General features: G+C 42.1%; 1 protein-coding gene across 1 annotated transcript; it reads right to left on the reverse strand.

Moving 5' to 3' along the window:
* Positions 1–17,740: 17,740 nt before the first annotated feature.
* LOC147881051 (Exostosin family protein) lies at positions 17,741–43,074 on the reverse strand. Its single transcript, XM_087369735.1, has 4 exons — positions 42,984–43,074; positions 42,157–42,789; positions 18,432–18,691; positions 17,741–18,315 (listed from the first exon to the last, which is right to left on the reverse strand). The coding sequence occupies exons 2-4, from the start codon at positions 42,770–42,772 to the stop codon at positions 17,767–17,769; spliced, it is 1,425 nt and encodes a 474-aa protein (XP_087225861.1). The 5' UTR covers positions 42,773–42,789; positions 42,984–43,074; the 3' UTR covers positions 17,741–17,766.
* Positions 43,075–72,089: the final 29,015 nt, after the last annotated feature.

Below are 72,089 nucleotides of genomic sequence, written 5' to 3' on the forward strand. Positions count from 1 at the left end.
ATTTGCTAATATGGTTGATTCCCATTCATCCATGTTTGAGCTTATACACTGAGATTTTCAGTTGATGTACTTTGGATGCCTCGTTCTGAGGTTGCTACTATTGTAATATAATCAATAAAAAGTTTTCACTTTTAATTTAAAAAAAATTGTGTGTGTGTGTGTGTGTGTGTGTGTGTGCACGTACATATACATATATCTATATACATACACACACACACACACATATATATATACACATATACATATATGTATATATATATATATATATTATATATATATATATATATATATGTATATATATGTGTGTGTGTGTGTGTGTGTGTGTGTGTACATATAATATATATACATATAAATAGACACACACACACACTTATTTTTTATAGTGAAAACTTTGAAGGCTTTATATTACAAGATAGCTATCCCAGAAAAACCGGTTAGCAAAAAGATTACATCTAGAGAAAATCTATGTGTAGGACAAATATACATCATGATCTATGTAGTGAGTTTGCAGACAATCAAAGAGCAATTGCTACAAAGAATGACGGAAGAAAACAAAAGTAGAAAAACTGGATCACTAAAGACTCTGTGATTTATATCTTTCTAGAGTGCCCAAGTAAAGAACAACTCAAAATCTGGCCACCTAGGTTAGATCCCAAATAACCAAAAAAGCTTGCTAATTTTTGGCTTTGAGGGTGCCCCCACCAAGGGGGACCTAATGCATGTCGCCAACCCCCCTTGGAACCCCCGACAATATTCCTAGGGGAGGCGTTGTCCTCCCCTACCCCCCCACCATGGAATGGGAATAAGCACGCCTGTGTCCAAAGCATAGCCAAACCACTAAAAAATAATCAGGCTCCACATACAACAATCTCCCACATGGAGATTGATTATAGTAACTCCACAGTTACTACACTCATTGAAATTCTTTGGATCTAGCTATCTCTCATGTTGTATCTCATTCTTAAAGACCAATAAATTGAGCAAGAGCTCAACTTTTCTCTAGTTACCAACTTAGGCAACATGTATGCAACATTTTGGCTAGTGTGTATCTTTTCTAGGTTCCAGCTTCAATTTTCCATGCTCTAAAATAGATAAGATGAAATGATACCTGAGTTGTATATGTTTCGTTCTTGAATGGAAGGCTGAATTCTTTGCAAGATGAATAGTACTCTGGCTACCATTATACAAGCTACAATTTTCTTACTTCTTCCCAAGTTCCTCCATAAACCTTCGCAACCAAATCAACTTTTATTGTAGAAAGTGCAACAACCAACAACCTTTTGTATCTTTGAAACTCAACTTACTAATGTTCCACCTATAGCAGTGAAAGCATACCTAGTGGTGCTCCTTCTTCCATCTTTATCACCTTCCATATTTGAATCAACATATCCTTGTAGAGAAATGTTTGAACCTTCAAATCATAATGCATGAGCAATCATACCTCTCAAATACCTGAGAATCCACTTAGTATCCATCCAATGTTCTTTACCTGGATTCTTCATGAATCTACTCACAACTCCCACTACAAGTGCAATATTTGTCCTTGTGCACACCATTTCATATATCAAGCTACCAATTGCTAATGCATATGGAACCCTTGACATATAGCTAATCTCCTCCTATGTCTTGGGATACATATTCTTGCATAATCTAAAATGGTTAGCCAAAGGTGTAGAAATAGGTTTTGCATTATGCATTTTGCATTTTAAACCTTTTCAATGTACTCACTCTAAGACAATGCCAGCTTGCAAATTTTCCTGTCTCTTGTTATTCTCATGGCAAGGGTTTGCTTTGTAGCACCCAAATTCTTAATTGTAAATATATTTGCCAATTTCCTTTTGAGCACATTTATATCCTGCATGTTAAAGCCTGCAATAAGCATGTCATTAACATACAATAACAAGATCAGTATCTGCCATTGTCTAGTTTCTGAGAATAAACACAGTGGTCTAAATGACATCTATTGTAATGTTGTTTTTCCATAAACTTGTCAAACTTAAAATACCACTGTCTTGGAGTTTGCTTTAAACCATACAGACTTTTCTTGAACCTACATACCAATTCCTTCTTTCCTTTGACCTCGTATCCCTGTGGATGCTCCATATATATCTCTTCATCTAGATTTTCATGAAGAAAAGTTGTCTTCACATCTAATTGTTCAAGATACAAGTCCTCTATCGCTAGAGGACTCAAAATAGCTTTGATTGAAGTCATTTTAACAACAGGAGATTGTAAACCCATTTATCCCACAATGTTGTTTTTCCCATAGGCAAGCAAACCAAATCCCAAGTCCGGTTTTGTAGCAAAGAGTCCAGTTCCTCTTTCATGCCTCACTCCCACTCCTTTTTGGATTCTACCTACATTGCTTCTTCATACATTTTTGGTTCACTATAATTAGTTAACAGAATGTAATTCAAAGAAGGAGAAAATTGCTCAGGTGTTCTACTTACCCTTGTAGACCTTCTAAGTGAACTTGGAGGAATTTGAGGTTGCATATTCGTTTTCTATGACCTTTGAAATTTTATCTCCAATGATTTCAAAGAGTTGTGTCTATATCTGCATTATCTTTCTTCTTTTTGAACACTGATCTTTAGACATAACAGTTTTCATTGAATAAAACATCTCTGGTACTAATGATTTTGTTACTTCCATAATCCCATAGGTGATAACCTCCATATCCAATAAAGATGTACTTCTTGGATTTTTCCTCAAGCTTTGTTCTCAAAACCTTATCAAGCTTTGCCTCAAAACCCTATCAACATGGACAAATGCTTCACAATGAAAAACCTTAATGAAAAGAATAGTTAACCTTTTTACCTGTCCATGCCTCTTATGGAATGCCACCATCCAAGGACTTGAAGGCAATCTGTTTCTCAAGTAAATAGTTGTATTCACGTGCTGCTTCAACCTGTGATGCAGATTCTTCATGTGTCCAAGCCTATGATGCCCCAGCTGTATCTGCTCCTATAGAAGCTAAAGCAATAGAGGAGTAAGCTTTACTGATACATAAATACCACGTACCTACCTTTGGTCCTTTTGCTATTACCACCATTGACCCTTTAGTGACCTTCCACAATTTTCATGCAAATGTGGTTATGCAGCCTTTATCATCCGATTGACCTGCTAAAATTAAGTTTCTTTTTAAATCAGGAACATGCCTTATCAACACCTTTCCTTTCCAAAAACCTTAAATGCTTCATCATCACCTAAATGAACAACTCCAAAATCACCTTGAACATATCTTAAAAATATGTCCTACGAGGTGTAGCATGAAATGAAGCCTCTGAGTCCACTACCCTTGCATCAGTGAGATGATAGAATCTAATGAAAGAATTAAGGCATCTTGCAACACAGTATCTGTTACATTTGCTTCCTTCATAGTCTCTTGTTGTCCATCTCCCTCCCTTTTCTTTTTGCAACCAACAGTCTTTCTTCGGGAGTCCTTTCTTCCCACAATGCTAGCACACTAGGTTCTGTTTGGATTTGCATCTACTTCTTCTTGACTCTTGCAATGTCATGGGCTCTTTCCTCTCCCTTTGTCTTCCCTTATTCAATGTCATGGGCTCTTTGTCTTCCCTTATTCTCAAGAGTCATACTTGATAATAGAGCAAAAATGAGAGAAGTAGAATGGGTGAAATACACAAGACAGGAAGCACACGGAATGGAAGAGAAAGAGAGAGACCGATATACATGGCTCACCTAGTGTGGGCTACATCCATAGAGCAATAGCCAATCCTATGTTTTTCTTTTGCAGCAAGTGAGAAGATACAAGATACAAGAAATATATCCCCACGGCTCTCTTGCTATGTAAGCCACACCCTTATCTTGCAATTTTGACCACACAATACATGAGCAACTCATGCACCAATTTTCATGTAATTTTTACTTTGGGGTTGCTGTCCCTAAACCCTTGCCAAGGGGGCCTAATGCATGTTGCTGACCCCCTTGGAACCCCCCAATGACAGTCCTAGGGAAGGCGTTGCACCCCCTACCCACCCATCATGGAATGGGTATAAGGATGCCTGGGTCCAAAGCACAACCCAAAACAACCTCTAAAAAAGGACTAGGCTCCATAGAAAACAAGAAATTCTAGATCTTCCATGGCCCATGGTGAGTCTGCTAACCACAATACCAGATTTACAAGCCATGTCAGCTCAACCACAACAGATGCCACCATCTGTAAAAGGGCACAAGAGATATAGACATGTCAATTTCAAAAGCTTGATAGAGCTCAGGAATAAGAATATGGCAATTGGGATTCCTAAGCTAAAGTTTCTTGGAAAAGTTTGCGAGGCATGCTGCTTCGGCAAACAAAAGTGAACCAACTTTGCAAGAAGCACCTCTCGAGCATGAGGTATTCTTGATTTGATTCATACAGATGTATGGGGTTATGCCAAGACCCGCAGCATCAATGGTTCACTTTACTACTACAACTTTCATCGACGACTACATCAGATATTGTTGGGTCTACTTTCTGAAAGAGAAATCTGAAGTCTTTTCCAGATTTCAAGAATTCAAAGCCATGGTAGAAAACCAAACAGGCAGACTACTCAAAGTATATACCATAGCAATGGATTATAGCCTCTTCTAGATACTATCCGATTCCAATATTTCCATGGACATTGGAATTTCTAGCTCTTATAGTTCCTTATCCTAGATTTGTGGTTCTAGTTGTATTCATACTGGGTCCACTTTAGCAACCAACAATAGATGTGTTGTCTTTGTATTTTATCAATTTTTCGAATGCTTGTATCTAATTGTTGATGTCACTTTACATGTCACCTTTTATTAGCTTGGGCTCTTTCATTGCCAAAAGGGCTATGTGTCGAGTGGCTATGGTGGAGGAGGTGTCATTTAGATTCCTCGGTGGAGTCTTGTTTCCAAATTTACTTTGAACATAGTGGCTCTCTTTTGAATGGTGATCTTATCTATGTCCCAATCATGGAAACCTGATGCTCCTCTTAGCCATGGTCTTCCCAAAAATATTGGGTGGTGAAATATATGGTAAACCTCTTCATTGTGATCAGCTAGTGTTATGTTGAATGGGCCATCCTCATCAGAGCTATTCCTCATTCGTCATAGAGATCCTTTGCTAAGATGTTCACTCATTCCCAACCATCCACAAGTGTATGATATGTTCCATGTCATCCCTTTCAGCAAATTTCACCAAAATATCATGAGCTTCTTATTTTGGTTGTGACGAACTTTGAGTAGATTCAAGCCATCCTTTGAAGCTCCCCACCAATGTGGTAGTTTCTCAGTAGGGCACTAATTGGGATTATGACTAGGCACCTGATTAAATCGATTAAGGTATCTCTTTCCAATTGGCACTGTGGTATATGGAGATCCGTCCCCCTTTCATTGGGTGGATATTTAATCACTATTTCTAATGTTGGGTGGCATTGCATTCTTTGCTTCTACCTTACTTATTATTTGCCTCAAATTTTTCTTGTTTCCTTTTTTACCCATTACATCAATGCTTGATGCTAGGATTTCTATGTTTCTGCATTTGGATAAGCCTCTTTTGCTTCTTTCTCTGCACTTGATGTTGATGTGCTAGGTGTTTCTTCACTTTATTGTGGGATGGGCAAGGATTGCTCATTCTTTGGGCTCTTTGTTTTTTGACTAGGAGGTTGTTTTCATAGAGCTAGTTTTTTGACCTCCTTATTACCATAGGTACCAATTGGGACACTAAACTTTCAGTTTTGATGCTAATGATCCCAAGATATACAACTAGTTTTGCTTCATTGGTTATTGAGGTTTGCATCTTTTTGGACAATCCATGCATGTGTGTACACCTCCATAGTCCCTGTACACATGCGAAAATGTGCTTAATCTATCCTTGTGAGAGGGACAAAGATTATAAGTGGTTTTCTCCACATCTAAAGCACTTGATGCATTGGGTGTTTGATATATAGTTAGCCTCACTGGATTGCTATACACTAAGATGAAACCTTTTGCACCTTTCATATAGTACTTTGGATACTTTGGCTTGAGCTCATATTGCGGTTTGAGCTCTTCAAGTTGGATTTATATTAGCACAATTGTTGGAATGGGATTGGGACCTAGGGGATAATGTGGAGCATTATAATTTATCAATAGTTGAGGCACTTGTGTCTTCATAGGGATGGGATTTAGTTTTGACATTTGTGCCTTCAATGGTTTTCTCCACATCTAAAGCACTTGATGGGTGTTTGATGTATAGTTAGCCTTCCTTGATTGGCATACACTAAGATGAGACCTTTTTCACCTTTTATATAGTACATTGGATACTTTATTTTGAACTCATATTGCTGTTTGAGGTCTTCAATTGGGCACAATTGTTGGAATGGAGCATTTGTACATTTGGTGCAAATGTGGGTTCCCTATACACTAGGGTTGGTGCTTGCTATTGTGTTGTGGTCTAGGTTGTGAAAACCTCATGTTGTATAAGCATGTGTTTGCATCATGGCTTGGAGGATTGCAAATTGGATGGACACAATAGCCTTGGTGGCTAGCTCCTTTCTAGATTGAGTCTATTACTAAAGATTGGCATTCACTATATGGTTGGCCATACTATGAGGGCACCGCATGTTTCCCCTTTGTGGATATGTAGGTATGAGGGAGTTGGGACACTCATAGCTTTTACTCAATGGCTTGCATGATTTCTTCATTTTCCTTTGTGGTCTATGTTCCACCCAATCTTCAATGGTATGATCCTTGTGTGTACTACTTATCCTCTTAAGACTTATATTCATGAAGACTAGATTTATTACCATCACTTTAGTGTTAGAGGCAATCCTACCATCCACAATGTCTATTGCTACCTCATGAGCATCATTGTAATGCTCATAGCTACTACTTTTTTTAATTTCCTTCTAGATAGATGTTTTTGACAAAAAAATGAACCATGTTATTAAGTACATCCCTAGGTATATACTTTTTCACCTAATTAAAATTTCCTAGTGGCAAGGTAGGGTCATCGTGTAATCTTTCAATTTAGAATGGTGGAGGAAAAGTAAGAGGACTAGTGTTGAAGGAAGCAAGGAGTTGAGTGGTGGTGCAATGTGATGGAAGAAGGTGGAACTGGAAGAGAAGTGGTGTGGAATGGTAGAGGAAAAGTGAGAGGGGAGGAGAAGTGGAGGTGAGTAATGGTGGTTGGGATAATGGAAGTGGAGGAGTCCCGTGGTGATGGAATGGTATAGGAAAAGGAAGAGGTGAACAAGTGGTGCAGATGTCGAGGAGGGGATGGAATGTGTGGAGGAAGAGAGGGGTGATGCAAAAATGAAACAAGAATGATGAGGAGTAGGGGAGGGGAGGGGAATTCAAGAAGAGGAGGAGGGATGCAAAAAAATGGAAGGGCAATGAATGGAAGGGGGGGGGGTCTACAAAATGTGGGGGGTGATTAGGGAAGGGGAATTGTTATGATTTTGTGGGGGTGTTATTAGGGTAGGGGAATTTTGGGTTTGTAGAATGTGGGAGGTGATTAGGTTAGGGAAAGTGTTAAGCTTTTTGTTTTAGTAGTTAATTTAATTTAGGATCTCAAAATGTAGGAGCAAGAGATTATACTAGAATTTTCTCAATTTAGCAATAATTTGAAACATTTTTCTACTCCTTTTCCTTGACTAATTTAGCATTGCTAGTTGTTAGAGTAGGAACTTCCTAACATAAGCATGCACATGACTTTCCTTCTATTAAGGCACCTATCTCCCCAACAATAACACAAAATGTTGTCAACTTGTTTGCCATTCCAAGTTTTGAGTCTTTGTCACCTACAATTATGCTTTTTCTCATTGTAGCAAAGGTTTTCACAGATGTGGCATAGGCCCTTAGGTCATATTTTGATGAGAGATATAGGCTCAAGCATGAAAAATGATTCTTGGATAAACTCACATGGGAAAGAAGTGTTGTTCACAAGGTTTGAAGAACGTTATCACCTCCATGTGTGTTTAAGACTCTAGAGAATATTTTTAGGCTTAAGAAATAGCTTCTGGTTTAGAAATCTAGCTAGGGGATTAAATTTAAAAGAGTTACAAGATTTATGAAGAGTTACAAAGGCTTACAAAGATTTAAGGTGGAGAAACAGTTGCAAGGTTGAGAAGTGGAGAGCAAGGATTAAAGGGTTTAAGGGTTGAGAATCTAATCTAGAATTTAAGGGTTGCAAGAGTTGTGTGGGAGTGAATGAGGGAGAGCAGGAGGGAAAGCGGAGTTGGGAGTTTAAAGTTGAGAGAGAGCTAGAGGGTTTAGGAAGTCGAGAAAGAGTTGTACAGTTAAGAAGTGGAGGGCTAGTCTCCTTATTGGATTGAAGGTGCTAAGGGTTGAGAATCAAATCTAGGAGTTTAAGGGCTGCAAGATTTGTGTGGGAGTGAGAAGTAGGACAAGAGGAGTTAGGAGTGACCATGGAGAAGGAGAGGAGGGGGAGGAAGGTGGAGGAAATGAGAGGAGGAGGAGGAGATCAAGGAGAAAAGGAGGAGGAGGAGATGGAGGAGTGGGAAATTCACAAGTATGTGCTAGAAGGGTGAGAGCATGATAGTGCATCGTTGATAGCATAAGGCAGCAAGGATACAAGCAAGCCAAGCACACGAACACGTGAAGTGAATTGAAAACCAAGCCCCAAGAAGTGGGCTTCATTCCATTAGGAGATATATATACAAAAATTTGGATTCCTCTCTCTAGTATAACTAGAAATTCTAGAGCAAGAAAATGTAGAGATAGAAACCCTAGACATATTAAATCTAGAGAGAAAAATTAGAGAGAGAAAAGATAGAGATTAAAAAATCTATAGATAGAAAATATAAAAATAGACATTCTAGAGATTAAATTTCTAGAGATAGAAAATCTAGAGATAGAAAGCCTAGAGATAGAAAATCTAGATATATAAAGCCTAGAGATAGAAAATATAGAGATTGTCTATATTTCCTCTTTCCAAGATATTTGACAAAGATGAATCCATGAGATATTTGAATGTTCCTGTTTTCTTTACCGAATCGCTATGGTAGAGGTGCTCTTTGAGTTGATGAGCTTCTTGTGATAGTCCACTCTTAAGGCTAGGGCTCCATAGACATTTTATTTTGTATCTAAAAATCTTGTGTCAACCATTCTTTCAAATTGACATACATATTGTCCGTCAAGTCGCTAAAAGAGGTAACTTATAGTTTGAGGATCTATCTTGCAATTTGGATTGAAGATGAGTTGAGATAGATGTTGTTCAATTGATGGAGAGGCTTCCAAGGTTATTCCCAAATGCTTATGTATTTGGCACTATTCCTGAGGACTTGGTCAATGTTGCCACTCCTATGGGATAGATGCTACTCTATGCTCATATGAGTGTACCTTATATTGACCATTCCACTCTGGAGTACTTACGAATCTGTGGTGGCGAATTTGAGATGTTCCACCTTCTAGCATCTGTATGCATTCCATGTGTGTTGTTACAATTCTACATTGAATTTGGGATTTGTTTGTGGGATCAAGGAAGTTATTTGACTAATGGAGGAAGGGAAAGGCAAATGACTTGAGCTTCTTGATATATCTAAAAGGTAGGATTATCAAGCTTGGGAAAGAAGCTAGGGGTTATATGGTGATAAGATTGAGATTGTTGGGTTAGCTACAAATGGTGAAGGTAGGAGCAAAGAGAATAGGTAAGGAGCATTGTGTGGCTTGTATTTTAAGGAATGTAAGGAGTAGTGGAAGCATGGGGTGGGAATGTGAAAAGCGTAGCAAAGAGGATTGGTCATATGGAGAAAATCAAACCTCTTTCTACTTGTGCAAGATTCTTTGGAGGGATGAGGTCATGTGCCTTTCCATTCCTCTTTATTGATCTCCTTGTGTCCATGCTCCCTGACACTATTAGCATGCTCTCACACTTGTAGCCAATACTCTTGCACTTCATCTTCCTTCTCCTTTCACCTCCTCCTCCCAATTCTCCTTCACTCCCAACTCCTTCCATCCTCTTCCTCTATCCCTTTTCCTCCTTCTCCTCTGCCACCTTCACATCTAGCTCCTCGTTCCCTCCTCCTCCTCCTCCTCCTCCTCCTCTCCCTTGTTGACTCCCACACAATTGTTGCAACCCTTAAAATGTCTAGATTAGGTTCTCATCCATTAACCACTTTGATCCATGAAAGATACTAGCTCTCACTTCTCAAGCCTTAGTTCTTCCTAAACCCTACAACCCCCAGTTTAACCCCTAGCTAAATTTCTCGACCCTAACGTGTTTGTGAACCCTAAAGCCTTGAAACCCCTTTGAAGGTGAGAGCCTCCGTAAAACCTTATGAACGACACTTATTTTCACGTGGTACGCATCAATCCAAAGAGAGTCACATATGATTGTGGAGTCATGGCTAACTTCACACAAGATAGCCCGACTTGAGCTCATATAAGAATCATTTTCCATGTTGATCCTAAATCTCTCACTAGAATACAACCTGAGGACTTCTACTACAATAACTATAAGTGATTAAAACCTAAAACTTGAAACCTTGTTTTGTGCACCAACCTAATAGATAGTCTAAGACATGAGTGTGTGCGAAGTAGCAACATAACTCTGCTTGCAATGAAGGACCTCTTTCAATGGCATTTAGTGTGTAGGCAATAAGTGGAGAGGCTCAAATATCTCTCTAAATATCTCAAGGATGCATCTCTAAAACACTATTGAAAAAATCTATAAAGAGAAAATCTAGACTTTCTAGCTCTAGATTTTTTGTCTCTAGGCTTTTTATCTCTAGACTTTTTACATGTAGATTTTGAATCACTAGATTGTTTGTCTCTATACTTTCTATCTCTAGATCTTTTGTCTCTAGATTTTTTCTCTAGACATTCTGTGTCTAGATTTCTATCTTGACATTCTCTCTCTTGATGCTCTATCTCTAGATTTTTTATCTTACGAATTTTCAATCTTTAGAATTCTATCTCCAAACTTTCTACTTGGGGGCTAACCTCTGCTAACAAAATGAAACCTACACTCTTTAGGGCTCAATGTCTAGTTCGATTGAAGTGTTCATATGCTTGACTTTTTGTGTCCACTGTCCTCCGTCATAGTATCAACATGTACTAGCATACTTTCACTCTACAACCTAAAACCTTGCACTCCCTCTTGCTCCTCCATATCCTCCTCCTCATCCCAACTCCTCCTCCTCCTCGTTGTCCTCCCCTTGTCCTCCTCCTCCTCCTCCACCACCACCACCACCACTTTTACTTCTAATTCGTCTTTCCCTCTCTTGGGGTAAGTATGATCAAGGGCTTGCTCTATGGTGCATGTGTGCATCTAGGGGAGTCACATGTGTGTTTGTGTGTGTTGTAAAGGCACATCAAGTGCTATGATGTGTCTAGTGTGTGACCTAAGTGATGATGTAAGACAAAGGCAATCCCACTGATGTAGGGATTAATTCCCACTAATGTAGGGGCTGATTGCCACTATGTAGGGAAGGTATTACCTTCTCCCCCTTTCTATAAGAAAGAGTCCTCTCTCTCACAATCATAACAGAGATCTACCATCTTTCTTTCATTGTGCTCTCACACCTCTTGCAAGATGCATCTATTCTATCCTACGGGATCCTACAAATGGTATCAGAGCTTTAGGTTCTAAATCTAGCCTAGCCTAGCATTAGATGCTCTCTCTAACAGTTTCTCATCTTCTCCATTTTCCTTCTTCTTCCCAAAATATTTGAGAGCTCTGTTCTCTACCTACTAACGACCATTGCCCAAACCCTTTGAGCTGCAAACTCCTCACGTATGGGTGAACTTCAATGCTGCCTCTGTACTTACCTATCTGCAAATTCCTCTGAGCTTGTGCTGGACGACATTGAGGGCAAGCTGCTATTGATATTTTAGCTCATTTGGACAAGAGATAGAGGAGAAAATGATGAAAAACCAGTTTGTCTTCTCAAGCTTGGCTATGGCGACCTGGCGCAACATTGCATCCCTCCTTGCTGGTAGCTCTTCTCTGGTATAAGGCCTTTCTTCTTGCATAAAAATCTTCTTCAATAGAGCTATGAGCTGTGAGAATTGCACCCTCCAAGTTCTGGTCTCTGTTTTGGACAGTTTTGACAAGGTTGTGAGTTTGATGCTACATTAGATGCTACTTTAGCATTTCTGATGTTTTAAAGTGTTGAATAGCTTCAATACAACTATGGCTATAGCTTTTCTTTAAGTTGTTGCTACACCCAAATTTGCTTGGAATACTTTCATTTAGCCACCTCTATGAAGCATGCAAGTGGAAGCATCATTTCCATTATGTTTTGTAGTATGGAATTTGGTTACAAGTCTTTGCTACTCTAAATGCTTGTATTTTGAAGCTCTTCAACTCTTTCTAGCCTTGTAAGAGAGTAGACACTGCCCATTTTGGGTTAGACCCTCTCATGGCTACCATCTTGAATATGGATAAGTTCAATGGTAAAGGCTTGCACACATGGCAGATGAAGATTAAGTTTGCATTGATGTAGGGAAAACCTCTGGGGGCTTGTCAAACCTACTTCAACTTCTTCTTCAACAGCCTCTAATGCTGGAGAATCCTCAGCTCCGACATGCCCGGCAAGAGATCCTGCTAGAGAGGAGAAAGCCTATGGCATCATTGCTCTCGGCTTAGGAGATGACTATATCCATCATATCTCTGATTTAGAATCTCCTTCTAAAGCTTGGCAGAAGCTTGACATTATTTTTGGTGTTAGCTCTCACATCTCAAAATTGTCACTTAAAATTGCTTTCTTTGAATTGAAGATGGCTAATGGCACTCCCTTGGCTGCCCATGTCAATTACATGCGGAGTCTCATGACACAACTTGCTTCTATCAACTCTCCAATCACTACAGATGATGCAATGGCAGTATTGCTCAAAAGTATGCCTGAAGATTATGATCATGTTGTTACCACTCTGAAAAATCTTCCTAATCCTACTCTTGAAGGTCTTATTACTGCTCTTCAAGAAGAAGAAAGGCACATGGAACTTCGGAGAGGCAATGACATAGCCTACCAGAGAGGCAATGACACAGCCTATGCCATAAAAATTCAGAAGGGCAAGTTTTCACCTTGCAAACGTTGTGGGAAGACTAATCACCTCTCAAAAGATTGTTTCAAGATCAATCCATGCAAACATTGTGGCAAAAACAATCACCATGAAAAGTATTGTAAAGCCAAAAAGGAAGAAATGACAAAGTGAGAAACTGCCAATCTACTTTCATTTGATGAGTCTCCACATGATGAAGACTATGCTTTTTAGGCACTTTGTCTTTTTTGTTTATCATCACTTGGTCAAATTTTGAGGTTCTCTGCCTGGAGTAGTACTCCAAAAAGAATATGTTATGTAAATCACCTCTAGTCACCATATGATGTAGGCCATGTGATATGACTATCCCATTTCTGTGAAACTCACACACTTGGGAACCCTTGCTAGCATGAGATCCTAGCCATAGATTAATCCTTGACCACCATGAGATGGCATGAGAAACTATGAGACTAGATGTATCCTTGACACTGCAAGAGGCAACCCCTTGAGGGGGGGTTTGTTGGGGTAAGTATGATCAAGGGCTTGCTCTATGGTGCATGTGTGCATCTAGGGGAGTCACATGTGTGTTTGTGTGTGTTGTCAAGGCACATCAAGTGCTATGATGTGTCTAGTGTGTGACCTAAGTGATGATGTAAGACAAAGGCAATCCCACTGATGTAGGGATTGATTCCCACTAATGTAGGGGCTGATTGCCACTATGTAGGGAAGGTATTACCTTCTCCCCCTTTCTATAAGAGAGAGTCCTCTCTCTCACAATCATAAGAGAGATCTACCATCTTTCTTTCATTGTGCTCTCACACCTCTTGCAAGATGCATCTATTCTATCCTATGGGATCCTACACCCTCCTTTGCACCTTCACTCCCTACTCCTCTTTACCTCCTCTGCCTTTGCCTTGTTCACTCTGCATAGCCCTTGTAACCTTTGTAGTCCTAGATTATATTCTCCAGTCTTAACTCTTCCTAAACCGTCTACCTTTCTTAACCTTAACATGTCAATTCTTGGTCACTCGTGTGGAGTGGTATATTGGGACACATAGTCTCAAGACATGAAATTTTTACAAACATGGACAAAGTTAAGGCAATCATGGAATTAGAACTAGGTACACTACAATTACAAGACACCTGTACAAGTTGTATTCACATCATTGAGTTCCATGTATATACAGATGGTTCTAACTATGCCATAACACTTATATTATGTTAGTCTAGGAAGTACAAGAAAGAATACCCAATATATTTTATAAGCAAAGGAGTAAATGGTATAGAAATGAACTACACCACCATAAAAAGTGAATCCCTAGAAATGATCTATATGTGAAATATTTAGATATCTATTTATTGGCCATTGGCATTGGATTTTACATTCGTCACCAAGCCTTATATCTAGCTAATTCAACGTGTATAGGGCAAATAACCAAGTGGCTTTTATTAGTACAAGATTTCAGCTTCAAAATGGTGGTGCAAAGGGGATCTCAATGCTACATATTAGGCCATATGTCATGCTTGATGATAGGGGAAGAGCCATCTAGGGTAGAAGATGACTTGGCATATTCTACATTGTTCCAAATAGATTGGGTATTTAGTGCTAAAACCAAGAAAGCCTATACCAATTGGAGAACCACAAAAAGATGAGATTGATAGCCGACCATGCCATAATGATAGAAAAATGAAAGGAAAGAATAGTTTGATAGAAATCTCAAGGGCAAAGGAATAATTCAAGGCAACCTAATTTTGCTCTATAACACCAAGATCCATAAGGGCAAGTTAAAATATCTAGATCAAGAGTGTTATAGAGTTAAAGAGATAAATCCAATCAAGACGATTGTCTATAATTTTTTAATTGATTGAAGTGCCCACATGAGGATAGATCTTTTTTGGGCATGTCTTCTTACCACCGATGCAAATGAGGGCAGATCTTTCTTGGATATGTCTTCTTACAGCAACACATTTGTTTATTAAATTTCCCACAAAATTTTGCCTTTGTACAATTTGATGAAGAAAGGTGGTCTAACAAAGCAGGGTTTAATCAAGCCCTCATATCAAAACTAATACTCATTATGCCCAAGATCTTGGAGCCTCTTGTCATTAACTTTGATATGAGTAAAGGTTGCAAAAGCGATAGGGTAATGCATGATGATGATGAGCATGCAATTGCTTATAAAAGCAAGAGACTCAAAGAAGTTGAATTACAATATTGCGTTTATGAAAACGAATTATTGGCAGTTGTTCATTGCTTTGAAGAATTCGAAGCTTTATCCCCTTGATGTTGATTATTATTTATACAAACCATCGAAGTGTTCAATATTTTATGCTGCAATTCATGGTTTGTGAAAAGCATATATGATGAGTAGATTTTCTTTCTGCATCCAATTTTGAAATATATCATATTGTTAGCAAAGAGAACATTGTGGGAAAGTATAGCAATGGAATTTGTTACTAGATTTTCACGCCAATAGCTGACATATTTAGCAAGGAGCTCATTTTGTTCCATGTAGGAAGAATATAATGGCTGAAAAGCAACTTCTCTATATATAAAACATGTATTATGGCATCCGCAAGTCTATTGTATCTACTAGGGGACAACAAATTCACTAGTAATTTTTAGAGAGCTTCATATACATTTGGAACATAGTTAGAATTTCCTTTTGCTTATCATCCATAGGTTGATGGTCAAAGTGAAGCTTGTAGCAAGACCTTATTCTAGCTTTTACACAACTACGTTCATAATCAAGAAGCTAGCAAAGGGCCTATGTGAGAAGTACTTACCTATGTTGTTTGCTTATAAGAATGTTGTCAATTAATCAATAGGTAAAGCACAAGCAAAGATTAACTATGGTAAGCCACTCTTTTTTGCTCAATCATAAGACAAAGTTTTTCCAGTAAATCAATTCACCAAAACTATGAGTTAAGTCTAATATGGTAAGAAGCATAAGGAAACATACTTGTGAAGGGAGGAGCACTACACAAGGGAGATTCAAACCCCAAAGGATCCTATGATAGTTGCAAATAAGCAATGGAGGGCAAACAAATTTAGTGAAGGCGATTGGGCACTTTTTCATTCAAGGCAAGGTTGAAGAAGAAGAGTGAAAAAAAAATTATTAAAGAAAGGAAAAAAATATTGATAATAAAATAGTTTGTCAATCTTTGTTTTTAGTGAAGATGATTGGTCGCTTCTTCATTCAAGGCAAGGTTGAAGAAGAAGAGTCAAAATTTTTTATTAAAGAAAGGAAAAAAAGATTGATAATAAAATTGTTTATGTCAATCTTTGTTTATGAGCATTAATCACTACACATTCTTATCATGTTAGTTTTATAAAGCATTTATGTGGGACATATACGTATTATTCCGAGTGATGATCCACAAGCTGAGTTGGAAGATCATGAAGAGGTTGTGACACCTTAAAAATTCTGCACCACAAAGATGTCCACAACAATTGTGGAATGACACCATAAAGTAATTATTAAATTAGGGTGGACAAGACATTGCTAAAAGATAATCCTCATCTGCTTTAGTAGTAGAAGGCACTTTATGATTGAGTACCTCCAATAAGCTATCCATTGAGGACGCTTGGTCTACAACAACAGAGGGAATGTAAAATGCTACTGTTATTAGATTGGATTTTATCATACTACTTTTCATTCCATTACTTTCCATTTCTTTTACACATGCATTGATTCATGGTATATGAGCCCTTTTGTGTTGTAGGATTGGCACATGGTGATCACTCGCTATTGGATCCTCATCTAGTTCATACATAAAAGCATAGATTATCATCTTGTGGGATGATTAGTTGCCTTTCCACGGTAATTGGTATCACCTTTTGTTAGATAGACCAAGATTTGCATGTGGTGTTATTTTATATCTTGAAATTATTTAAACATCCCTGTAATGGTACTAGATCACCATCCACTAATCTTGTACTTGATTACAAGACCCAACAAATGAATTCATTGCTCATTGAGCTAGGACACACATGTTCGATTTTCCATTCCCATTTGTTTTACGAATACCTTCAAGTGCACTTTATGGTGCATCAGAGGAGATACAAGATTGTATAAGGTTTGGGTGGAGAACATTAGGAACCTATACTAGTAATCTTGCTGCTAGGTTGTATCTAAGGGGTGATCTTGAAAGGACACTTATCATATTCTTGCTTAATTGCTTGCAAATTGTGCCCAAAAAGCTCATTGCTTACATAAATTCTCCATTTTGCTCGTCTTGGGGCCTCCTAGTAACCATTCCGACTGGCTGTTGGATTTTGTAAGTTTTTTCTATAGAATCTATCTACACACGTATAAATTTCCACTACTCTTGACATTTGGTGAAATCTTTTTCAACTTCTCCTAATCATGACCCCAAAAGGAGCTAACCAGTCCTTTTAAGTACAAGAAGAAAGCCAATGTCCAATCCAATATAAGCATAAAGTACAAGACATTTGTGATTCCAACCATAATCAGACTTTGGCACCATTTTGTCCAATAAATCAATACATTGTTGTAGCAAATTGTAGCAAATACAAACACATGTACCTGAACCCTTGCCCCACATTGATGCATTTGAGTATACTGAGTTATTGGATTTGCAAGTCACATTTGATCACATACTTTGAATGTACACATCTGAAGTGATAGAATGTGCAAGGAGACACGAATACTACAAAAGGCCACAAGGATAAACAAAAGATAATAAAAGTAATGAGTTAAATATTATTTGATAAATAGGATAATTTCGTTTAAATCCTCAACAATGAAGGCTTCATTGAAGGCTTCATTAAGGCATAAATGAACTTTACAAACATTGGCACCGTGCAGTCACCGAAGTCCCCAAAGGTTTCCTTCTTTCCCTAGAGATGGCCTCCTTTATGTTAGGGATCTTGCTGACGATCTTCTTCCAGATTAGATTGACTGCCCCCTCCTCCATGGGCCCAACTCCACCAGCAGATCCACTGTCATATTCAAACATGTGTTGCACCTGAGCCAGATGGCCCCGCATTTTATTCCTCTCATTGATACTGATGGCCTTGAGATGCTCTACCAAAAAGTTAGGTTGCAGAGCCTCATGCACAGCCACAAACACACAAAAATCTGTATACTCCAGCATTCCTTCAAAAGGAAGTTCAATATTATCACTGACAATAACAGGAATACAAAGGCTTGCAATTGCATCAAAGAGCCGGCAGGAGGTAGGTGTGTCTCCAGCAGGATGCAAGCAGAATTCAGAATTGCGCATGCCTCTCAAAGCTTGCTCTTGTCCTGTTATGTTGGGAAAGCCTTCTTCGAGGACAACACCTGGCTCATGCTCCAGAACAGCCCACAGCTTGTCCCGTACAAGGCCTGTCTGTTCTCAATGCCACCCACAACAAGTTATGGTGAGAACACAGAATCCCTTATTTTGATGCAAAACCAAGGCAATACCCAAATCAAAGCAGCTTTCACTAACACTGAAAAACTTACCCTGTGTCTGTGCCTTGCGCCCTTGAAATATAGAAGAAAGTCGCGTTGAGAATCCTTGGAATGATGCAAGGTAGGGAGCAAGTGTGTATAAGGAACAATAACATCCTTCAGCAAGGACACTTGTCTGTGAGGAATTATATCTAAAGGTACAGGCTGTGCCTCCATCGCTATTGAGTCTTCCATATACCATCCCCCAAAATCAACAACAAGGAGCACAGCTGGTGCTATCTCTGCCCTTACATGCCACATGGCTACGGGGTCTGTCAAACAGTGCATTCCAACCTCATTCTCCATCATTTCAGGAGATTTCTGGAAAAAGAGTATCAAGCAAGCATTATTACTGTTGAATGTTACTGGCAAAACCAATAAACCTAAACAGATTCAACAATATTCCAGGAAAAGAAGAAATATCCCAATTTTACCAGACACCAGAGGTTATGGTATAGGGGTAATAAGTCCTTTTGTAAAATTACCAATCGAAGGGAAAATCTGGTAAATGCACAAGAAATCAATGTCTGGTGTTAAGCCTAACTAAGTTAGACACTAGAGCACACCAGTTCTGAAGACGATACAGGTTCGACACCAGATCCCTTGTCATTACAAAATAGAATGCTGACGGTCATCAATAGCAAACCCAAGAAACATGATGGAAAGAGTTTTGGAAAATCCAGGAAAGACAGGTAGATAGGCAGTGAAAGAAGAGAAATTACACAACTCCCATCTTGAAACATTAGCCAACAGCTCCCACCAAGCAGAGCTTCACATTCTCATTCGATCAATGATCACCCCACAATCTATCTTAACACCACATATTCCTTGCAACCACCTTCCACCTTCTAGCCTTGGGAGCAAAGCCCTATTTTTCCAAAAGGATCACCACCTCCTAAACCAGTACATATTCTACAAGTTCACAGCATCGTTAAAGCACTCTTGCTTCACCATCTGCAACCAATTCATCAATGACCAGCCAGCAAATCACCAGATAGGTCTACCAATCAGGCCTGTCTGATGCAACACCAGTTCACCACTGTAGAAGAGTCATACAGAAAAGGAATACTACAGAAAATGATCAACCCACAATGATGATATTGTGACGAGCTGGCATCCACATCGGATGGCCCATATGACCTGGTGCCCACATAAATTGGTATTGGGAAAAGAGCATTTGGAGACATGACAGCAGGTCCGTCCCCGAGAAATTAAATTCTTCGTCTGTTGCCATTTGTAGTCGAAGCTAAATTTAAGGGCAATAATCTTTTGATTTTATTCCAATTCTGGCAGTTCTTTTATGGTCAAAAGCTGAATTCCATTCTAGCCAGGTAACATTTGACGGCAACGTTACTTTTGCCGAGACCTCGTCTGGTACTGTCATTTGAGTTACAGCTAGCTTGGCAAAACTTTCTGAAGTACCAACTACAGTCCTACCAAATCAGATTTTCCTCATCACAGTGGGTTGTGACTGGTTGAGTTTTCAAGGAGCAATTATAGATTTCCAGTCAAAATGTCCAAGGAACCCAGGTGTTCCAATTATTCCTTGGTTTTCCTCAAAAAGATCTACTGTGACTTTGTCATCACCATTCTCTGGGAGCATGTACAGATCTAATTATTGCTTGTTGCTGTCTCTATATTACTGTCTTTGAGTAGCCCATGCATGATTCAGCTCTTTCAGCTGCTACACACTGTTTGGAGCTACTGCCTACAAACAGAATCACGTGTTTTGAAGTTGCCTACCTTCTGAGAGCTGATTGTGAGCTCCTCTACTACCCAAAGGTAACTTTGAGATGTCGCCCAACACTGAATGTCATCTCCCAAGCAATGAAAGCTACTGTCAAGCTCTCAAAGACTGTCGCATGATGTCTCTCTCTTAGCCATGTTCCTCTGTCATCCTCCATAGCCATCGCCTCACTCTCTTGCTCCATTTTCAACACCAATGTCTCACTTTATATCTAAAGTCAGGATATTGGCAAATCCCAATCCATCCTTCAGATTGTCCAAAAACAGCTTTCAGGATGGCTGTATGAATTTCATGTTCATGCCACTCTGCATAAACAATACACAAAAGCACATTTCAATGCTTGACAATTCGTCCTCACGATCTCATAATCACAGCCACAGTTTTAGTTTATTTGGACAATGTTCTCATCCACACTTCAAAATGGGAAGAACATAAGTAGGTACTCACTCAAGTTTTCCATTTCTTACAGCAGCACAATCTAAGATTAATGCTGCTCAATGCAGATGGGCTCAATCTCAACTGAAATATTTGGGATTTATCATTGCCAAAGAAGGTATCAGGTCAGATCCACAAAAAATGCAAGCATTACAAGAGTACCTAGTACCTCAAGAGAATAAGAAGGTTCAAGAATTTTTTAGAATGGCTAGATTTGTTAAAGGTATCATAGCCAAAGAGTGTTGATGTGATGTGAGATGTGCAGTACTAGGAGATCTACTACTCTTTCATGTTTGAGTGCCACGTGTCACTATGGGACTTCTCCGATATGCACTTGGTGCATGTGTGTGAGTGTGTAGCTATATAAGGCTTGTACTATGTAGATGACATTTTTCTAACCTTCTAATGGCTTCATTTCTATGAACCATTCCTGATGATTTGTCGTGTGAGATGATGCACCGCTGTCGACGTACCAAGGATCTTGTTCCACTTGGCCGACTTGATAGTTGAAATCCTCTTTGGGATTATAATCAGTGTCTGGGTACACTGTATCAGTCTGATGCATTTCCTCGCTTGCAAATAAACATATTACCATGTTCATTTGCAAAATCAATGTGACTGGAATGTCCACCACGATGATTTCCTCTGCCACAGAAATTCCCTCGATTGCTACTGGATTGACCGCCTTGGTCGTACTACTTCTTGCGGCAATCTCTTTCATAGTGTCCAAACTTGTGACAGTAGTTGCATTGAATGACACATTGGTGGATGCATTCCCTCATCCTTGAAATCTTCCTTAGTTGGAATGATTTCCTCTTTGCTGATTTTGATGCTGCTGAGGATGATGCTAATGTTGATGTTGATGCTGACTTTGATTTTGTTGTTGTTGATGATGACCACTCTAATATGATCTACCTTTGCCTCTGCCTCTGCTTCTATTTGAAGCTGTGAATGCCTAATCATTAGAATGACCTTTTCGTGCTTGAATTCCTTGAGTCCTGAGTTCTTCCACCAAGTAGAACTGACTGAAGTTCTTCCAGTGTCGAAATTTGTCGTTGAATGGCAATACTCTGGACTAGATTCTCATATCCCTCTCCTAGTACATTCAAAATTACTTGAACCATGTTTGGGGACTCATAGTCTCTCCTACCTCTCTCTCTCTCTCTCTCACTCACACCATGTTTCTAACATGGTATAGAGCAGGTCAATCCTGCCATAGCTGCCCTGCCACGTCATCTCTGCCCTAAGCCTAACCCTAATTCTGCTCAAGCTCCTTCCCCTTGCAGACGCCTCAGTTTTACTTCATTTTACCTCTGCTTTTGAGCTGCCCCCTATCCGTTTAGGTCTTCTGCCACAGCCGCCTCAGTCATCTTGCCTCTCATTCTTACAGCTATTTACATCAGCCTTGCCTCTCCATAGCCTGCCACCACCAATTGGGACCTCTTGGAGCTGTGCATAGCCCCTGTGACAGCTGGTCAGTACCCTGTTCCACAAGCTTTTGATCCGTTTTATTGCCGATTTTAGGGTTTCCAGGATGCTACAGCAGACCCAACCACCTCATCTTTGAAGGCTTTTTTGACTTGTTTTGAGGCTGGTACTGCAATTTCGAGCTATTTTGAGAGTGCTGCTGCACAATCGCCTATACCAGAAGCTTTTTCGGGGCTGCTCCTAGCCTCCAGCTCATCTAGAACAGCCGATTTTTGGACTGGTGACCTAGAGGCTTGCTACATCAGTTTTCGATCTGCTGTTGCATTTTTGGTACATCTACATGTCTACTGCAGCATCTCGGTGTATATACCTAGATGAATCCAGGAACATTCCCAAACTCATCCTCTAAAAACACAACACAGTGCAGTTTCAATCTCATGAGAGTCACTCACAAGGTTGAAAACCATAAACTCCATCATGCATAGCAGGGACTAGCTACTATGACATCCCCACTGACGTCATCTCGGTGTAGTTTGGAGCTGGTTTGCTGAGGCGCTTCACAAATTTCGAGATATATCATTGCATTTGACAGCTGAGACCTCGCCTCCATAGAGCGGCGGCTCAGGGAGCAAGACAGAGGTTCTCAGTGTCTTAGCGACAGGTTCAAGAGCGCTCGCCTTGAAATTCACGACACGGAGATTCGGCGGGCTGAGTTATCCTATCACTCCTCCCGGGCCCAGTGGGTGCAATAGGGGGACAAGATGACAAAGCAGTTTTTGTAAGAAATCCTAGATTTACTATATTTAGAACTGTGCTAAGGAACAGAAAAGAGACTGAGATAGCAGAGAACAAGGAATATTTGTATTGCTTGAATGTCTGTAGGGTGGATGTGATTGTCATCCATACAATTTGGCCTCTCTTATATAGAGAGTGAAGAGTCACACATGAAAAGGTGTGTACTCCAAAGGGTATGTGCATGAAGAGGTGTGTACCCCTTGTGAAGGGTGTGACCCTTGATGAGAGGGTACATTACAATAGGAATGTCTCTTCATTAGAATGTCTCTTGTGAAGGGTTATGCCTCATTAGGAAGTGTCCCGTCGAAAGGGCAAGTGTCCCGTCGAAAGGTCATACCCTTCCACAAGTGTCCATTCATTAAACCATCCATAAGTCTAGAAAGAGAAAGGAATACGTCACAGATCGTGACATCCCCTCCCACTCAAAAGAAGACCCTGGTGGAGAGAATGAACTGATGTAGAAAATATCACTGTAAATGCTGAAAATACTGCTGTAAAAGATCAGGGTACTGCTGTAAGTCTTCATCAGACTGCCAAGTAGCGTTGGAGTCGTCCAGATCTCGCCAAAGAACAAGGAATTCCGTGATAATTCGATGTCGAGTCTCTCGCTGTCGATGGTCCAAAATACGCTCAGGAATAAGGAGAACATAATCGTCTTCGATTTCTAGGACATAATCACCTGCAGGAGGAACTGCTTCATCGCCTGGAATGTACGTCTTTAGCCAAGAAATATGAAATGTTGGATGGATTTTACCCCATGATGGTGGTAATTCCAATTTATAACTTAAAGGTGAATTTTTCTTGACGATCCGGAAAGATCCATAGTATCTTGGTCGCAACTTAGGAAACACAGACTTAACCGTCTTATAGCGATGTGGGGCTACAAATAATAGCACCATGTCACCAGTGTTAAATTCCAGGTGACGTCTATGTTTGTTGGCAGACCGTTGATACCGCTCTTGCGCTTTTCGCATATGATCCCTGACTTGCAGTAGAATGTCTTGCATTTCTTGAACCAGTTGATCAGCTAGGGCCACTCGATGTTGAAGTACAAAATTTGTTGGTACAATCGGAGTGTGTCCATAAGCTGCTTGGAATGGAGTCATGCTGGTGGCACTATGGAAAGAGTTATTATACGCAAACTCAAGGAGTGGTAGATACTCTTCCCAGGCTGAAGGCATGACTGAACATAATGTCGAAGCATTTCTTCCAGAACTTGGTTGACTCTTTCAGTCTGGCCATCTGATTCTGGGTGGTAAGCTGAACTGAACAGTAGAGTTGTACCCAAAGATTCGAACAGTGAAATCCAAAAGTGACTGGTAAACTTAGGATCTCTGTCGGATATGATATTCTTGGGTAATCCATGGTGTCGGAAAATGTGTTGTATAAAGAGTTTGGCTATGTCCGGGGCCTGTGCACTGCTTTTGCAAGCAACAAAGTGTGCCAATTTGGACAAGCGATCAACAATTACCATAATCTGAGTGTTACCTCGGGAAGGTCGTGGTAGTGTTGTAATGAAATCCATGGAAATACTTTCCCACCTTTCAGTTGGAACTGGAAGAGGCTGAAGAAGTCCTGTTGGAAGTCGTCGACTTGCTTTCATTTGTTGACATGATAAGCAAGATGTAACCATGTTGATGACATCTCTTTTCATTTGAGGCCAGTAGTATGTTGCACTGAGTAACCGATAAGTCTTATTGATGCCTGGATGGGCAGCATAAGGAACTACATGATGCTCTTTTAACAAAAGACGTCGAACATCCTTGTCATGTGGTACACAGACGCGATCTTGATAATACAGAAGGTCGTCCGTATAAGAATAGGATGAGAAAATCTTTTGTTCGGAAGTCGAAGGTTGATCTTTGGAAAGAACCTGTACTGCTGTGCCGAAGTCTTTATACTTTCCTTTGAATGAATTCGGAACATCCACAGATAATGTAGAGATTACCATGGCTGATGCTAGAGGTAACCTGCTGAGAGCATCTGCAACTACATTGCGTAGTCCTGGTATGTACTCAAGTTGGCCAAAAACTCAACCCAGCGTGCTTGTCGAGCATTCATGACTGGCTGAGTAAAGATGTACTTTAAAGAGTGATGGTCTGTTTTGACCACAGAGTCGGCACCCATGAGATAATGTTTCCAAGAGCGATAAGCATGTACAACAGCAAGAAACTCCTTATCATAAACCGGATATCGGGTTTGGATATCAGAATGTTTATGGCTGTCAAAAGCAATAACTCTGCCTTCTTGCATCAAGACTGCTCCTGTAGCGATGTCGGAAGCGTCGGTCATGACCTCAAATGGAAGATTTGGGTCAGCAATAGCCATAACTGGTGTGGTAGTGAGTGCTTGCTTGAGTTGTTGGAAACTATACTCTGTTTCGGGAAACCACTGAAAAATTGCTGTGCTTTTCAATAATTCGGAGATAGGAGCTGCGATTTCGGAAAACTGATAGACCTTTGTATGGTAGAAGTTTGCCAATCCGAGAAAAGAGCGGACATCATGAACATTCTTAGGAGTAGGCCAGTTTCGGATTACCTCGACCTTCTTGGGATCCACAGAGATACCTTGAGCTGAAATAACATGTCCCAAATATTCAAGTTGGGTCTTGAAGAACTCACTCTTCTCAATGTTGATGTAGAGAGAATTTGAGCGGATAACTTCAAAAACTTGGTGAAGATGTTGTTTGTGCTCATGTAGGGATCTGCTGAAAACGAGGATGTCATCGAGGTAAACGATGACGAACTTATCGAGGAAAGGCCTGAAGATGTCGTTCATTAATGTCATGAATGTGGCCGGGGCATTGTTTAACCCAAAAGGCATGACCAAACATTCATAGTGTCCATACTTTGTTCGAAAAGCTGTCTTGTACTCATCGCCTTCTCGTATGCGAATTTGATGATAACCTGAACGAAGATCAATCTTGGAGAATTGTGTTGCGTGGAGAAGTTGATCGAAGAGGTCATCGATGTGAGGCAATGGATACTTGTTTTTGATAGTGAGCTTGTTGAGGGCTCGGTAGTCGATGCAGAGGCGCATAGACTTGTTCTTTTTTTCCACAAGTAGTACAGGAGATCCGAAAGGGCTGCGACTAGGCCGAATGTGACCTTTGTCAAGTAGTTCGGTGACCTGTCTTTGGATTTCTTCATTTTGAGTGTGAGAAACCCGATAAGGAGGTTTTGACGGTGGATTACTGCCGGGAGTAAGTTCGATTGGGTGATCCACTGGTCGTCGAGGTGGCAACTGCTTTGGCAATTCCTGTGGAAAAAGGTCCAGGTAAGGCTGGAAAAAAGGTTGGTTGAGGTATTCAAGAGGATCCTTTGTTGGTGTCTCCTCTACTGCCGTAACCAACAGAAGTGAAGTCTTTGCTTGGCGTTTACGAACCCACTTCTTTACTTGTAGGGCAGAGGCAACTGGGGTTGAAGGAGAATCCCTAGAACCAGTTAGCTCAATAAGTTTTCCCTGGTGGACAAACTGGATAGTATGGCTGCGAAAACTGATTGATGGATCATAGTCGTAGAGCCACTGTTGTCCGAGTATGACATCGTACCGAGAAAGAGGCATAATGTCGAAGTTCAACTTGTCCGTATAATGTTGGATGCGAAAAGACAAGTTTTTGATCCTGGTGTTGCACAAGAAAGTAGTTCCATTGCGAGTTCAATCTGATAGTCCATTAGACTAGGACTAGTGGTCAACCGAAGTTTATCGACCACAGAACTGGCTAGGAAATTATGAGAACAGCCACTGTCGATGAGGATGGTGACCGTTGTTTCACGAATCGATCCTTGAACACAAAGTACTTGAGTGGCCAGGGAAGGTTCGGGGTTGCTGGCAAGGCTCAGGTGGATGGTATTCGCCATTCGAACAGCTTTGCCTTTCTTGTCTTGTGCTGAGGTAGCATCTTCTTTTAGGGAAGTGCTAGGTTCCATATTAGAATTTTGCTTTGGTCGCTTGGGACAATCGAACCATCTACGGTCGCTTGTACAGATGGTACAAAGTCCTTTTGAGCTGGAGTTGTTCTTCTTGTCAGTGGCCGCACCTTTATGTTGGGGATGTCGGTAATGACTTTGTGAAGAAAAAGAAACACGATCCTTGGGGGAGTGCTTCTGTTGGAATCCAGCAAATGATTTCTGAGGCTTTTGGGGATCTTGAGACTGTCGCTGACCTTGATTACCGAAGTTTTTTCGAAACCTGGTATTTTCTTGAGGGCGAGCACCTTTGGCCATAGGAGAGTTCTGTGTGCGATTAGCACTCTGCTTCCCTGTGTTTAGGAAATCTGTAATGCGCTCTGCGTAAGCAATAGCGCCATCTGTGGTGGTGATATTTGCTTTAAGAACATCAATGCGTAACGAGGGATTTAGGCCTGAGATGAAAGCATGAAGGCGATCATCCTCAGTTAAACCATCAATCTCCAGCACCAATGTGGTGAACTGAGAGATATATGAAGACAGGGAACCCGTTTGCTCCAACTGTCGGAGTTTTGAACGTGCTTGGAAGTCCACATTGGCAGGTACAAACTGCTTACGGAGCACGTGTTCAAAACGTTCCCATGTTAACACACTTTTTCCGTCCTTTAAGCGTCTTTGCCACCATAGAAATGCTGTATCCTTCAGGAGGGAGGCTGCCAAGGCGATCTTTTTGCCTTCCGTGAGGTCAACAGTGTTAAAATACATGCGCATTTTAGCGAGCCATTGGTCAACAGTTCGGCGATTACGTTGACCAGTGTAGGCTTCTGGAAGTTTGACGTCAAGTCGTTTTGTTTTGGAAGCTTGAAGTAATCGGTAGAGAGCACGCAGTTCAGTGTTTTCTACCTCTGGTGAGAAAGAGTCCGCATCGTCGTTGGGTTGCGTCACGTCGTCCTCTGTATGTGCTGGACTTCGAGAATCTTGGAGTTGTTGAACTTTTTGAACCAGGTCGGAGATGCTGTCCTGAAGCTGAGATATTTGAAGTTGCAATAGAGATTCACTTTGGACGTTGCCTTCAGGGATCTTTTTGGGACTTGAATCTTTAATCTCTGGAGAGGCTTCACGCGAGCGGTGCGACATGTCGAAAATCCCTGTGAGAAAAGCACGAACTTGCGCTCTAGTTTGTACCATCCCTGAAAGAGGATTCGGGCTGCTCCCTGAGGTTGCTCATATTGGAGGGGGCAGGCGAGGCAGGATGGAACCACCCGTGGAAATCTGGTAAGGGAGGTCCTGTCTGAGGTAACACTCGAGATTCTGAAAAAGGTGTTACTGCTCGTGATAAGACAGGGGTAGGTAGCAGAGTCCACGGATCTGAAAAAGGGTAAGGAGCTGCTGTCGGAAAAGGAGGATATCCAGGAGAGGGAGTGCCTTCAGAATGTAAATACTGACTTGGAGAAGGTACAACCTGTAGAGGAGGATATCTGGGAGCTGAAGGAGGTGGAGAGTACCCTGGGGATGCCGAAGGAGAAGGGTAAAACTCTCTCCAAAAATGAACAGCAAACTCCTGAGGAATATCGTGTTCCGGATATCTTCGTGTCTCGTGGAACACAACCTGTACTGTGCTGAGGAAATAATGTAACTGAGGTGCCTCACGCAGAAGGTAGAGGATGTGGTCCAAGTCACTCGGAGGGCACGTGACACAGAAGACCCAAGATGCAAAGGCTCCAAAATGGGCTAGCTGTGCAATTTGAACACGATATTGTGTAGTAGTAGGTGCCTGAGGTGTCCTTGAAAGGCCGGGTGAATTACCAAGGGTTTCCATGCTTTAATGTGGATTCTTTCATTTGCTGTAATTTGTTAAAGAGAATCCGTAAAAAGCAGATTGGAAAGACTCCACCTGGCAATACTTTAATCTGCCAAGTGATTGCGTAGAAGAAGGCTGCAAATCGTTGTCCGGAGGTCCATGTTGCAGTGTTTTGCGAGGAGTGCTCGAGGCTTGTCTGGTCCGGGCTGTCAACGGGCTGTCTTCATCGCGCGAATAGTTGCAACTGGTGCTGAAATGGCAGGTAAAAATGGCGAAACAAGGAGAGGGCAACAGGCTGTCAGGAAAAGGCAGGTATCCAGGGCTGCAATGGCAAGGCCAGGGCTGCAAATAGCGAGGGGGGCTGTCAGCGAAAATGGCGAGGTAAGGGCTGGCAGTAACCAGGGATTGGCAGCGTAAATGACGAAACAGGGACTGGCAGCGCAGGGAATGGCGAACCAGGAACTGACAGCGCAGGCTGTACGGCTGTACGGCAGGCTTGCGCAGGCTGTACGGCAGGGCAGCGAAAATTCGTACAGGTTGTACGGAATAACTGCGCAGGGGGGGAGTACGGAAAAGATGGCGCAGGGCTGTACGGCTGGCTGCGCAGAGACTTGCTCGAGATCCGTACGGTGCAATGAAGAGGTTCGCCTCTTTTCGTTGGGGGCTGCCCAATGGGTTAATTGCCCAAAATTAATTTGGGGGTTTAGTTTAACCCTAGGGTAGCTAGGGTAAACCTAGGGGTAGGGGATGGGTTTAATTTTTGTCCCTTTTTACCCCTCTAGGTACCCTTTTGTAGGTACTTGGGGCCTAGGAGGTGTGCCTATTCGAAGGGGTGTGACCCTTGGAATAGGTGCACCTGTTCATGAGGGGATATGTCCCTATTGTTAAAAGGGGTGTGACCCTGCATGAATAGGTATGTCCCTTTGCCCACGATGGGGTATGTCCCATGAGTGAGGAGTCGAGACTCGTCACCAAAAGGTGTGTCCCATGGTGGAAAAGGTGCGTCCCTTGGTTTTGGGACAGCCCAAGCACCTGAAAGGACACGATTTTGGTCGTGTCCATTCACATCAACTTGTGATGTGAGGGAGATGGAGAGGCCAGGATGACTTTAGGCCGGGTAGGCGTTAAAAAATTTTACGCTCATCCTCTCCATCTCTTCCATGCACAATGTGCACGGGTGTCCTTCTAGCGGCAAAAATGTATCAGATCAGCGCTAGAAGGTGGGGGACATTTCCTACAAGCAGGAGCGAATTTTGCTCTGATACCACTGTAAGAAATCCTAGATTTACTATATTTAGAATTGTGCTAAGGAACAGAAAAGAGACTGAGATAGCAGAGAACAAGGAATATTTGTATTGCTTGAATGTCTGTAGGGTGGATGTGATTGTCATCCATACAATTTGGCCTCTCTTATATAGAGAGTGAAGAGTCACACATGAAAAGGTGTGTACTCCAAAGGGTATGTGCATGAAGAGGTGTGTACCCCTTGTGAAGGGTGTGACCCTTGATGAGAGGGTACATTACAATAGGAATGTCTCTTCATTAGAATGTCTCTTGTGAAGGGTTATGCCTCATTAGGAAGTGTCCCGTCGAAAGGGCAAGTGTCCCGTCGAAAGGTCATACCCTTCCACAAGTGTCCATTCATTAAACCATCCATAAGTCTAGAAAGAGAAAGGAATACGTCACAGATCGTGACAGTTTTTCCCGACCACTGGGCCCCGATCGGCAGGCACACAGCTGTAGCGTCTCCGTGATTCGCAAAGCATCATGCACACTGACCCACAGAAGCTTTTAGACCTGACCACACGTTTTTACAGCCAGCTCTTTCAGACGGAGAGGATGACCCCAATAGGTCTTGTGGCCCGAGAGGTAGTTTGGGACCACCTTCCGACAGTAGTCTCATAGGATTTATGCAGCAGAGTAGAGGAACCTTTCACAAATGAGGAGCTCTGGGAAGCCCTCAAGGCTCTCCCGACCTAGAAGTGTCCGGGTGAGGATGGCTTGACTCCGGCTTTCTTCCAGAACTTCTGGGAAATTATCTCCACCCCTTTCCGATTAGCTTGCCAGGAGATATTTGACACAGGCTCCCTCCCTCAATCCTTGAGCAGGGGGTGGATTTGTTTGATCCCGAAAGGGGGAGATAGGTCAAACATTCGACAATGGAGACCGATCACTCTGCTTGGTACTGCATACAAGATCCTTGCCAAGGTCTTGAGCTTGCGGTTACGGCCCCATCTTACCGACATCATCCACGACACAAACCGGGTTCGTCCAAGAGCGTAGCATCCTGGACAACATCTTCACGTTCTGGGAGCCAATGGATTGGTCCACGGAGGAGTCACAACCGCTGGCCGTCCTCCTCTTGGATTTTGGGAAGGCCTACGACAGGATGGAGTGGTCCTTCCTGGAGGGTACTCTGCGGAGATTGGGTTTCTCAGATAGATGGGTCAAAGGAGTTTCTGCGCTTTATGTGCAGAGCTCTGGTTAGATGCTTATCGGAGGACACACGGGTGAGGCCTTTCCTCTCTCTTGCTCGGTCTACCAGGGCTGCCCACTCGCTCCCTTCCCCTTCTTGTTTGTGGCGGAGGCTTTGGGCTATTACTTGAGATCACTAATGGCGGGCCTCACAGGATTGAGGCTCCCAATCAGACAAGAGGAGAAGCTGCTCGACTCGGAGTTTGCAGATGACACCGCCTTGTATGTTGAGGGCACCACAGTGAGTCTGCAGAGAGTCGGAAGCGCCTGTCTATCTACTGCGAGGCCTTGGGTGCACGGATCAACTGGACAAAATCCATAGGTTTCTTCACAGGCTAGGAGGAGACACAGGAGATTCGTGAGTGGGAGAGTGACTTTGGCTTCAGATGGATACCACGGGGCCAGACAACGAGATACCTCAAATGCTAGGTTGGTATTGACATTACAGCAGAGCAACAGATCACCCCGTTCCTTGAGAGTGTTTAGCGCAAGCTTCTCTAATGGAGCTCAGCCAAACTCTCTCTAGCAGGTCGCGCCTTAGTGGCAAACCCGATCCTTCTTGCCACGACCTGGTATAAAGCCTCCTGTTGGTGCTTTCACAGAGGATGCATTGGGCCGCTCCGACGGTTGGTTCGGAACTTTCTTTGGGCACGTTCGGATGGCACGAGGAACACTAGAACCCGGGTAGCTTGGCAGACGGTGATCATGCTGCAGGGACTAGGAGGCTTGAATATCATTGATCCGAAGATGCAGAGCAGAGCCCTCCTTGGCAAGTTGGTTGTTCACGGCCTCACCCCAGGTGGATAGCCTTGGAAGTTCCTCTTATAGCGAGGGCTTCTAAGGAACACCCCACGCACTGGGGCACAGTGGTAACCTTCACACAGATGGATCTTCTCAAAGGTTGCCCTTTTCCCCCTTGATGAGAAGCCTCCATAGAGTTTAGCATAGACTAGCAGGGGGTCTCATTCGTGCTCCGCCTAGATGCAGAGAAGAGTTTGAGCGTCAGCCCCTTATGTGGCACCCAAAGATCAAAGATCAGGAGGGACGTATGCTCGGACAACGGACTCACATTGGTTGGGCATAGTGGGACAGTGGTCCGGCCGGGCCTTTGGCCGTTGGAGCACTTTACCCATGGAGGCAGAGGCGAGGCTTAACGCCCTAAAGCATCTACAAGGGCTAGGGCAACGGATGAGCGAGATTGACTTGGCCATTCCTGACACATCCCAGCACTCCTGAAACCCCTGATCTGCAAACAAACCACACACAACGCCAGATCTGAGCAGGCTGCTCACCACCCAACCATGACATCTACGGGATGTGATCCCGAATCAGAAGATGTCCCCTCCGAGCCACGAGCTGAGCTACTAGCACGAACTCCCAATCAGATCCAAACCAGCCTGGTGTCCCATACCACCAGGTGGCACTGTGAAGCCCTGGATCTGCCACTGGGCCTTGGGCTACGGTAAGATGCAGGCGCGTCCGCGACTCAATCCAAGATCAGACCTAGCACCTGGGAACGAAACTTGCTCCCAACTGCACACTGAGAACTGAACCCCCTGGGCCTCTTTTATAGACTCGGGCCCCGAGCACCAAAAATAGCGAAGACCTATAAATAGTTCGTACCCTTGCCACTCAACCCGAGAATCAAGCCTGCCTAGCTCTAAGCCTCCCCAGGCTAACCTGAGCTAGTTCTGTGTACCTAGTACACGTCAGATACCAATCCGTGCACATGACATACTCCCCCTCCTCTAAGAACTCACTCCTGAGTTCGCTAAGAAATCTGGAAATGTTCTTTGGAGGTTTTGTAATGTCTCCCATGTTGCATCCTCCTCAACACGATCCTTCCACTTAATCTTGTATTCCCTGATAGTACGATTACGAATCTGTCTTTCACGAAATTCAAGGATACACTCAGGTTCGAGAGGAATAAAAGTCAAATCTGTAACTTCTATAATCTCATGAGGAGAAACAAGTTGATCATCTGCATCCAAGACTTCTTTCAGTCTACTAACATGAAAGACTGGATGTACTTTAACATCAGGAGGCAATTCTAGTCGATATGCAACTGGTCCAATTCTTTTAATGACCTTGAAAGGACCACAGTATCTGGGGGATAATTTCGGAACCAAACCAGTACTTAGGCTCTTGGATTCCTTCGGAATTCGCAAATATACCATCGTTCCTTCAGAGAACTCTCTAGGTGAACGATGTCTATTAGCATAAAATCTGTCCCGATCTTGGGCACTTCTAATAGACTCTTTGGCAAACTGCAACATTTCCTGCATATCTAGCAAGAAGTTCTTAGCAGCATCATTTTGAATCCCTTTTAATCCAACCATAACTGGTGACTTAGGTTGAAACCCGTACATAAGCATAAAAGAACTGTAACCCGTACTAGAATGCTTTGCACTGTTGTAAGCAAATTCAATCATAGGTAGATAATCTTCCCATGAAGACTGTCTCTTAGATACATATGCCCGAAGCATGTCTTCAACCAACTGGTTGACCTTTTTTGTACTGCCATCGGATTGTGCATGATCCGAGGAACTCACACTTAGAGTAGTTTCCAACTTCTCAAATACAAGTGTCCAAAAGGTACTTGTAAACTTTGAGTCCCTGTCACTAACTATGTCAGATGGCAAACCATACAGCTTAAACAAGTGGTCCACAAACTCGTGAGCCAGCTGAACAGCTGATATAGTTGTTCTAGTAGGTAAGAACCTAGCCATTTTTGTCAAACGGTCAACTATGACCCAAATAGAGTCATGACCCTTGCGCGTTCGAGGCAAACCAGTAATAAAATCCATGGAAATACTTTCCCATTTATTACTTGGAATCTGTAATGGCTGTAATAAGCCCGCGCTTCTAAGGCGTTCTGCCTTAGTAACCTGACAAACTCGGCAACCTACTACATAGTTCTCAATAAATGCACGCATCTTAGGCCAATAAAAGGTATGCTTCAGAAGAGACAGAGTCCTATGTATACCCGCATGTCCAGCACTAGGAGCATCATGACACTCCTAGAGAATCTTGGATTTAAGGTCCAAAACATCAGGCACACAAATCTTTTGATTCCGAAACAGCAAGCCGTTCCTAATCATCCACCACTGACCACCCGCCGCCTGTACCATAGGTGGCACAATCCCTGAGTCCTGGTCAACTATGGAGCTCCCATCCTGGACTCTTTGCCAATAAGAACTGAAATGACTATCAGTTGCGTATAGCCCTCTCAAGGATTGAAATAGGTCTGAGGATATTTCCGTAAATGACAGAGCATTTACAAACTTAACTCGACTTAAGGCATCCGCCACACTATTCAACGAACCCTTACGATAACGTATTTCGAAATCAAAATCCTGCATTAGTTCTGCCCATCTAGCTTTCCTTCCTCTCAATTCTGATCCATCACACACATACTTAATTGACTGGTGATCAGTCAATACAAGGAACTTTGAACCATACAAGTAGTGTCTCCAAACCTTAAGAGCATACACTACAGCATAAAGTTCCTTCTCGAGTGTGGGCCAACGATATTAAGTGTCGTCTAGCTTCTTACTCTCGAAAGCTACAAGTCTGCCCTCTTGGAATAGAGCTGCCCCAATCGCATAATCGCTCGCATCGGCCTCCAAAACATAAGGCCGGGTAGGATCGGGTAATGCAAGAACGGGTGCTTCCTTGATAGAGAACTTCAAGGTTTCAAAAGCCTTGTTCATTGCATCATTCCAAGAGATCGGCTGGGTAGACCTGCGTCCACGATCTTTCAATATGTTGGTCAAGGGTGCCGTGATACGTGAATAATCACGCACTGACTTCCGAAGAAATACCGTAAATCCTAGGAAAGAACGAAGTTGTTTCACAATCTGAGGGATAGGCCATTCTAAAACCTTCTGGATACGATCCAGATCAATGCTAATACCTTCAGAAGAAATCTTGTGTCCTAAGTAAATGATCTCCTTCATAAAGAAGTCACATTTACTCATCTTGGCATAAAGCTTATGCTGTCTTAGAACAACTAAGACAACCCGGAGGTGTCCGATGTGATCCTCAAGCGTTTTACTATATACCAAGATGTCATCTAAGAACACAACAACAAATTTGCCCAGAAAATCCCTGAACAAATCGTTCATCATCTGCTGAAAAGTAGCACGAGCATTGGTCAAACCAAAAGGTAATACGAGAAACTCGTAATGACCATACCTAGTCCGAAATGCGGTCCTATCTATGTGTTTAGCATAGATACAGATTTGGTGATAACCCGTACGCAAATCAATCTTAGTGAAATACTTCGCTCCGGCCAAACGGTCTATCAAATCATCGGAACGAGATAAAGGATAGCAGTTCTTAATTGTGACTTTATTTAATCGTTTATAATCTATACACATTCTCCAGGAAGAATCTTTCTTCTTTCTTAAGAGGACAGGTGCACCCCAAGGTTGGGTGGATATAGCCCATATTCAGGTAATCCTGAAGCTGGATAGCTAACTCATCCTCCTCTACCTGGCTCATCCTATAAGGTGGTACACTGATAGGTTGAGCCCCTGGGACTAAGTCTATGCGATGATCTACTGCCCGTTCTGGAGGTAAACCTTCCGGCAGTTGAGCTGGGAATACGTCTTTAAAATTATCTAACAACATTCTCAATTCACGGTGTTCAAACACACTTAATTCATTCTTGTTAATTACCGAAACAACAAATGAAGAAAGTGGAATCAAAACACACTGATAGACATCATAATGAGAATTGTTTAATATATTCCGAAGCTGCATCGCAGATACAATAGGCCCCTGAGAAGAGGGAATTTTATCACACTGAATACAAAATTGGGTGTCCTTATCTACAAAAGAAAGCGTATGCTCCGTCCATCCGATCTGAATATTGTGGGTTTTAAACCACTCTCTCCCGATCAACAAGTCTACATGCTCCAGATGCATAACATAACATGTAAGAGCTCCCATGTAGGCCTGAATCCGGATAGGAAGCGCTTCAACCTTGCGATCCCAAAACTGCTTCCCAGCTGGAAGCTGCACCTCATAGGTGTGGTCGCTAGGTAGTGTGGACAGCCCCATCTTCTGCACAAATTTGTAATTAACAAAATTGTGAGAGCTGCCCGGATCAAAGAGAATGTGAACCTGTTGGTCCATAACTTCTCCATAAACTCGGAAAAGATCATGGGAACCAAACAACGAAGTATTGAAAGTACAATTACAAGAGAGTGGGCAGGTAATGACATTTACTGAAATACCTGTCATCGCGACTTGGTTCGCTCCCTTGGCGGCGGTACGTGGACCCGCCTGGAGCTTCGGTCCTAGCACCAACTTTTGGTTCTTGCGCTTAGGACACTCATTCTTTGTGTGGCCCCGCTCCTCGCAATAGAAGCATCGTCCTTCTTTCTTGAGCCTCAGAGTGCGAAGGAAACGGGCCTTACCATTCTTGGCTGGAGTCAAGTTTTTCCTGGAGGCGTTGTCCGTAGACTTCGTCTCCGCAATACCAGTCGTATGCTGAAAGAACTTGCGTTTGTTCTTTCCACTCGTGTCGGTAACTGTGGTTGCTTTGGTACTGGCCATGGTATCATCATATATGCGCGCATAAGTCATGGCCTCCTGCAACGTTGTGCATTTGTTGTTCTTTATCTGCAACTTGTAGGAGTCTGGCAAACCATCCACAAAGAAACCTAACAAGGTCACTGGATCCATCTTAGTGGCCCTGGTTTGCAGATCCCGAAATCTTTGAAGATAAACTTCAAAGGTCGAGTTTAATTTTGACATATCGAGGGCTTTGAGCTTGCCAACGATATCGTAATCATCCTCCTTCTTCAGGAACTCCTTCCTAAAGATCCCCTCAAAATCTGTCCATGTATCAGGCTTAGGCTGGAGTTCCTTCCACCATAGCAAGGCTTTACCTGACATAAACCCTGCTGCAAGCTGGATCTTTTTCTCATCTGGATATGGGTGGAATTGGAAGTGTACCTGCCACTTGTGTAACCAAGTGTCAACTACCTCCTTTGTTCTCGACTTTTGGTCGTCCGGAAAAGGGTCTGGAGTTATATTCGGGCCTAGCACTGAAGCCATGGCATCCACATGCGTGAGTGCCTACACAGTGCTAGCCAGAAGGGTGAGAGTTGCTTGTATTTCCTGGAGTTGCTGTGTCAACCCCGATTGATTAGCATTGACCTGCTCGAATTTGCCATCAAGAGCAGTCGTAAATTCACTGAAGGCCTTTTTGGTTATCAGGTCATCATAGAGACCCCGATCCTCCTCTCCCACAGGAGTGTAATCCAAATCCTACTCTCCCATGGTGAACTCGGGATTTGCAGCATCAGACATGACTGAAATCTGATTTGAATACGAACTGAGAGAAATAACTGGCTGAAACGAAGCACAGAGGAGAATGGAGCAGAGGAGAACCGTCCCGAAAGATGCCGACGGAAAGAGATGCTGGAACCTGGCGAATCGGAGCCCACGAATCCCGAGACCTCTATGAACCCGCTACCGGATGCACGTGCTGCTGAAGTGGCTGTACGGTCTGCTGACGTGGCTGTACGACCGCTGACGCAGGCCGTACAGATGCTGACATGGACTGTACGGCATCCGTACAGTCTGCGGGTACCGTCTCAGAGCAGGGGGTGCTAACGCAGGGCTTGCTGCAGCGGGATCCGTACAGATGGCGCTGGCTGACGCAACAGGGTACGGCCGATGGCGTAGGCTGGCGCAGGGTGTTCCGTACAGATCCGTACGGTGCTGATGCAGAGCCGTACGATGGCTGACGCAGGCTGGCGCTGGCAGTGTACGGCTGCTGCAGACTGTACGGTGCAGAGGTAGAGCTGGCGCAGGCAAGTACGGCTGATGCAGGCTGGCGCACAGTTCGAGGCACTGCTTCGAAACTCTAGGCTGGGCTTGTGGGTAGGCTAGTACCCTGCCCCCCACCTATATAGGGAGCAGGGCAGCCTTATTTGGAAGCTCTGCTTCCAAAAAAGGCTAAGCTCCCCTAGCTTTGGAGGGGGTGCTTTTTCGAAAAAAGCACCCTCTGCGCAGGCTGCACGCAGCCCAATGCACAGGCTGTACACAGCCTGTTCGCCGCCCTACGAGCCTCTCTTTGCCCCAGCCTGTACCGTACTGTCCTAGGCGTCACTTCTACGCCTCCCTTTCAGCTTTTTTCGCCTCTCTCTCCTACCTTTCTGCTCTCTCTCCACTTCCTACAGCCTTCTCTCACAGGCCCTTTCAGGGATCTCGATTTCTCTCCCTCCTTTTCTTCTTGCTTTTCCCAGATATCTCTCCACCCCTCCTATCCCAGGTACCCAGCAAAAAACGCAGCAACAGATTTCGAAATTTAGGGCATACCTGGAGGAAAAACTCGTCAAAAGTTCTCGCATCAGAAGTTCCTACCTCAGGAGTTGGCTCTGATACCAACTGACACATCCCAGCACTCCTGAAACCCCTGATCTGCAAACAAACCACACACAACGTCAGATCTGAGCAGGCTGCTCACCACCCAACCATGACATCTACGGGATGTGATCCCGAATCAGAAGATGTCCCCTCCGAGCCACGAGCTGAGCTACTGGCACGAACTCCCAATCAGATCCAAACCAGCCTGGTGTCCCACCACCAGGTGGCGCTGTGAAGCCCTGGATCTGCCACTGGGCCTTGGGCTACGCTAAGATGCAGGCGCGCGTCCGCGACTCAATCCAGGATCAGACCTAGCACCTGGGAACGAAACTTGCTCCCAACTGCACCTCCCAACTGCACACTGAGAACTGAACCCCCTGGGCCCCTTTTATAGACTCGGGCCCCGAGCGCCAAAAATAGCGAAGACCTATAAATAGTTCGTACCCTTGCCACTCAACCCGAGAATCAAGCCTGCCTAGCTCTAAGCCTCCCCAGGCTAACCTGAGCTAGTTCTGTGTACCTAGTACACGTCAGATACCAATCCGTGCACATGACAATTCCTGAGTCCTCGTGGGAGGAACTTCGCATATGGAGAGACAGCATATGGTTGGGGCAGTTTTCTCGTACTGGTGTCCCCTTGAGGATGTTGATGCAGCGAGGCAGCACGCACCCCGGCTCCTTCCGTGTAGGACTTGGAGGCCTACTTCAACCACTCACTAAGAGACCTTGAGATGGATGGGAGTCTTGATGGGATTCACTGGCAAATGATCAGAGTGGTGGACGTTTGGGGAAGGAGTGGCACATTGACCCTCCCAGTATCTCAAAGCAGGATGCCCCTAGATGGAGCCTTTGGCTGTGAAAGGGTAAACCCTTGAGGGAGGTCCGGTGGGATCCAGGAAAGTGGTTCTGGCCTTCCAAGGGCGGCCTAGCCGAGCAGGTGGATGAGGTACCCTTCTTTTCCTACACCACAGGGATTGGCAGGACGCTTCAGCTGGACTCATCGAGGTGGACCCCCTCGAGGGAGAGGCATTGGGTGACCCATAGAGTGCCCCGAGATGTTCGTTCTAGGTTTAGGATGCGGTTATGGTTCAGTTTGCAGCCGAGGAAGATATCCTACTTCTTCTGGCTAGCCGCCCAAGGAGGCTTGCCCATTGGACCGTGGTTGGAGCAGATGCGAGTGGAGGGGCAGTGCCATTGTTGCTCCGATGGTCTCCTGGAGACCATCCCACACTGCCTGTGGAGCTGTCGTAGCACAACGAGGATTTGGATGGGAGCCCTCATGGTCATGACACATGTGCAGAGTCTTCAGAGAGAACACCTGGGAGATGGTGGCTTGGTTGACAAAGGAAGGACACACGTTTCAGATTGATGAGATCTCCCCAACCTACCGGATACAGGGTTGGAGTATCCAGAGGATAGCACTCCATGAGGCAGTCCCTCTTGGCAACCTAGCTCCTCCTCCTAGGGAGAACAGCGTTTGGGAGGTGGTAGCCAGCATCACGACGTGGAACATTTGGGTGGCTCGTTGTAGTCTCATGATGGGTGAGCATCCGGTTCCACCCTTGGCTACCCTAGTCGCCATCTGGCAGGACATCATATACACACTACAATCCACCTGGGAGCGTGGGACTCCAGGCTCTAGGGCGACTATCGAGAGGCGTGCTTGTTTCTGCAAGTCTTGGCCTGCAGGAGTTTTCTACAACTTCACCCTGTGAGGGATTCATTGGTTGTATAGTTCCCCCACTTGGTTGTTAACCCTAGTACCACAGATCGCCTAGGCAGTGAGCTGGGTTTCTGTTGAACAGGCCGGTTTTTTCTTTCAGCCTTTTCCGGTTTTTTCCATACTCAGCACCTTCGGGGCTGCTGTCTTGTATGAAATCTTTCAAGCATTAATAGAAGGTTCCTTTCTTTGGAAAAAACAAAACAAATCATGCAGCACTAATAGGCTAGATGAAGAGAAAACATCTCCAAGAGCAGTTAGCCAGAGCGGTATGGTTTTTCATCATTCAGATTATTAACAAAAGATTAAATAGAACTCTATGTCAGCCATGTATGTCGACCCTCAACTCTCTAGCTAGGATGTCTCCCTACATTACGTTGTGGCAGCCTAGAATGGGATTGACTGATCACATTAACATCAAACGTAAAAGTGCCTTGCAATGGGCTGACCATTTGCAAGATGCTCTCACATTTGTTCAACAGAATGCAGCAGAGCATCTCAAGAAAGTGCAAAGCTGACAATGAATTCTTTACAACAAAAGACAAAGGCCAGTAAATTTCTCCACTAGAGTACTCGTGATGGTTCATTATCCAGTTCAGAAAGAGGTTTAAGAGAGAATTTTTTTGGCAAGATGGATTGGCCAAACAAGGTGGGGATGCCCTGCCTTTTGGAAAATCATTATAATTGTAAGTGTATAGTAACTTGATTAAAAGGGGGGTGTTGAGAAATGTGGTGCCACAGAGTACTAGAGTAATGTGAGAAGAGTGGTATGGAGAGAAATTATGTGATTGGTAGAATAGCAATATTGCATCAATGGAGTGATGACATGTGTACTGGGAAAAGATGATGTTGATCTTACTTACCTACTTAAGAAAGCACCCTCTAATGGAATGGTATCGCTTGTCTTTCAACTTCTATGCCTCACTAGGATTTTATCTGGGTAGATGAGTGGAAGAGAGGAGAGAAAAAAGGTGAAAGTGGTGTGTGTGTGGTGGTGGATGGACCAGTAAATAAAAGTGGGGCCGTGGCTATTTTGGCAAGAGTGGGGTCATACAAGAGACAAAGAGAGCCTCCATCTCTAGAGAGAAATACCTTACAAAATACGAACGCATTTAGGATATCCACAAGAGGACAAAAACTTGACCCTAACAATACACTAGGAGCACATTAGAAAGCTTTAAACAACCACTAAACCAAAACTTAAACTGGTCAAATTGACCAAATGAACTGATTAGCAAAAAACTAATATGTTCATCCTTTAGACCCTTGCAGGGCCAAAAAACAGTTGTCAAGGCAACATATGCACTACTGCTCACATCTCCCGAATCAAACCTTATCATGCTAGGACTGGGGGCGAAGACATGACGACCTGGTGTCCACATCAGATGGCCCATGTGACCTAGCGTTCACTTTAAATGGCCTAGGTGGAAGAGCATGACGCTCCAGATGCTTCTTGCCTGTACCAGTTGGTTAAAAAGAAAGCCCTTTCAGGCTCTTGAGAAAGGCAGAGCTGTTTTGGTTGTGATCTGTGCTGTATGTCGAGTCCCTTCTCTTTCTTGTTCTGTACTCTTCTCTCGACTGTTACAATATGCATGGAACAAAGCTATATGTGAAAACATTTGTAAGTTGAGGCTAAGCTCAGATGATCTAGAAGTGAAATAGGAACATGGAGAATTTGCCGGCCATGCATGATGCAACCAACCAGAGGTAGACTTTGGGGAGCACACACCCGATTTACACACCTAAGAAGAACCCTCCAAATGCACCAGAACTTTCTCAAATAGAACATGATTTGCTTCGGCAGTCATAAAAGATCGCCCAGATTAAAATATTCATACATTTATTCATACAGAAAGATACTCAGTTCCCTACTTCTACGGATCAAAATTACAAAAGATCTGCAGTGGAGAGCAGAACTAATCAAACGCAGTCCTTACAATAATCAACCAAATCCTTTTCTTCACTTATGCTCAGACACAGGATCTGAGTGGCATAACTACAGAACATATCTCCATAAACGTCAGCAGAATGTCATACTATACCTGTGAGCACAAAGACATGATCACGTCCACCCGATCGTCGCCATTCAGAGGAATTCTTTACTATCTCCACTACCCGAACTTGGCGATCATAATCGGCATTGTCCTTCTTATGTCTGAACTTCCCCTTTGCTTTATGCAATTGCAATTCCGCGCTCAAAGTAGCGAAAAAAGGCACAAAAATTATATCCGCCTGAGCTGAATTCCACACCCTCCTCGCGACTGACGTACTTCTCTGATCTTCAGGGGTCATAAGGTCTCCCAAAAGCCAGTATTCCGCACTATACTGCTTGATGAGAGGATCTTCCGAGTACGGTGGAAACTGGCCCTCGTGCGACGAAACTGCAAATTGCTTCTCGACTCGGTTTCCTTTCTTCGTGCTCTCAAAATCCCAATATTGGTCGAGAAGTCCATAGTTAAACTCCCGAGGAAGATCAGCGACGAAGACGTTGAGCTTATATCTGTCGGCATGAGGATCGTGTCTGGGAGGATTCCAGGACCTACAAATCTGCAAGGAGGGGGTGGAACGAAGGAGAGAGGCGAGGAGCACGAGAAAGAAGGAAGAGACAGAGATGATGAGGCCTGTTTTGGAGCAGGAGGAGATGAAACGACTCCACATTGTGGTGCGAGCATGAACTGCGAGAGATGGAACAAAGATTATGGCATCGCTGCACTATCTGCAGCAACAAAATACAATGCAGAAGCAGATTTTTCGAGCAACAAAGCAGCAATGGCAAAACACAACAACAACAACAACCAGAGGATCCTACGAAACTAATAATGCATTGCAAAAACAAAATCATAGCAGAGGAATGATGGAAACAACTCACTGGCAAACTAGAAGCGATGGAGCAAATCTGATCCTGCAAAACAGCAAGAATCAACACAGAAAAACCTAAAACTGCAATCTTTGGAACCTCTGAGCTGTGTATATTTGCGTTCACTCACTGTCTGGCAATTTGTCTGTAACCCTACATGACGTCACCCGCTTTCCTAGATGACGTCACTTCAGTTTGGTCGCCCCACTGTCCATTCCCTTGGGAAGCTCTTTTGGTAGCCCCAGTTCAGCGTCTGCCCCCACTCCCTGTGTCCGTTCCCTTTGGAAGATCCTGTCAGCTTAGGCCACACGCGGTTGGCCCCTCACAGCAGCTGGGGCATTGCATGTTCGATCACCGATTACAGGAGCCTCTTTTGTCGATAAGAGCCAACACCTCTCACCATTGTTTTGGAGATTTCGAGTGGATTGTCGGTCCCTGTGAGACGATCTTCCAACCCGCCACCAGAAATTAGGAGTCGGAGAGTCGAAGAAAGTCTTCCCTTCCAAGGGGTGCTGAAGGGCACCCCCCCACACCTAGAAACTCCCATGCCGAGAGTTTTGGGCTATTTCAAGCCGTGCATCAATGCAACGCCCCCCTCAACAGCCTCGAGGAAATCCAACGACATGCTTGGAAGGTACCTTCCAACATTTTCGACGCTCGAAGAACTTAAGATGAGGTCCTCTTGTCCTTCCATCCATGGGGATCGGATCTAAGTTGACCTCATCAGGATCTCCCAACCGTTCAACAGCAACGGGGTTGAGGGAAGAAGGATCCTAATTGTTCCACAGTCGTAAAACGAGAAACCAACTCTTGTTGAGTACTTTCCAAAAAAATTGCCATCAACCATGTGTGCGAGTAGAGAGTTCTCCATCGGCTAGACACATAGATCTAAAGGTTAGGAAATGTTAAAAACCATGCTTTTGAGTTGATCCATTGGTTTAAGAACAACACTTATTGTGAGCCCTTCGATGTACCTTTTGATTGTCTGACTATGAAACCAAAAGGTAATTCTTTTTAACACACAAATTCACCACTTAGAAGAAGAACACAATCACACCACGAGTACGACAATAGACTGGGTACAATCTCCCCCCCCTAGATGAGTGGCTCACGCTTCCTCATCTAGAGTATTTATGATATTTCATAAAAACACCAAAGAACCAAAATTATCCCTCTCATCCAAAAATTAGGGATTTGCTTTACATAGCCATCTTAGGACCCAAAAATGAATTATGTCCACTATAAAATATATTGCTTAAACTTGTAATAATAAAACAAATACAAAATTGGCCCATGGCCATATATAATGCACTATGCGACACCTCGATCGGTACCCTTGCACTAACTCCAATCCTCGCTGTGAGTTCCATCAACTGTACTCAAGCCGCCAATTACATTAGTTATTAACAATCGATTGAATGAATCACCGAATCAACCAATCCCAACGTAGCCGCACTCAAAGCATAATAATCAAGCACAACACCAATAACACTAGTGACATCAGTATTAACATGGAATCACCCACAATACCGACCATCTAGCATGGCAAAACACAGCTAGTCGGGCATCCCCAACTAATCACACAAAGTATCCACTAGGACCCCCCCCCCCCCCCCGCGTTCGGTGCGCTCCTATGCTTGGATTGCAACTGACCTCAATTGCGTGTTTGATTATAGGAACTAAGGAGGTTTGGAAAAGTTCGAAAGTACCGCTCAGGCATCCACTGAGCATCATCTCTCGGATGATTCTTAAATTTGAGCAAGTATTTAGTGTAGACATTTCCTTTTCGGGTCCAAGTCTGTTGATGATCAATAATGCATTCGGGTCTAAAATTTATTCTTCATCAACAATCAATGGGGCCTCTTCATAGACAAGATGAATAGGTAAAGGTCCTTTGAAGGGCTTTAAGAGGCTGATATGGAAAGCATTATGTATTTTCCAATTATTAGGTAATTTAAGCCTATAAGCTAGATCATTGATTTTCTGAATTACCTTGAATGATCCATAAAAACATGGGGACCTCTTGATTACTAGCCATTTCACTCGTCAATCTTCTTTTCTCAATCCGAAGAAGTACATAATCACCTTCTTTAAAAAGCATGTGTTTTCGTTTCTTATTTACTTGTTTTGTGTATTTCTCTTGGGCTATTGCAATGGCTTCTCGAACCTCTTTGAGAATATTTTGATAGTCATGGGTAAATGCATTTGCTGCCTCCACTCTATGGGTCAATCGTGTGATAGGAATAGGTAAAACCTTCCCATAGATAATCTCAAAGGGTGCTCTTCCAGTTGCAGAATGAGAAGTATTATTATAAGCAAACTCTAAGAGATGAATGTATTTGTCCCAAGTCTTTGGTTGACTTCTCGCATAAGCTCTTATCATGTCCAGAATAGTACTATTTGTAACTTCAGTTTGTCCATTCGATTCTGGATGATAAGCTGAATCTAACTTAGTGCCTAGATTATGAAATAATGCAGTCCAGAAATTACTGCAAAACTTCAAATCTCGATCAGACACTATAATCTTTGGCAAGCCATGGTGAACAAAGATACGGTTGATGAATAAATGTGTAGCTTGCTGAGCTGTTAAAGTTTTCTTGCATGGGATGAAATAAGCTTGCTTACTAAAGCGATCTACTATCATCCAAATCATATCATTTTGATTCGCTGTAGTAGGAAAACCTGTTATGAAATCCATGGATATTTGTTCCGAAGGTTGCATAGGAATAGGCAAAGGCATTAGCAATCCTGGGGTCTTTCCTTTGTAACTCTTGATCTTCTGACACGTGATGCATTCGGCTACAAACTTAGCCACATCTTTTCTTATAGTAGGGTAATGAAATTCTCTTGCTATCACTTGTAAAGTGGCAGCCACTCCCCTATGTCCCATATATGGTGGTTGGTGCATTTCCTCCATTACAATTTCTTTTGATAAAAGAGGTATCCATCATCGCATGAATAGTCCAACATAGGATTCCAATTATTATTCTCTAATTTGTTCCATATATTGGAAAACTCTGGACCCCTTGATAAGAATTCTTTATACCTTCGAAAGGCTGGGTCTCTACAGCAGTGATGTGATTAATACTTGGCTTTTTGCTAAGAGCATCAGCAACTGCATTCTCTTTTCCAGGTTGATACTGAATCATGGGCTGAAAACTTTGTATAAATGATGCCCACTTGATATGCCTATGGGATATAAGTGGCTGAGTCAACAAATGCTTGATACTTTGCTGATCGGTTTTGATAAGAAACTCAGATCCCATCAAATCATGTTTCGACATTCGTAAGGCATGCACAACAGCAGTTAATTCTTTATCATATGTACTATAATTGCATTCCGTTGGTTTTAATTTTCGACTCTCATATGCTATTGGATTACCATCTTGCATAAGCACGGCTCCAATTCCATATCCACTAGCATCGGTTACAACTACAAAGAATGGTCTAGAGAAATCAGGTAATTGCAACACAGGAGCTTAGGTAAGAGCTTCGTTTAAAGCTATAAAAGATTTATCTTGATGCTCAGTCCATAAGAAATGCTTAGCTTTTCTAAGAAGGTCTTTCAATGGGTGTGCAATGTATGCAAAATTCTTGACAAACTTTTTATAAAAGCTACACAATTCGAAGAATGATCTTAATTCATGTATATCTCGAGGTTTAGGCCATGTGACTATGCATTGAATCTTCTTTGGATCTACTCGAATCCCATCGGCGGATACAATGTGACCCAAATATTATATTTGATCTTGAAAGAAACTGCTCTTTTCAGGATTTATGTACGATTGATTTTCTTTCAAAAGTGAAAAGACTAGCTTCAAACGTTCCTTATGCTCCTCAATGTCTTTGCTAAACACCAAAATATCATCGAAGAATACTACCACACAATCTTGGTGTTTAAGAAAGATTCGGTTCATCATTCTACTAAAAGTGGCTGGAGCATTAGTTAGCCCAATAGGCATAACTAGGAACTCATAATGTCCCGTTTGAGTTCTAAAGGCAGTCTTGTATATATCCTCTTCTACCATACAAACTTGATGATAGCTGGATTTGAGATCTATCTTACTGAAGACCTTGGCCCCTTTCAATTTGTCCAAAAGATCATCAATCCTAGGGATTGGATATTTGTTCTTCATTGTGATTTTGTTTAGTGCACGATAGTTTATGCACATTCAATAGGTTCCATTTTTCTTTTTGACGAATAAGACAGGTGCTTCATGAGGAGAACTATTAGGTCTTATCAATCCTCTCTCTATCAGTTACTCCACTTGCTTTTGAATTTCCTTTTGTTCTAGCTGATTGACTCTATAAGGAGCTTTGCAAGGTGGAGTATTGCCTGGTAGGATTTCTATCCTATGATCTTCAAGTCGAGAACATGGTAGTTCAGGCAGCAAATCCTCTAAGAAACAATCAAAAAATTAAGAAAGAAACTTTTGGTGTGTAGGCTTAGTGTTTGTAGCCGTTACCGTATTCACCAAAATTAGATATGTCTTCTCACATTTTCGAATTGCACTTTTGGCTTGTGTGTGGTTGAATAAAGGACTGATCTCAGGTTTCATTGAGCTTTTTAGACATATTTCTTGTCTGTCCTTCTCAATCCACATCTGATGTGAATCCTAGTCTATCTTAGGATTGTATTGATGCCTCCATGGCATTCCTAAGATGATGTCCACTCCCTATAAGGGTGCCACTAGAAAGTCTCGTGTATCCTTGTAGGGTTCGATTGAGATATCAAGAGTCTTGACTTCTCTAGTGCAATTGTACTTTGTTTTGGTAAAAGCAGCTTGGACCTTATAGTTAGATGGGAAAGACTCTAGGTTTAGCTTTGCTAACGTTCTTTTCAAAATGAAATCATGTGTACTACCATCGTCATGCAAAATAACAACCTCTTTGCCATTAATGAAACCTTTCATTTTTAGAAGAGCATGACAATTATACTTACCTCCCTCTTGCTTGGCTGCTTCATCGTCAATCATGTGCACTTTCGCCGTCGAGGTCTTCTTTCTAAGGACACTCAGTGGCTATGTGTCCCACCTTGTTGCACTTGAAACACCTTATTTCTTTCTTTGGAAAATTCCCACCGTTTGGCTTCGAAGAAGAATCTGTTTTCTGTGGAACAAAACCATTTTTAGATTTAAAGAAGGGCTTTTTATTAAATCTCTTTTTCTTATGGAAAGGTACATGCCGTTCTAAATCTTTCCCTTCTTTTGGGATCCCATTCTTTCTTTCACGATTCATTGCAAGAGAAATTGCAGAACTCAGTGAGCGAGGATGAAACATGTTAATCTCAGCTCTCATCTTAGACTTTAGACCTACCACATACTTCTTGCATTGATCTCGCTCATTAACTTTCTCTAAGGATTGTAATTGGATCAACGTTTGCCAAAATCTATCAATATATGTGGAAATCGTTTCCTTATCAAACTGCCTGAAAGTATCCCACTGTTGTCTAGCTTTTGCTTTGAAATGTGAGGGAAGAAAATCTCTCTTGATGAGCTTTTGAAAAGACTTTCAAGATTTTGGTCGCCTTTTACTGTGCTTAGTGATGTTCCACCAAAGTGCAGCACTCTCTCCTAAATGATTTGCAGCACATTTAATCTTGTCTTTTTAAGAGAATTTCTCCCCTAAAAAATAATCATCTAGTTGACTGATCCAAGACAAGACAATGCGTGCTTCTTTCTTTCCATCCGAATTTTAAAATGAGAAAGCTTTTCTACTTATCTTATTCTCCTTCTCGAATTTTGTGCTCTTAGTGTGGCTTTGACTGTCCTGATAATAGTATCATCGTCAGATGAGTGTCTCTTCCTTTTCTCACCATTCATTCTCTTTTCCAATCTCTCCCTATGCTTACACTCATTGGCCAACTGTTCCTGAAGTGCATCTAACTGCTCTTGGAGCATGGGTGGTTGTGGCTGATGTGCCATGATAATGCGATAAGTATAAATAAAGCGGAACGGAGGAAAATAAAGATACTAAGTATATCAGAATTAAACAGATGAGAAAGTGTAATTCAAGTGTATGGTACGAAATGGATGCCGAAAGATACTAAGTGTATAAAATACAAAGCTAAAGAAATCACTTATCTCGCTCTTTGATCGAAGGTAGAAAGGACTAGAGTGGGAGATATGTGACCAATAATGTTGCTCGTAGTCGTCTTTGTGCTCGACTGATCTCCAATTAATTGCTCGGTGATTCGTGGTTCTAATTGCCTTCTTGATTCAAACTTCTCAGATTTTGCTTTACTTTTTTCTTCTTCTCTCTTTTTTTTAATAACGCCTTTGATGGTCGGTGAAACGGCCTCATACTTCGTGTTGCAAATTGAAAAATGTATTCTTTTTGAGAACCTTAGAGCGCTCTCTCTTTTTTTTTAATAAAATAAAATAAATCCTTTAAAGGACCTTTGGAAGGGTTATTTTCCCAAGGGCGGCAGCACGAAATCAGTCGCTGTTTGCATTAACAGGCTCGAGAGCCAGAGGCTATTGTTGTCGACGACTGTAGTTGTGCAGAGGCAATGGAGGTGGCCACTTTGTATTGAAACTGTAGGGCTGCACTGCTCACGAAGTCAAAGGGCTAGAGGCTTCGAAATCCAAGATGGCGCACTGATCGAAATATTGCAGATGACTGCAGATCCACAGATGGGGTCGCACAACAGAAGAGATACTACTAAGGTCTCTAAAGGGTTATGCGTTGCATGACTGGTTCTCCCAAGGGTGGCAGTGCTATTGAAGACTGCAGGACTGTGGAACTGTCCGCAGGTCACAGAGGGTCGGAGGCGATGTGTATAGTCTGTCTCCCCAATGGCGACTGTTGAAGACTAGGCTTAACAAAAAGCTCGACTGTCAATGTAGCTTTAGTGCATGCTTATGATGGGCGTCTGGACCCTGCAAACATGGGCGCGTGGCAAGATGAAGAAAAAGAAATCTCTCGAGTCTAGAAATGGCTGCAATTTAATGCAAGGATGTGTCACGTTTTCGTGACAGCTGCTCCAAAGCTTGCTCCAAGGCTAGATAGAGAGGAATTAAAGGCGCGTTTGACGAGGCTTTGTTGGCCTTTAAAATAAACACGTGGCCAATCTTCCTTTCATATTCTTTTCCCACGATTCATGAGCTCCGATTATGTACACATCCTCTTGAGTCTTCCATAGGACTTCTCTTTCCAAGGTGTCTTTTTCTTCTTGATTCCACGCAAGGAAGCTTCAGATTTTCTTTTCTTTCACAAAGGCGTAACCTGGCTCTGATACCACTGAAACCAAAAAGTAATTCTTTTCCACACACAAATTCACCACTTAATCAATTGGACAAGAACACAATCACACCACGAGTACGACAATAGACTGGGTACAATCTCCCCCCCTAGATGAGTGGCTCACGCTTCCTCATCTAGAGTATTTATGATATTTCATAAAAACACCAAAGAGCCAAAATTATCCCTCTCATCCAAAAATGAGGGATTTGCTTTACATAGCCATCTTAGGGCCCAAAAATGAATTATGTCCACTACAAAATTTATTGCTCAAACTTGCAATAATAAAACAAATACAAAATTGGTTCGTGGCCATATATAATGCACTGTGCGACACCTCGATCGGTACCCTCGCACTAACTCCAATCCTCGCTATGAGTTCCATCACCTGTACTCAAGCTGCCAATTACATTAGTTATTAACAATCGATTGAACGAATCACCAAGTCAACCGATCCCAACATTTGTCATGAACTCCTTTGTTGTATAAGAGACCATCAAATGTAGAGAAAAGCACATTGAAACCATCAGGTATATCAAGGATTCTACTGTTGGCCACACATGGACGCAGCCCTTGTGAACCTTTTCCGAGATCTTAAATTTGAAGGAAGGGAGAATGTAAAGAATGTGAAGGAGAGAAGAAGTGAAGCAACAAACATTGTTCACCATACAAGATGCAATCAGAAATGCATTCTTGCTTATGTAGCCACACAACATAATGCAAATCCTCTACACAATTCAAAAAAGTTCAAGGGAAAGATTTATAATCTACCACAACCCATCATGTATTGGGTTCGGAAATCCCTTGAATTTTTCAGCTACATAAATCTTGCATAAGTTGCTGTGTCAATGAAGTGAATCGCTTCTCCATTCACATGGAATTGGGGCACGATGAGCTTTATTTGTAATTTGTGTTTGCAGATCATGCTGCAAGGCATTTGGGGAAAAATAAAATAAAACAATTCGACTTTGTCAACTGTAATCTCTATTCATACGGTGTGGGTGTGGTTAGTTGACGATTTTACTTTTTCTTGAGGAAAGGCATGATATGCAAACACTTCTTTGGTGAATCTTGGCATCTCTCTCTCTCTCTCTCTCTCTCTCTCTCTCTCTCTCTCTCTCTCTCTCTCGCTTTGGATAAGCCAAAATTGGCTTCTTGGCATTGTTGCTATGAAGTAAAAAACTCCCATCTCCCTCTCTATATAAGCCATCCTTCCCCACCAAGTTTTGAGGCTCTAGTTTGTGTCGTAAGTGTGTGTGTGTTCGATCCCTATGGATCGCTTTGGATAAGCCAAAATTGGCCTCTTGGCATTGTTGCTACGAAGTAAAAAACTCCCATCTCCCATCTTTCTCTCTCTCTCTCTCTCTCTCTCTCTCTCTCTCTCTCTCTCTTGCCCCCCTCTCTCTCTCTATCGCGCTCCCCCCCCCTCTCTCTCTCTCTCTCTCTCTCTCTCTCTCCTTCCTCTCTCTCTATGTCTCTCTCTCTCCTCGCCTCTTCTCTCTCTCTTCTCTCTCTCTCTCTCTCTCTCTCTCTCTCTCTCTCTCTCTGTGCGCCTCTTATCTCTCTCTCTCTCTCTCTCTCTCTCTCTCTCTCTCTCCCCCTCTCTCTCTCTCTCTCTCCCTCTATCCCCCCTTCTCTGTCTCTCTCTCTGCGCCTCCTCTCTCTTCTCTCTCTCTCTCTCTCTCTCTCTCTCTCTCTCGCTCCTTTGTCTTATATGAGATTATAGCCCTGGGCCGACGTGTGCGACCCTCACATTGAAACCCACACTCTGTGACACTCTTGGCCGAATGCTACGCCTCCATGTGGCATGTCACTGCACCGCCCTTGCTGACTGTACACATGCAGCACATTGCCCTATGTTGTGCTTATAGATTGTACAACCACGATGCGGCACCCTATGCTGTTCCATTGATTGGTGTGGCCGATCAGACTGTGGACTTGTCAATCTGTAGCACCTCCCGAGAGCTTGGCAACACGTGTTGCAGATTTGGCCTCTCTACCCACACCTTTGCTGCCAATTATCGCCACGTGGACCCCCACAGCCTCCCCATTTACTCGCCCTGCCTGCATGCATTTACTCCCCTCAGTGCCCTCCCTCCCCCCCTCTCTCCCCATGCCGCATGTCCATTTTTCCTTGTCAGCTGGACTGTGGCTCTTTCACATTGTGCCACGTGGCAAATTCTCACACATGGCGGCTCCTCCTCCCTCGAACCTGCAAGCTCCCTCGAACCTTCGAACCTCCTATGAGGCTCCCTCCTGCTGCCCCGAATGTTCTTCCCCGAACCTCCAGGCTCCTTCCTCCTCCCCCGAACCTCTAGGCTCCCTCTTTCACCTCCTGACCTCTCGCGAGGCTTCCTCCTCCTCTTCCCAAGCCTCCAGCCTCAAGCACGTGGCACGTCTGGTCATAAGGAATATAAGAGATAAGAGATAAGAGAAGAGATGCCAAATGCACACCTTTGGATCAATCTCCATGTCACAAGCACCATCGGATGCATGCCAAGTGTCCTTCCACCTCCCCTTGACTTGAATTTTCACCTAGTGACCTATATCGGTCAAAGCTGATGAAATTGGCGAACCGATTTCACTGGTTTTCAATTGAAAAAGGCCACCTAGTGCCGATTCCCTACTCCATCGTGGGCCTCATGGAGTTGATAATGTCAAGAGGGCAAGATTATTTCTTGATGATGTCAAAAGGGTAGGAATGTGACCGGACTACTTTGACACAACGGCACTTTATATTTTCAATAATTTGTTTTTTTGCTATCATGACCCAAGGACCATGATGTTGATCAGTGCAACAATAGCCTCCCTACAAGGAGTGGTAAATCTTGCCTTTCTCTTTATGTCAAGGTCATTGATTGCACAAGATGGCTCTCTCTTTTGTGAGCAAGATTCCTAGGAGGAATCTACATATCTTTGACTCAATGGTTACCATCACTCCCAACCCTTAGGACCCTTGAAAATAATGAATTGTCACCACCTTCAATGACTCCTTCTAGCTTCAATTGCTCATTGATAGGTAGATACCCTTGTCATTGCCTATGCCATGTGTAATATCTAGGCATAACATAGCTACTTGCAGTTACATATAGCAATAAAAGAATGAGCCTCTCCTTGAGTCAAGTTTCCAAACATACACGATACATAAAGAGCCGCGATGGACGGAGATTAAAACCCTGTTGTCCGATGCAGCCACATTATAGGACAAATTGGTCCAACAACTACACCCAAAGACTAACCCGATCTTTTTAAACTAACCCCACCCAACAACTACACCCAAAGACTAACCCAACAACTACACCCAAAGACTAACCCGATCTTTTTAAACTACACCCAAAGACTAACCCGATCTTTTTAAACTAACCCCACCCAACTAGCCACACCCCGCCCAACTAACCACACCCAGAGACTAACCCGATCTTTTTAAACTAACCCCACCCAACTACACCCAAAGACTAACCCGATCTTTTTAAACTAACAACTACACCCAAAGACTAACCCGATCTTTTTAAACTAACCCCACCCAACTAGCCACACCCCGCCCAACTAACCACACCCAGAGAACTAACCCTACATTTTTAAACACATTAACACATTAAAACCACATTAAAATCCAAATACAAAATCACTACTCTAACACATTTCTCTGCAAATGCTAACATACAAAATCTATACAACATTAAAGTAATTCCATAAAAAGATAATTCACATTTTCATCAAACACATACCATCATTTCATATCAAAAAGTGTCTCAAAATATCTCAAAATGTGTCCAAAATAAAACTGTCTGAAAATCTTCCTAGCATCAAACTATTTACATGAAAACTAAATCAAAATGTTTCCACCATATAGAAATTTGAAAATTTTGTATCAAATCCCATGCTAATCCTTAGAAAATCCATGACCTTCAAGAAAATTCACAACACAATTGTGGAGCACCAGCTGCTGCTGAACAACACAACTCTCAAAGAGAACAATGCAATTCTCTAAAGCCAGAGCCCTAGCACCTTGAGGCCAACTCTCAGCAATAAACTACAAATCACTGAAGCGATCAAAATTTCAAAAACCTTCGACAACCCCTCCGATGTTGCATGGGAAACATTCAACGACTACACAGGAATTTCCACGAGAACCTTCAACGCATCACCAGAAACAGCATCGACATTCCCAATAGCACAGCTACGCTGAACAAAACTCCCATTCGTAACATCACTTCCTCGAAGACCAACACGCTCAACAAACTCTTCAGCAGAAGTCCCCTCATGAACACAAGAATTCACAATACTCCCAACATTCCCGAAGATGGATCTTTCACAAAATTCCCAACATAACACCTAACACCTACAACATCTAAACTTGCGAACCAGAACTTAAAGCAATAACATCAACAACACTTGAAGTAGCTCCCGAAATACAACACCATGCAAACATCAAGAAAATTAACAAACAATTCACACCGTAAATTCCCTATCCGAATAAATGCGACTACACAAGCAACTACAAAAACAAAATCTCAACACTAAATTGTACCTTGAGAATAATAACACAATCGTGTTCACGAATGTTACCCTCCACCACATGAGAATCCATACCATCAGCAAAAATAGGGATAACACCAGAACCAAAAGCAACCTGCAGCAACAAACCAAGAAATTTACAAAAGCAAACAACAACAAACAAGAACACTAGAAATTCAAACACACACCTGACAATCAACCCCGGAACCAACTTGTCGCACTAAAGTCGAAACACCATCAACCTTCAAAGCATGATCACGAATAGCCTCCTTCAAAACATCAATATATTCCCTCACATTACCAGCTTCATCGTATGGGTTTGATAAAATATCAAACATTGTATGTACTTGTAAATGAGACGTCCTATCATAGCAATGAAATGCATCAATCGTCTTATGCCCCATCACAAGCATGGCAACATCTATAGGAACCTTAGAAAGCATCATAAAACTCACTAAAGTGGTATGTAAGGTCTTATTTATAATCTTAGAAGAATCCAAACCACATATTTCCATCATGCTCGCAACCAGAGAAGCCAACGTTTTCCTCCCAACATGGTTATTATTAAACCAAACATGCATGCAACAACAAATACAAACAATCAAAACATAGAAACCAAATTGAGGATATATCAATCAATGAGAAGCTATGGATAGAGTTTATTTCAAAGAAATTATATATGTATTTTGTTGAAGTATTAGTTATTTAACTTTTTGGTTAATGTCTTCTTAAATCAATATTATTCAAGAAGACATCACTCATTTTGTTCCTAGTGATGACGATATGGACAATGATAGTAGTGAAAAAAATTATAGGACAATCTAGATTGAGATTGTATGTATGGTGCTTTGTAGAGGGATTTCGGACATCATATGAATAAAATACCTACAAAGTTTGGGTCAATATATCAATTCTTCTATCTTTCCATTATTTTTTGAAGTTTTTTGGTTTTTTAAAGCTCTTGTGTAGTCTTTTCCTCTTCTTACATGACCACTATATCTCTTGTAGTTCCTTCATTCTACAAGATCATAGCCTATGTAGTCTCTCACTTTTCATGTGCAATCATAGCACACACTATCTTTTCCTCTTTTTGTACAACCACATATATTATTTGCAATCCCTCTAGGAACCTAAAATTATAATTAACTACTTAGCTACTTTCATAGGATAATTCTAAGTGTGCATGGAGCTTAAAATTATTGGTGTTTCAATTTGCTTTGATGCATAAACTCACCATAAGCAATTGATATCTGCTAATTTTTTGTAAGTCAAGTCCCAAGACTTTGTTCCTCGATGGGGCTAAGTGATATGTATAACATGTAGGTTTCTATGATTTGCATATGTTGTAATTACTACATTACTTTTGTTTTGTATTTTACATGTATGTTTATATGGAATCCTTGAAAAAGCTTGCAAGGCTATCACAAGGTCATGAAAATGTAAGAAACTCCAAGAGAGGGCATTTATGGGCTTTAAAAATGTAATTAAGATAGAACTTCTAGTTACTAATATTACATTACAGAAAGCTAGTGTGACTATTGAGATTGGTGGTTTTGATATTGATTCTAATTACTAATACTAAAGTATAGAAAGTTAATGTGATTGTTGGGTTTGATGGTTTTGATATTGATTCAAATATCCTACAAAAAAAAATATTTCTTACAAAAAGTTGAGTTCTTGGCCTTACCCTTTTAGCCATTGAAGCTCTCCAATATCATTTATGCATCTAGGATGTGAGGCAATCTGAAGCCTACTTTCTAGACATGTCCCTACATTCTTCAATCCATTCTATTCCATCTGTGTTTTATATTTGATTCAGTCAACTAGATTTACAATCCTCCCCTAGTCTTTTTTGTGTTTCTTGGTTTAGTATGATTTGAGAAAATGAGAGTCCCAATTTCGCCCTACCTCAATACCCAATCTTTTGTGCCCCATCCAATTTGTATAGGCCTTAAGAATCCCTTTTTTGCTATAAAAAATAGATATTTAAATAGAGAAAAAGATTCAACAAAGAAGAGACAACAAGCTATGACCATTTGGGAAGGATAAAAGTGGTGAGGATATTTAATAACATTGAGGTAGAGCATTACAAGGCATTGGGGTTGTGCTATAAATGTGATGAGAAGTGGGACTCTAATCATTCAATACATTGCATGTTGAAGAACGAGCATGCTCAAGTCTCAATGATAGTGACAGGGAGATTTGTTAATGGCATTATGCTATAAATGTGATGAGAAGTGGGACTCTAATCATTCATGACATTGCAAGTTGAAGAACGAGCATGCTGAAGACTCAATGACAATGATAGGAAGATCTATTAATGGCATTGAGAGGGAGGAGTTGTGTCACTATGAAAATGATGATGTAGAACTAGCGAAAGAGCATTCACCTAGCACCTTCAAGCTTTTGTCACCCTACATGATCATTAAGAGCTTCAAGTGGGTTGGCTCAAGTCTCAAGTCTTAATGATGGTGGAAGAAAGATTTGATGGTAGCATTGGAGGAGCTTCACTGGGCTAGTTGTAGTAATGCTTTCTGAGCATGCCTAACCAGTACTATTCCTGATGAAGACCTATAGCCTAAGTGCTCCTCCACTCTCTCGACCCTAGTACCTCCTAGATACTAGAATTGTAGCTAATTTGTGCCAAAAAAAGTCTTTTGTATTATGTCTCAAAATACAACATAAGAACTTGAAGTTCCAAATACAATTGGTTCAATTAGTACAGCTAAGAACAAAAGAAAACAAATGGAGATCATACATCAATTATAGACTGAGGGTCTATTTATTTTTCTTTGAAGTCTTTGATCAATGCAATGCCATCTCGATAGATAGCCCTTCTCCTTTTTTTTGGTTGCCTTTGCCTTTGCAAGTTATGAGGCTTTGTTCTTTAAGTAAGGTTTTGTGAGTTCCTCTAAATTCCATACTTGTAAACCTTTTAGCTTTTTGGAATGTCTAATAATTTTTGTTCTTTCAACTCTTGTCTTGAATGTGAGAAGTGCATGTGCTCCTTCTTGACCAATCTCAAAATATAAATCTGCCCATTCAATGCTTGGTCAAGCTTTGCTGATTTTTTCACAGGTCTCTTTGCAAGAGTCTTCTGCTAAATTCCAATTGTCAAGTAGCCCTCCAATGATGAGCTTCTCTAAGTTGAGCTACCTTTTAGCTTGCTCTTTTGTGTCTTTTTGCAATCATGTGGATAGTTGTGTATTTAAGGAGCTCTTCACTTCTCCTTTGAGCTTCTTTTGAATGTCTCCCTTAAGCTTCTTATGTAGCTCTTCTATTTGATTAGATATACTAACTCTTCATCATCCAAAACTAGCTGGGGACTTGGAGAGTAGATTCTCCTTCTTACAAAGGGGACAACAAGTTGAAATGGAGATTTAAGGAATTGGAAGAAGGGTGAAAGAATCGTAGCTAATTTGTCATTGACTATTGTATGCAGTTTGTAGCCTATAAATAGGCCATGATAGCCGCAAATAGGCTACCACTTCTTGTCCATGCACAACCCTTCCAGGGCTTATTGCTTCTAGCTCCATGGATTTATACCAGGGCCATCTGCTGCTACTATGCAACCCCTTCATGCAAGCCCCTTCATGTAGCCACATATGCTACATGCATGTCAGCTTGCATGTTATCCAGCCATGTGACAGCTTTGCATGTAAGTTTTAAGCTATCCCCAAACTAGCCACCTTCTCTACCCATATGTAGTCTCCCTTGCCAAATCTATGCTGTGGATATTACTTCGATGTACTTGCCAACCATGTCCCTACATTCTTTGGTCCATTCTCTCCCATCCGTATATCCTAATCCATGTTTAATATTATTACACTTACATCATGCAATTTAAAATCCTTTCATAGTGAGATCTTAAGGGCTCTTTGGCCAAACACCTTATTATTAGAGGTTTCTTCAGAAAATAGATGAAGTAGCTCAAGTACACACACTGCCATTTAGCTTAATTTTGCTTTTCTTTAGTAGTGAATCCTCATTTTAAAGAAAAAATCTCCATTGGATGACAATCGGAGAGGAAAAAGGAGAAGCTCTAAAGGAGAAAGGAACTTGATTATTTATTGTACTTTATGTAAGGAAGAACACCAACAATTTCGATTAAAGCAATGAGATTGGTGCAGGTGGCCATGGAAAGTTACTAATTGAGCTGGTGCTTATTCTAGCTTTGGTTGATTTATTTATTTTGACTTGGGATTGGAGGTATTATCACCTCTTATTCTAGCTTTGGCCAATTTATTTATTTTAACTTGTGATCGGAGGTATTATCACATCTTATTCTAGCTTTGGCCAATGCATTTATTTTGACTTGTGATTGGAGGTATTATCACCTCTTATATTGCTAAAAAAGGATCCTCTTATTCAACTTTTTAAGCTTAACCTTTAAACAATGGAAAAGTAGTAGTTTGCATCCCTCTTGCCCGCTAGTTATCTTGCAACACATTCAGTATTCTCTTATATTTCTTGGTAGGGTAAGTTATATGGTTGACACAAATCAAGTAGCACTGTTAGTGATGAATATGCTTCCCAAGAGCTTAAAGGGCTTGGTCATGACACTAACCAATCTAAGAGCAATCCAAAGCACTCACTTTTGAGGATCTTTTTTTAATTTTTGTGCAGGAGGAGGACATAAGCAACCCCCCTCATTTTACGTATAAGGGTCAAGTGTAATCTACTACATGATCATAAACCCCAAGGCAAATTGTGAAATATCTCATGCTCAATGAAGAGACTCTTGAGTCTAAGAGCAAAATTATTCCTCAGGATAGCATGAAGAAGAATAGCTATAGAAAAGTAGAAATTCCCCTCAACTCTTGTTTGAAAATGGAATACAAAAAGAGAAGACAAGGTGGTCAAGTGTGCAAGAGAGGTAGGGCAGTAAGAGCCTTTTACTTTGATGAGTTTGAGAAGATTAAGGAATTTTTCTGATAAGGGCTTGGGTAGTTGCTTGAATTTATGCAAATGGATTTAAGCAACAACTAAGATTGGGGATATCAACTAAGATTAGTAGATAGGTTTAGGTATGATGTAGTGAGTTGAAGGATGGCCTACTCATAGAGTAGTTTTAACCAATTCTTGGGTCAACCAATGGGCATGAAAGGATGGCCCCATAATCAAGAAAATCATTGTGCCAAGAGTATATAAGATGAAATCACATTGGTAAAAGTGTATAAGATGTAGATGAGACAAGTATGGATGCTAGATACACTTAATAGCAATGGAGTATGTGGGATTTTGAGATAAACATGGTTGACTCTTTGGGATAAGATAGCACAACAAAAAAATCATAGATACAACATGTTGAGTTGCAAAAGAAGAATACATAGCATTTGTGTGTTCAATGTTCATTAGGTGAAACTATTTTGGTGTTCTCTACAAACACAATCAAGAAGGCCCTCTAAACTAATAATAATAATACTAAACATGCCAAGTTTATTAGGGTGTGGTTATCCCCAACAAAAAAAGACCTATTACAAAATTTGGCCAAGAAATGGGCACACTGCCCGCATCCAATATGTACATAGCAAGGATGGAGACTCTTTGATCTACTAATAGGCAAGCAAACCCTACATTCCAAGAGACTACAATGATTGACCAATGGTTTGTTGAGGCTAATTTTCTAGCTCAGATCTTGTAAATTTCTTTTCACTAGAGCCAAAATGGCAAACTCTCTGCTAACTAGACCTTGTGTTGTATTTTTGAAATCCCATAGAGTAAGCATTACTAAGGCCAAAATAAATGGCCAACTGGTAGACAACGTCAAGAGGAGAATAGAGGCATCACTTGTGAGAGTGCTTTGCCACTACAAACTGAGATAGAAGCATGCCATCAACCTTGTTTGGTAGACATTGATGACTCCACTACTAACCACCAAATTTCCCTCATGACCATGCATTTCCACATTAGATGATGGACAAACTCCAAAGTTTCCAACATAGGGGCACACTGGACTAATTGACATTGCTTCACCAATTTACCTTGCACTAGAGCGATTGGCTTAGAACCTTCAACAAGAGAAAACTGGCTTTGCCTAAAAACACACATTCCAAATTCATGAAGTCTTCCTTTTCACCATGCTAGTCCCCTCCCTAATGCCCATTTATGGATTAAGATTAGGGACTAAAGACTGCATGAATTAATTGACAATAAATTGATCTCACTGAGATCTTTTGCAAGCATGTCTTACCTAGGCTCCATTGGTTTGCCCTCCATCTTGGGGATGACATGCAATTGGAGGGCCATGAATCTGGGATGCCTTTAGGCACGCCTTGGAGAAGATTATCTTCCCCATTGGAATCAATTGCACAACTAGTCCAATCCAATCCAATTTGCATTGCTTGAATTCCAAATATCCAATGAGATTATGATGCCTTTCTTACACAAGCTTTGGGCTCTAACTAAATCTGACTTGGCAGAGTGCTCACCACACCTTCTGATGGATTGACTCCCCCAAATGGAGACCAAATGCCATTAGAGAGGCTGGCATTCACCTGAGGTCCATTTGACCCTTCCAAGAAAGCAATCCCACACATAATTCCATGGAAATACTAACCACGCCACTAGGTCAGAATCCCCAATGTGTAGAGGGAAGTTGAAACTGAGTGGATCATACCAAGATAGATATGGACACGACCCCTTGCTCCTAGCCTTTTTAATGAACAACTTGACAATTTCCACCCATGGTGACTTGCATTCAAATAGCTAAGGGAGCCATTAACTAACTGGAGAAATGTTGCTCAAATCTATATCTAGGATTTCAAGACCCCCTTGAAACTTTGGGACCTTGAGAGATTCCCTTGGGATCTAGTGCATCTTTCTTCTACCCTGCTCCTCAGTGCACAAAAAAGTGCATAACATGTGCTCTATTTTTTGCCAATGACTCTTCTTAAAATTCCAAATTGACACCACAGATGTAGTGGATGCGGTGAGAATGTGTTAAAAAACAAGTCTTCCTTTTGACCATGCCAGTCCCCTTCTTGATGCCCATTTATGTTATTAAGATTAGGGCCTAAAGACTATGCATGAATTAACTGGCAATAAATTGATTTTACTGAGATCTTTTGCAAGCATGTCTTACCTAGGCTCCATTGATTTGCCCTCCATCTTGGGGATGACATGCAATTGGAGGGCCATGAAGTTGGGATGTATTCAAACACCCCTTGCAGAAGAGTAGCTTCCCCATCGCTTTGAGAGAATCAAATGCACTGTTAGTCCAATCTCATCTAATTTATGTTGCTTGAAAAAGAGAGAGTGCGTTAATGCACTGCCTATTTTGGCCCAATGCTCATCTTTTGGGCCAAAACAAGCAGTGCATTAATGCGCTGCATCCTAGATGCTCATCTTTTGGGTCAAAATAGGAAGTGTACTAATGCGCTCTCTCTTTTGGCCCAAAAGGTGAGAATTTCGATGGGTAGATGCTCATCTTTTGGGCCAAAACAAGCAGTGCATTAACGTGCTCTCTTTTGGCCCAAAAGGTGAGAATTTTGACGTCCTATATCTTTTCATTTACAAATCCAAATGGGGTCATGTTACATATCAAAACAAAATCGCAAGGCATGATTTAGATGATTATCATGACCTTTTGCACCATTTAGTAAAACTTCATGCATCAAAATATGAATTTAATAAACAATTAGCCGATTTCTTACATCAAATCTAGAGGAAAGTTTACCTAATAGGGACCATGTCAACATGTTGTCTATTTTGGCTTCTACCATTGATTTCTATAAGCAAAGATTGATTCATTTTAAAGAAAGGGATATACTTACTCTTTAGATTTTGTTGGATTGGTGGGATGTAAGAGTGATTCATTAGGGGAGGGTTTTTTTGCAAACATAAAAACATGGGTTTTGTTCCAAGAGTGGATAGAGTTTCAAAAACCAAGCATTTGCACATGGATGTAATGTGGACTATTCCATTTAAGAAGTCCTATGCAACTTTTGACTTGTGTGGAAGATTCCATTGGTGATCTCACTTATGTTGCTGGAGAGAGAGAACTCGATTATGGAGGATTACAAAAAATTGAATGAGTAAAAGTGAGCGAAGATAGGGTGCGTCTTTACTAATGATGCCTTGGCAATGACATAGGTCCAACTCTCTCATGGACTTTTGAAGAACTAAGATAGTTACTAAAATAAGGATTTGTCAATCTATTATTATTTTGTTTTGATTGTTTTTTTTGGCTCGCTCACTTTTTCTTGCCCGCTTTTTTTGGTTCGCTCACTTTTCCTCGCTCGCTTTTTGGTAATCCTCCTAAATTGACACCACTTATGTACTGGATGCAGTGAGAATGTGTTGGATGACACGTCTTCCTTTCAACCATGTTGGTCCCCTCCTTGATGCCCATTTATGTGATTAAGATCAGGACCTAAAGACTGTGCGTGAATTAACTGACAATAAATCGGTGTCACTGAGATCGTTTGCAAGCATGTCTTACCTAGGCTCCATTGATTTTCCCTCCTTTTTGGGGATGACATGCAATTGGAGGGCCATGAATCTGGGATGCGTTCAAGCACCCCTTGGAGAAGATTAGCTTCCCCATCGCTTTGAGAGAATGAATTGCACAGTTGGTCCAATTGAATCCAATTTACGTTGCCTGAATTCCAGATATCCAATGAGATTATGATGCGTTTCTTAAACAAGATTTGGGCTCTAACTAAATTTACGTTGCTTGAATTCCAGATATCCAATGGGATTATGATGCCTTTCTTAAACAAGCTTTGGGCTCTAACTAAAATTGGCCTGGCAAAGTGTTCACCACCCCTTCTGATGGCACGACTCCACCAAATGCCATTGGAGAGGATGACATACCCCTCAGACCACTCTGACCCTTCCAAGAAAGCAATTCTACACACAAATTTGATGCAAACACTCACCATGCCACCATATTAGAACCCACAATGTGTAGAGAGAAGTTGAAGCAGAATGGATCATACCAACACCAAGAGGCCCTACTGGACCAACCTCTTTAGCTTGAAATTACCTACTGCACTAGGATTCAGGCATAGTGCGGCTGATGCGTTTCCAAACAAGCATGCATCATCTTCCTAAACCCAAGACCAAACCCCAATTTATGTCAGCAGATAGTCACACCTTACTCGATCATATGCTTTATCCAAGATGAAGCCTAGCAGCATCGCTAATTGCCCCAATGTGCAAGCATGATCAAAAGGTGCCAAAACATTCTCAAATATGTTTCTCTCTTTCACAAGTCCATTTTGCTCATGATCCACCATAGACATACACACTCATGGATACGCATCACTAACAACTTTATGATCACCTTGTAGGAGGTGTTCAGCATGGTGATTGGGCACCAATCGCCAACTTTGAAGTGATTTTGGCAATTCTGAATAGCTTTACTAGGCCCACATTTGCATCAACTACTAATAGGGAGCCATTGCCAATCGTGGTGTTGGGCATATCAATGAGCTTCTTCCCCACCAGATCCTAGAATGCTCTAAAAAAGTTTGTCGTGAACCCATCTGCTCCTAGAGACCTATCCTTGTCCATGGCATTAAGAGCCTCTTCTAGTTCAGCCATCGTGTATGGTTTGGTTAACAACACTCTCTAACATTATGAGATTCTCCAATCTGTCCCCTGCAATTTGGCATCTTGTACTGCATTTTCACCCACAATGGCACTTAATTCTTGGCAAAAAGCCACATGCCAAAATTCAAACACTACATCACCCCATTACCCTATCAATAGATTCTCTTTGGTGTTTCTCTTCACCGATTGGAACAAAATCCTTGCAGAGGTGGGCTCTTACCACCAGCCATAATTGTTTGCTCTTCACCTGGGCTAGTTCTGCTTCCTCCCACTCCCATTCTGGCATTGCTAGCTTTACTTCTACCAACAAAGTGGCAATGATTGGGTCGTCCTTAGGGGCCAAGGCTATTGCTGCCGGCGGCAAAGATTGATGAACAGCTCTTAGTGCCTCCTTGATCCCTTTTCTTTCAGCATTGTATTTAAACCCAACTCTCTTGCCTTTGTAAACACCTTGCAGATTCAGTGCCCCATTATGACAGGGATTTGCACAATCCGCACTGGCACCTAACTAGGCTTCTGTGATAAGAATTTGCTTAGACTTCTTATTAAATTTAAAGGTATGTCCTGAGATCTCCCATTGGCTATGGGAATAAAATGTCTAGACTATAGGTAGGTGATCCACTAGATTAGTCAAGGCGAGGCACTCCCCCCCCTAAGGCCTCTCATCCACCACCCTTCCTTAGACACAGAATCTATCTAACATCCCAGCCCGAAAGTCACTCCTATTTTTATGTTTACACCCATCCAAACCCTTTAGATCAAGATCGAAACAATCCACTAAGCCTTGTTTAAGGCACAACTCATCCCAAGAGTCCTGCTTGAAAGCAGCTGGGAGCTTAACTTGATGAGACCTATCAGAACTCTCCTCCATCAAGTTCACCCCCCCCCCAAGTACCCAATGAGTACCCACCATCTTGGTGTTCAAACAATTCCACCACCCCCTCTCTCCTATGAGTGATTTTGAGCATTAACACTCGCAACACTAAACTCAAAACCTTCAAATGTTATTGACACTGTAACTAGCCACCCTTCCTCATCCCTAAACAGTTCTTTAGCCCTCAAAGAATTTTGCACAAGCACCACAACACCACCTTTACCCCATGACAAGGGCAATTCACAAACACTTCATATCCTAAGTGGACAAACCAAAGACTTCATTGCTATTGCACTTGAGTTCTTGAAACAACACTGTTTGGGGCCTCGACTCTCTTACTACCAATAGACACCCTCTTTGTTTTGTTTTATTGGAAAAACCTCTCAGATTCCACGATAAAATTGACACCTCCACAGTCAACCCTTTGCAACCCTCGTCCGACTCTGAAAGGGCCTTATATGCATCTTTGAAAAAATAAAATCTATTTTCCTTCCGTATGCTCACACTCTTGGCTGCATCCTTGATGCACTTTGAGAGACTATGGTTAAATGGAGCAATTGAAGTACCATTGATTTCCTCCACCGTCTTTCTCTCCCAACCTTTCTCTTCTCTTTCGATGATTAGGCATATCCTCCTCCTGAGGTAGGCCATGAGAGGATTGAACTTGAGGTTGTAGATTTTCTTGTGTGCTCCTTGCCACCCTATCATCCAATGTGGGTCCTCCATGAAAACCTTACCCTTTTTTCAAACGTTTTCTGCTGTGTCTAATGTATTTATATTAACGAGTTGAACCACGTTCAAGTGGCCTGCCGTGAAGAGGAAAAGAAGGAGAAAAAGTTGGAACAACATTAAGTGGCCAAGAAAAAGGGGGACCAAAATAGAAACAAGAGGGAAAGGGGGAAGAAAAAGTGGAGCCTCAACAAATCACAAAAAAGCTAAAAATATTTTAACTAGGGTGCAGTAGGCCGTCTAAGGGGAAACGTCGAATGAATGAAGAAATCTTTAAATGAGAAAAGTATGTGGATAACATTTGAATTGTCGTTATATCACTTAGCATTGTTCTAGGCTATTGTTGATGGCTCAAATTTGCATTTTGTCTTGTCGAACATCCTACTTATAGCTAGGCATTGTTTCTCAATAATCATTGTGTCATCATGATACTAAATGTATGTATCATAAGATGTGAGTATAGGAATTGGTTTGTGTGTTCAAAATAAACGAAAATTTGTCAAGAAGAAACTTGAAATGATGTAGCGAGTTTGTTCTTTAAGAAATTTGTAGATGTACTGAAGATTGTCATGGTTGAAAACTATGATTTCTCTAAGTTTTGAAAGCAAAAAAAAGGGAAATACCTAACTAACAGGTCCGAGCAAATGATGTGTGTGTTTAAGCGTTCCCTTCTTGTGAGTACCTCAACACAGAAACAAAAAAGAATTTAGAATATGCACAAGCAAAAGTCAATAAACAAGGTGAAATTTAAAACACATATATACATATATTCAATATACTTATATAACTGCACATAGTGTGGGCGGGGCGGCGGCGCGCTTCCTTCCCCAATGAGTTATAATCCGAGGGAACGGGCCCTTCCCTGTGCGTCGAGATTGGAATCGCTGAGAATATTAGCGTCGAGATTCAGTATCACGAATATGTAAGAGAGTGACATATTACCTAAATCTCAATGGGCGTATTTGTACTCCAAGTTGAGCATCCAAATTCTTGTACACCCCAAGTATGTACGTCTGCTTCACTTTCTGAAAAGATGCAAAAAACACATCCGAAATGGAAACAATACTAAAATATAGTATTATTGAAAAACAAATTATTAGTCTAGCTTGTATTAATATTTTATATATGAATTGCTACGTGTAGTGTTGGAATATAAAATGACATTTTCGAGAATGTTTTTAAATTACTACAGGTGGTGTTGCAATATAAAATGATATTTCTGACAATATGTTTATAATTTGATTCACGAAAGTAAAAAAGCCTTAGCTCAAAATATGTCGTGTTTAATTCATCATTCAGTTATATAAAATATAAATCATTTTTATATGCAAGCAATGACTACACAACCAATTAAGAATGTTAGGAATTGTTCCAAGCTGCATAACTCCATATCTCCAGCATGATTGATCGAGCTCCTATTCTTTAGCTATGAACTTGCAGTTATTTCTTCCTGCTCTTGCTTGACTCTCTCTTTGCTCTCAAGGAAATTAATTAAGCATTATGCAAGCTACCAAAACGAATAAAGTATTTTCCCATTGATCTGATGGTGGTCCATGCTCCCAGTTTAAAAGCACCCTCTTTCAACTTTTCCCATAGCTATTTGAAGTTTAGCACAGCTTCAACTCGCGGGGACCCAAGGTGTTCTACATAGCCATTGATTCTAGAGCATTGTAGTGGTGATTTGTCACTTCCATACAAGCAATTCAAATCCAAATCATCTATCCTTCTCTCTGCTCGGGATCTCACCAGGGCAAGGAGAGGTCTGCCACTAGGTACGAGCCGACGAGCGTCTTTGACACCAATGACCCTATTGTCTGGCAACATGCCATCGTAAACAACACTGAAGCCACTTGCACCAGCCTTCATTGTGGTAGTCTAGAGATCTTCAGTCCTAAACCTTTGCCTTCCAAAAGTTGAACATAACGCCGAAGTAGCTTGGGGTGCAGCGGAGAAGGTACCAAAGTAATCTCCCCAACAATAGCAATGTCAAAGTAGAAGTAATAACAATGGTAACAAGCTTTGATCTTAGAGAAGGTCGATGCTTGCCATGGACTAAAATTGCTCTGTCCCAGACTTTATGAAAGATCGGCCCACAGAGGCCTGTGTTGCCTAGGTGGTAGGGAGATTGGGGAGGGTGTTTGAAGGCCGATGATCTGCCACAGTAGCCATCGCTTGGGGTGCAGCTATCTCTGCCTCCACACCAACACAACTTGACTATGGAGTTGAGGTCCTATCGGCCCAATGATGGGTGGAATAGGAGCAGTAAGTAAGCCTCCCCTACTGGTTCAATCGTGTCGAGCTACAATGAAGTAGCATTGCCACTTCTAACTAGTGCTCCAGCCTGCTAACTACTGCTCTGCCCTCATGTGCATGCAGACTTTCACTCGATCATTTAGTGCTGCTTCGGCTATGATTTCTTGACATTAGGCCAACACCATGGCCCGAAGGCAAGATCAACTCGTAGGAGTCTGTTCCAATATGGAGACTATAATTTCATGTTCAACTAAGTCCACGCTGAATATATGGTAGTGCGCCCTATGTATATTCTTTTATTCTACATTTTTATGGGAGTTCTTACTTAACGAGCAGATTTTTGCCCATCGCTAGGCAACTGCTATCGCCAGGTCAAGCACACGCTAGTGGACCTCACCTCCTTCATCAAGTTGTGTTCGTGTGGGAAATTGGGGGAATTCGTTTAGAGTATCAAGACATGGGATGTGGAAGCGCAAATAAGCTACATCCCGAACGATGGTAACTTCTAGCGAAGTGTCAAACGTTCCTATCCAGCCAATGGAAGGGCGCAGCTTAGTTGGCATTGATGTGCAACAAAAGAGAAGAAAAGAGACTCCCGCCATAGCCAAGCATGCAAACCTCCAACGGAGTGTATTCCAAGGTAGCCAGAGAGGCAGGGATGGACGGAAGGTGATGATTTGCCATAGCCAGCAAAACTCCTACTACACAAATTCCAAGGAAGCCAGAGAGGCAGTGTGAAATTCAACAAAGGAGGGCAATGAATTGCCATAGCCAAGTAGATCGACGTCTACAATGAGGGAAGGCGATGATGAGTGAGCCAAATGGAGCCAAACGAAGCAGAAGAGGTTGTCTGAAGGTGATGATCCGCATAGCCAGCGAAGCAGGAGAAGACTCATTATTTAAAGCAGACGAGATTTGTTTGGACGTGATGATCTGCCATAGTCAGCCAGCACATGAAGCTTCACTACACTTACTCATGATCGTATGATATATTCGTAAGGGACTGCGGATACTTAGGAGACCACCTTCATAGAAACCTGGTGAAAATCTTGGGTTACGTCTCTACTTTCGAAGTGAAGCCTTTGGTCTTGGAATTTTTGAGCAACGGGAGTTTGGAGCGACACTTGGTTCATATGATGGAGTGCTCAGCAAGACTATTCTTCTATTGATGAATTCCAAAAAAAGGGTCGATAGACGTCCATACGTTGTCAACAATCGAGAGCTTGATCGCACAGCATAGATTTTATGCAAAGCCATGTATTGCCATTGATCCGCTAATGTATTCGTAGCAAATTACACTAGAGACTACAGACAGCCTTCCTAAACTTTGCATGCAGATTTCTTAAATTAGAGAAGGCAGCAAGTTCATATACAGACGGACTTTCTAAACTTTGCACGTAGATTGCGTAAACTTGAGAAAGAACATAAATATTATCTACGAACCTGGAACCTGGAGATTGTTGTTGTTGCTACACTTTCTCTCACAAATTCTTCTTGCGGTATTCTTCATAATGTGTCAATCTGCACTCTAGCTTCAAAGTTTGAATGTTTATATAGATTTATCATCAAAAGCGTGTGTATGCTTTTTGTATTTCAAAATGCAAAGACATGATTTTACCCGAGTTTTTACGCGATAAAGGTTAAAACCAATCTACACAATCTACATCAATGCTAATTTAGATCAACGCCTCCTATTCGTTACATGTGGCTCAAGGAGGTGGGAGAAAACCAAAACATCCCTTTAAGCTATCTATCGTAAAAATTAGTGAATTTTAGCTTCTAAGGCCAAAAACGTGAATGTAGGCTACCGTAAGGTAGGCCAAAAAGAGAAAATACAATAGAATTATGCCTCCTAAAAAGAAGGCTACCAGCCAGTTGAAACAAAGCAAAGAGGGGAGGAAGGCTATCAGCTAGCTATAAGGAGGTAAATGGAGGTTCAAGAGGAAATCTGGGTGCAGGTTTCGAAAGAGAGCGTGGGACTCAAGCAGTACACCGTCTGTCGTCTTCTCCAAGTAGAACGTTGCTTTCAAAGCAAAAATTTGACATTGCGAACCTTGACACTAGCTGAAAGACAACGAAAAACCAGACCATCCTACAATCGCGGCTAACATCTACAAAATTTGCGACAATAGCGGCTACCTCCAGCAACCCAATTCTCCCTGCGATTTTCGTGTTGCTAACTATTTTTTGGTTATCCCACATTTTAGATAGAGCTTTGAATTGGGCTACCTCCAGCAACCCAATTCTCCCTGCGATTTTCGTGTTAGAAAGCTCTAGGGGGGAATGCCCTCTAATCTTTGGGAAAAACATTTTCATAGATTGCAATCTTGGGGAAAAACATTTTCATAGATTGCATGCTCGTACGGTAAAGATTTCAAAAGCAACATTTTTCCATGCTATAGTGTTGAACCTTAAGTTTGCGGACATACAAGTCTTAACTAATCTCACCACCTCCATTTTGCTGCAAATGGAAACTACGCCTCTCGGGTATATACTCGACTAACTAACTTCGTGTTCTTCTGAAACGGGCAGATGAGAAATAGTTGCGTGGACGTTCGTTTGTTTGTTGTTTTGAATCGTGATTACAATTTCTATTTGACGCAACCGTAACTGTCACAAATCAGTTCAGTTAGAATTGAATTGGTAGTCCCCCTCGATTCGTTAGTAGTTAAAATCATATAATTGTCGCCAGACCAACCTGTTATTAATCTTCCGTTCCACGCTTCATGCTGGAATTGAAGTGCGACGCAGTGCATGCAATTGAGCTACTATAGTAGCATTTGATATCAAGCTGGGTGAAGCTTGTCAAGTTTGAATTTGGCAAACAGTGGGGCTTTTTGGGGAAGCGGATGAATGATGGTAGAGAGCCGTTGGGGAAAGGCAGATAGTGTATCGAAATGGATGATGGGCGATCGAGAGATTAAAAAAAGAAGAAGAACAGACGAAAAGAAAGGTGAAGGAGCCGGCGCGGCTCCCGGAGGCGCTGTCCGATTGTCATTTGAAATTTGAAAATGTGGCATGCCTGAGAGTACGTATAAAAGTTTTTATAGGACAGTTACTAGTTTAAAACTTAATTCAACGTTAGCTTAATTAGATAGTGGCAAGAAGGCGTTTTCTAGGCTCTAGCTTCACTTCATCACTTCAATTTTCTACACCCCTTGCACCACCGGCTCATCAACCCGTTGCGCAAATCGCGCAGCTGCTTACCGGATTTCTCAACCCCATTCGAAGGGCCACCCTCCTCACCCACTCCTCTGATTTCGGAATGCATTTGGCTCTTGAGTGAGCAGCTCACCAGGGCCATTCACGAATTTCAGTCTCACAAACTTTTGCCCAGCCATGAGGCCTCGAGCTACGCATTTGCCAGCCTCACCTGCTCCAAAACACGACCGATGATTACCATCTGGGATCCCCAGCTTTTCCGTTGCATGGTGACCAGCTCATAGGTTGAAAAATAAGAGGAAACTGGGGAACAAAATGGTATATCAAAGTTTTTGCTGTCTCATGTAGAGCTATGAGGTTTTCATTGGTGGAGCTTTACAAGGTCGATTTCTAAGTGGATGAGAGATTTTTGGCTCTAAATGTAGCGCTTAAACATCGCCAAAATTCTCGTTGTCAATGGAGCTCCTCTATAGCCAATGGAGAGGGCGACATATGCCTATTCTTTGCCTCCCTGCAAAAATAGCGTGTAGAAATCCCCAACATGGGAATGCCCTCTAGCTAAAATTGATCACTAGCTTTTCAAAAAGAATTTATCCACTTAGAAATGGTGTAACCAATTGCTCGCTTTTAGGAGCTTGTATCGATGGTACAGTTAGTTGCTATTCTACATGGCCAACATAACCTTAAACACCTCTCATGTTCGTGCAACCAAACTTTTTTCCTTCCTTGCAAACAAAGTTAAGGACATAATTTGGAGCTTTTCGTCCACAATGTACCCTTCA

Source organism: Dipteris shenzhenensis, chromosome 31, assembly GCF_047967505.1.
Source record: "Dipteris shenzhenensis isolate YYH24624 ecotype China chromosome 31, Dip_SZ_1.0, whole genome shotgun sequence".
Taxonomy (NCBI): domain Eukaryota; kingdom Viridiplantae; phylum Streptophyta; class Polypodiopsida; order Gleicheniales; family Dipteridaceae; genus Dipteris; species Dipteris shenzhenensis.

What these genes read in the sequence shown, in the direction of transcription:
- LOC147881051 (XM_087369735.1), bottom strand. Translation starts at nt 42,772, where the DNA reads ATGTGGAGTCGTTTCATCTCCTCCTGCTCCAAAACAGGCCTCATCATC. An exon ending in TCATGTCTTTGTGCTCACAG is followed by an intron (nt 18,692 to 42,156) that starts GTATAGTATGAC and finishes ACTGTTTGACAG; the next exon opens with ACCCCGTAGCCATGTGGCAT. An exon ending in GCGCAAGGCACAGACACAGG is followed by an intron (nt 18,316 to 18,431) that starts GTAAGTTTTTCA and finishes CATTGAGAACAG; the next exon opens with ACAGGCCTTGTACGGGACAA.